The 56926-nt window shown below is 33.3% G+C and overlaps 2 protein-coding genes across 10 annotated transcripts; one reads left to right on the plus strand and one right to left on the minus strand.

Moving 5' to 3' along the window:
- The first annotated feature begins 25036 nt into the window (after positions 1 to 25036).
- Positions 25037 to 36301, plus strand: LOC117933654 (luc7-like protein 3). 9 transcript variants are annotated; one of them, XR_004654346.1, is made up of 9 exons: positions 25037 to 25343; positions 25607 to 25735; positions 26262 to 26301; positions 31695 to 31770; positions 31868 to 32068; positions 34308 to 34520; positions 34607 to 35168; positions 35320 to 35395; positions 35489 to 36301. XR_004654346.1 is itself a non-coding variant. In XM_034855130.1 (8 exons), the coding sequence occupies exons 1-7, from the start codon at positions 25301 to 25303 to the stop codon at positions 34979 to 34981; spliced, it is 1077 nt and encodes a 358-aa protein (XP_034711021.1). In that variant the 5' UTR covers positions 25037 to 25300; the 3' UTR covers positions 34982 to 35021; positions 35110 to 36296. The 9 variants fall into 9 exon arrangements, 2 of the variants coding, with proteins under 2 accessions (XP_034711021.1, XP_034711019.1); XR_004654349.1 differs by having other exon boundaries at positions 34607 to 35021; positions 35110 to 35168; positions 35320 to 36301; XR_004654345.1 differs by having other exon boundaries at positions 35320 to 36301.
- A 1060-nt stretch (positions 36302 to 37361) lies between these two features.
- Positions 37362 to 48637, minus strand: LOC117933760 (conserved oligomeric Golgi complex subunit 7). The gene is made up of 10 exons (XM_034855280.1): positions 48258 to 48637; positions 47502 to 47591; positions 47278 to 47397; positions 47090 to 47191; positions 46676 to 46956; positions 45387 to 45532; positions 44255 to 44453; positions 40819 to 41500; positions 38544 to 38876; positions 37362 to 37975 (listed from the first exon to the last, which is right to left on the minus strand). The coding sequence occupies exons 1-10, from the start codon at positions 48540 to 48542 to the stop codon at positions 37697 to 37699; spliced, it is 2517 nt and encodes an 838-aa protein (XP_034711171.1). The 5' UTR covers positions 48543 to 48637; the 3' UTR covers positions 37362 to 37696.
- Positions 48638 to 56926: the final 8289 nt, after the last annotated feature.

Consider the following 56926-nt stretch of genomic DNA (forward strand, 5'->3'; position numbering starts at 1 on the left):
TCAATTTTTTTAGGCATACAATGACGGTCAAACTTGTAGAGGCAACTGGAACATGATAGAGAAGAGAGAGATCGAAATTTACCTCACTCTAGAGTATGTCAACCTATCATTGACAAGAAACAGCATGATAAATCTAAAAGTGAGATATTAGCCCATTGTCAAAAGATTGTGGATGATATTTTGAAGGAATACCCGAAATGATTCAAAATGAGTGTCTTTAGAATATTATTTTTAGATAGACATGGATATTCACTTTATGTATAGAAAGCTTGGTTACCTAAGATTGGCATGACACTTTGAACTTCTTTCCTATAAAAATATTTACCCCTTTTGATTTTTGTTACCAAGAAACTAAGGAAAATATCAAACTAGTTTTTTATTTTTTTATTTTGTATTTATCTAGACTCCAAGCTTGAAGAGGCATGTGGAGTAATCACTGGTGGTGTCATCTAAACATCTTCTTCATCGAAAAGCTCGACATTCTTCTTCATGACAACCCTCTTTAGGTCATCTTGCTCTAGTTGTATGTTGGAATCCCCGTAGTGACTTTTGATGGAGTTGACAACCGAGTTCAACATGATGAGCCAAAAAACGTTTGGGTCGGGCCATCCCGACCACCTCTTCACTGATCATTTGATGCATATTGAAACTATTGTGGTGTTCAGTTTGAAGGAAAGAAGAAGACAGAATCACAATGAGGCTAGGTGGTGTTGTGTGGTATTGTGCTTTGTTGTTGTGATGCACATGTTGGAGAACGGTGAAAATGGGGTTTCAGTGGAGCTGAGGGTTGTGGTATTTGATTTAGAAAGGAAACCGAAGCTTGAGTGGTGATGTGGTATTCGGTTTTGGAAGAAAAGAAAATAGTTATGGATGATATAAAAGCAAAAAGACAGTGGCCTTTAATTTATGCATTTATAGGTAGAGAATGAAGAAGACAAAGCTTTCATGGTGATGTAAAGCTCAATGCAGAGATGTTACTGTGACGATTAAGAAAATAGGAGTGAAAATGAGGAAGAATAAAGAAAGTCTTGTTTTCTACTAGTCTTAAAATGTGTATGTGCAGAGGGATAAGGAGAAAGAATGAGTGGATGACAAGCACGGAAAGAGTGACTATTCAATGTGACGGAAATAGGTTTTGGGCAGCCTAAAGCATGGGTTGTGGCAAAAGAAAGACGGTTGATGAAAGTGGTAAGGATAGGTTTTTTTGATAGCCTAAAGAATAAGTTGTTGCAGAGGTATGGCATGGCCTGACTGGTATTGTACTTGTCTTGAGCAACTAAAAAGAACATGGGCTTTTAAGAGGGAGTGGTATGGGTCATGGGTTAAAATACGTTTTGGGCTATCTAAAATGTGAGTTGTAGCAAGAAAGAACAATTGATGGGTAAGAGAAATGGGAAGCTAGGCTAACGACCTATGGAGACTATTGATGGACGGTTGATGCATAGGTTTGTTTAAGGTGTGTTTGGCATGTTTTAAATTATATGAAAGCTAAGTATAAATATTTATAAAAGCATACAAGTTGCATATTTGTTTTTTATTTAGAAAATTAATTTATTTCATGTTTTGATGTGTAAATTTTAATATCATATAGATTTTACTTATGATTCATGATATCTAAAAATAATTATTATTTTGGCATGTTTATTATTAAAAAAAAAAAACTCATTTTGTTTTATATTTTAAGACAGGAATTAGATAACCATAATAAACTCAAATCTTTATTTTGATTTATGATTCCTGTGATGTTAAAAAGGAAAATTATTTTATCATAAAATAAATCTTAGAATATATATTTAATAATCTTAACATATTATTTCTCAATTTAATCATTTAATATCTTGATTAATACCTCAATTTCTATAATTTATAAGATAAAGTTAACAAAAAAAAAAAAAAAAACTTGAATCTTATTAAATCATTCTTTTTAAAAAAACAAAACTCATTCCAATTCATTATCAAAACCTTTATTATATTTCATATTTTTAAAGAAAATGAAACCAATTATTATTTATTTTAAAACATGAATTTATTTGTAAGAATTAAGGTTTTAGAATTCTAAACAAACCTAAATATGCTATAAATCAATAAAAAAAAAACAGTTCTAAACTAAAAATTAAGGGTCATTGCAGACGAAATTGGGATCCACTTAATCTCTCCAAAATATCTCATTGAAAATCCAAAACTAGTGATCGATATAGTCTCAGTGGACCATTAATAAGAGCTTAAAAACAACTCCAAAAATTACCACAATTGCACACTAAAGCATCAAAGGATGTAGGAGGACAATCCTATAGGGAATGTGTCAAGAGAACAAAATAGAAGGTCTACAATATTCTAAGAAAAAAACATGTTACCATATACATAATCACTTGGTAAAAAATGTTTTCATTAGGATTATGCTTGAAATGTTGACATAGAAATTAAATAAGATGTAGAAATTCATTATGTTTCTTATATTTTGTTGTATTTGGATGCCATATTAAATTATAAATAAAAATTCATTGGAAAACAAATATAAATCGTGTTTAACTTACTATCAAAGGAAAACTAGATGGAGCTAAATATAATTTTAAAGTATTGTGCTTTCCTTTATTTGCATTTTATGATTTTTAATTTATTTAATCTTTTCATGTTTTTTTTTTAAAAAAGGCAAAAATTTGCTCTTAAGAAGTTTTGTTAATGAGAAAAAAAATTGTCTGATAATGGTGTTAATTTCTAAAAATAATTTTTAGTTTTTAAAAATGAAACTATAGTTTGAATGATAGTACTATTAGAAAATACTATTATGATTGACTAACTTGTCTTACCTCATAAAACAAAAGGTTCTCTCTTCAAGTACAAAATGTCGGTTCTAAGATTACTTTATTTGTATTTTTTCTTATTTTCTCTCTTTCTAAGCTTTGTTTTTGTTTTATGATTCTCTAAGCATAAAATGTGTTTGTCTTTACATTTATTATAATAATTAAGAGATGGATGAATGCACCTCCCTATTTAAATTTTTGGGTGTTTAATGGTCAAGTTGTAATACCATTATATATCTATATATATATATATATATATATATTATTTTAGTTCTTCAAAGTACAATGATTTTCCTCACTGCCCATTTAAAAAAAAAAAAAGAAAGACTAATACAATAAGCTTTAAAATTTCATTTTCATCTTGAAATTTTTGAATGAAAGATTGTGTTAAGAAAATTAGAGGAGAGAATATGTTAAGAAAATTAGGGGAGAGAAAATGGAAGAATATGAAATTTGAAAAAACATAAAAGTTATATTAAAACTTTATAAGTCCTTTTATGCTATGTTATGTAATCTAGATTTATCTATATTTCATATTAAAAAATTTAATTTTTTTTTAAATATCCCATTATTCCAACTGGTGATCTTGGTAGTGAGATACTGAATGAGTATACGTTTACTCAATTCTAAAACTACAAGAAGCATGACAAAGAGTTCATTGAAAAATAAATTGGACATGTTATCCTGACATCTTGCAAGTGTAAAGCCAATGTTAGAGAAGGTTAGAGTAGGAGCCTTGGAGGTAGTGGAGTCATGTCATTGTCTTTGTTATCATTATCCCTGACTATCAAGTGCTTATAGGCTGCAGGTTAGTCATGGAGAAGTGGAAAACTACTTATAGGATGTAGGTTAGTGGAGAAGTGGAGCAAATGTCATATCCCTAATTATCATCCCTAAATTGTTAGCTACTTATAGCAAGTCAAAATATTCAACATTATCACCCAATTGGTGGAGAAAAAAAAAATTCAAAAATGGGAAAAAAAAACTCCATACAAAACTTGTTGCTATATATTTAAACGTTTATGATATATATAGTTAGAACTATATATTCAGTTAATTATGTTATTGTTATTACATACATTTGCATCAATTAATAACCAATGTCTAATAACTAAAAGCATGTGATTTCAAAGGTGGTGTTTCCATACCATCTCAGACTCTTTATAAATATGACTTAAGCAAGCTTGAGTCTCAATTTGATAGAATAAACTTTAAGAATAAATTAAAGTTTTGTATCCTACATCCTAATAATGATAGAAAGTAAATTAAAAAACTAAATAACTTTAATTTAAAAGAAATTCAATTTTAATATAAATCCATATAAAATATTTAAATAGATTCAATATAATTCTTATAAATGAATTAAAATAGTATTTTATTTAGAATTATTATGAAAACAATGATAAAAAATTTTATTATAAAAATATGACAAATTTTATGGTAAAATTATTTATTAATAAAAATTTGTATCTATAAAAAAGATAAACATGAAATATGAAAATTCTAAAATTATTGAAAGAAACATATTATAAAATGAATATCATAAATAAATTAAAATGGATATTTTATAATTCTAATTTATTTATTACAAAATTCATTATAAAATATTTTAATGCTATGTAATAATGGTCCAAAATTTCCAACCCATTGTAGAAATAAAGCAAACCTTTCTCAAACTACATTGGTACGTAATGATGATCCTATTTTTTAGCCTAAAAGTATAACAAGAAACATGAAACCTGGATGAGAAAAAAGCAAGCAAACAAAGGGAAAAAGAACTAAGAGTTTTAATAGAGATTGGTAATGTTCCTTCTCAAATATCAAATACCAATTCAGGTGCTGGTTTCAAGGTATTAAAATTTAAGTATGCATATCTCTAGCTCCTTCATCTATTGCACTTTCCTCCATTGGTGACTCATTTCCACACTATTTGTTTGCTTTAAAGATATTCAATCTAGGTACATAAGGATTTTTTTTTTTTTTTGCCATTTGTCTCTTCATTCTTTGCTCAAAGATCTAAGAGAAACTTTTACCTATTCCAGCTATTGTTTTCCATTTGATGTTCTATTTGTACTTAATTAAAAAGTTTGTCTGCATCTAAGAAAAACTTTTGCCTATTCTAGCTATTGTTTTCCCTTTAATGTTCTATTTCTTGTTTAAAAGCTTATCTTCTTGTACCAAAAATGCAGGTCCTCCTAATCATGGGTTAGCTTTTTAATTTCTCAATCACTAGAGGACAATTTCAAGGGATAAGTCTTGTTAAGGTAATTCTTTGATCTCTTTGGTATCTCTCTCTATACTTTGCAATGAAACTCTAACTTCTCAATACTTCATTTTTTTAAAGGAAAATGAACATAAATAATCAGACTTGCACTTGAGTTATTTGTGGTTAGTAGATTTGGTCTAGTGAGTGAGTTTACTTTGGATTTAATTTGATTCCATTGAATGTGAGGTTATTTAATGAGTTACAACTTTTTTTAATGGTATATATTAGAATCATATGGTCTTTAAGTTAGAAACCATGCTTTTTTTTAATGGTATATATATCAAAATCATATGGTCTTCAAGTCTAGAAACCATGTTTGGATGCCATAAAAAGAGCAATGAACTTCATAATTGTTGGGATATTGCCTAATGAAACTCTCTTTCCTGTTAAATAATCACTTGTGGTATTCAAAACTTTCAGCAATTATATAATGTGGATCAAGTAGAGTTGACCATTAAAAAAAAACGAGATCTCTATTGTTTCCAACACTAAAACAACTTGTATCAAATTGGTGGCTAATAACTAAATTCAACTTGTTAATAACACTAATATATGTTTTGTGTCCTTAAACCTCATAAGAAGCAACAACTCTTGTGACCTACTAAATCCAAAATATATATATATATATATATATATATATATATATATATATATATATATATATATATATATATATATGATGTATGATTAGGGATATGTTATGAAAAGACTAAACTCCTTTCATTATGAATCTCCACATTCTTTGACATTTTCTTTTTAAAATATTACTATCTCTATTTTTTTTAAGGAACAAAGGCTTATTGTTATTACATATTATTATTATTATTATTATTATTTAATTTGCTCATTAGTATTGTAAAGAACATTGATTATTTTAGAAACTTAAATGGCCTACATTATCATCCATGTAAGGGTTTGCCTGTGAAGTTGATGACTTTATATTTTGAGTATTAACTTCTATTTTTTTTGTTGCCAAGTCTAATTAAATTTCTCGATTCATAAGTTTTCAATTAAATATATTTCTTTTTTCTTCTACTAGGCAAATAACAAATATGTTAAAGGATTTAAATGTATTTCATTTTAATGTGTTTAGGATACTTAGATAGGATTTAAATAAGTTCATGCATGAAACATTAGACTTCCCATTCTAGAATCCTTATATAACAAAAATTTCTCTTATTACATGCTAAGGACATTTAAGTTGTCAAAGAATGAAAATGGTTCATTGATGAACTAGTTTAAAGTTGACAACTTCTAAATTTGTCTAGCATGTGAATGAGACTCTTATTTCTACAAATAATGCTTGAATTGTCCAATTGGACAATATAAGGAAAACATAATATCTTGGAAGTTACACTCTTATGCTTGGTTCATTTTTTAGAAATTTCGACAGTCGTTCCTTTTGTTCTATGGGTGCATATTTGGATAAGGCTGAATAATATGCCTTCTCCATTTTGTGTACTTGGAGAACTATGGGGAAATGCTGCCAAAATTTTTCTAAAATGAAACGAAACATGATAGTAGTTGACATGTAGGGATTATGTATTCTTATATAGGATAAGAACCATCACCTAAACTAGGAAGTTGGAAATGTTAGAATGCATAAGACATGTAGTATAAGTTGATTTTAATTTAACAAGATAGAATTATGAGAGTTAATTATGTTTCTTGGTTTAATATTTTGATTTATAATTTTATTTTTATTTTACGAAAATATGCATAATAAGTGATCTTTGATCATTCAAGAGTGAATAAAGACTTAAACAAATGTAAGATATATTTATTTCTCATTTGTATGGCAGCGCATCAACTAGATAGGATCATAATTCTATAAGAGAACCACATTTTTTACTTTGTTTCAATACCTAATGAAATTAAATGTATTTAATAAGATGAAATATCATGAACTAATAGGAATTTTAAATTAATAATTTATGGCATTAACTACAATGACATGAATTGAAAAAGACAATTTTTATAATTAACTATCCCAGTTTGATATACTTGTAGACAACATGGATATATTACATGATGAATCCTTTTGATCTATGATACAACATTAACATTTCAAAAGTGTTAAAACAATAGCTTTTGTGGATAAAAAAAAAAAAGTGTAATGCATGGAGCAAGAGCCCTTACTCTTAACAAGTTGATTTTAATGTTAAAATTCCTCATGATTAATTGATTGTGTATTTGAATCATAGAATGGATCGAAGTTGGATGTCTAAAGATAGAATGTCAAGGGAGTGCGAGGAAGGAGTTGAATACTTCATTAATTTTGCTTTAGAACATTGTTCCGAATCAAAGTGGAATTTGTTGTCCTTGTATGCAATGTGGAAACTTAATAAATCATACACTAACAAGATTCAGGAACATATGTTTTTCAATGGTATTGACCAGAGTTATCGTACATGGTATTGGCATGGAGAAACAGGTCTTACTAGTAGACAAACAACTGAAATGGCACAATGTTATGACACGATGGATTGTGGTGACGTTGCTAGTACAATAGAAATGGTTCATGCTATAGAAGATTAGTTCATGACAAACCCAATGTCATTTAAAAAATTGCTTGAATATGTTGAAAAACCTTTGTATCCTGGTTGAATAAAGTTCACAAAGCTTTCTGCATTAGTTAAATTGTACAATGTGAAGGTATAGTATGGGTTGTTAGATAAAAGCTTTTCAGATTTACTCCAAATATTAGGGATATGCTCCCGGTGAACAATAAGATGCCCTTATCCATGTATGAGGCTAAGGAAACATTGAATGCATTAGGGATGGAATAAAAAAAGATACATGCAAACCCAAATGATTGCATACTATACAGGAATGAGTTAAATGATGCATTTTCACGTCCTACTTGAATGTCAAGGTGGAAAGTAAACAAGGTATGGACAAAAAACACTAAAATGATTCCTGCAAAAGTGTTATGGTATTTCCCACCCATCCCTAGGTTTAAGAGGATGTTGCAATTTCCCAAAATAGCGAAAAACCTAAAATGGCATGCACAAGGAAGAGAAAATAATGGTAAACTTTGACACCCAGTGGATTCCCCAACATGGCAACTAGTGAACCAAATGTGACCTGAATTTGCTTCAAATTGTAGGAACCTTAGACTTGCTATTTCAACAGATGGTATCAATCCTCATAACTCCATGACCAATAAGCATAGTTGTTAGCCTATTCTCACAATAACTTACAACCTTCCCCCTTAGTTATGCATGAAGAGGAAATTTATGATATTATCTTTGCTAATATCAGGACCATGACAACCTGGTAATGATATCGATGTTTATTTGACACCATTAGTCGATGATTTGAAACATTGTGGGAGGTAGGGGTGAAAGCCTATTATGCACATTAATTAGAGTTCTTCATATTATAAGCTATTTTTTTTATGGAATATTAATGATTTCCTTGCATATGGGAACTTGTTTGGTTGCACCATTAAGGGATATTATGCTTGTCCAATATGTGGTGAAGAAACAAATTCACCTTAGCTAAAACATGGGAATAAGAACTCATATATTGGCCCTAGAAGATTCCTTCCATGCAACCATCTATTTAGAAAGCAAAAGAAGGCATTTAATGGTGAACAAGAGTTTAGGTTACCTCCAAAAGAACTTAATGGAGATGAAATATTTAGAAAGGTTGATATGATTCATAACTCATGGGGAAAGAAAAAGAAAGTTAAACAATGTGAATCTTTTGCTAATCCTACAAGTTTCTAGAAAAAGAAGTCTATATTTTTTGAACTTGAAAACTAGAGATATTTTTATATCTAACACAACTTGGTTGTCATGCATATAGAGAAGAATGTTTGTAAGAGCATCATTGGAACTTTGCTTAACATTCTAGGTAAAACAAAGGATGAAGTAAAGTCTCGACTTGATTTTCTCGAAATGGGCTTAAGGCCTAACTTAGCACCAAGGTTTGGGTTGAAGCAAACTTATCTTCCCTCTACATCCTATACTTTAAGTAGAAAGGAGAAGGAAATAGTATTACAAACTTTAGTTGATTTGAAGGTTCCTAAAGGTTATTGTTCAAACTTTAGAAACCTTATGTCCATGGAAGAGCCAAAGCTTAGTGGTCTTAAGTCCCATGATTATCATGCACTTATGCAACAACTACTACCAGTAGCAATAAGATCTATGTTGCCTAAGCATGTCAGATATGCCATTACAAGATTGTGTTTTTTCTTTAATGCACTTTGTGCAAAGGTGGTGGACGTGTTAAAATTGAATGATCTACAATATGACATAGCAGTGACTTTGTGCTTGCTAGAGAAGTATTTCCCACCTTCCATCTTTGACATCATGCTTCATTTAATAGTGCATTTGGTAAGATAGGTTAGATTATGTGGACCAGTGTATATGAGATGGATGTACCCATTTGAAAGGTACATGAAAGTCTTAAAGGGTTATGTTCGAAATCATAATCGTCTAGAAGGGAGCATTGTTGAGTGCTATATCGCAGAGGAAGCCTTAGAGTTTTGTATAGAGTATTTATCGGGTACAAATGCAATTTCTCGTATGAAAAATGAATGAAAATGTGGGAAACCATTACTTGGTGGTCATGCAAAAACTATTCATGATTATAAATTAGTGGAGTAAGCACATCATTATATTCTACAAAATACAACCATTGTACAACCTTTTATTAAGTGTCATATATGTGAATATATGAGTTTCAAACTCTAGCTAATGTTTATACAAACCATGACTTGCCTATTTTTACTTGATAGTGAACATATGAAATATTTGAAGACAAAATATCCTCATCAATCAAATAGAGTGAAGTGGCTAAAGGATGAACATGTGCACACATTTAGTTATTAGCTTAGAAAAAATGTATGAAACTCAATATTCATACTCCCCTTACAATTTCATGCTTACAAAATTTAAATTACATTCACTTACATATCATTAATGAACCTTATAGGTTTTAGATGACATAAGTAAGAAAGAACCTATTGAAAAGGAACTTAAGTGGCTTGCGCAAGGACCAAGACAACAAGTTCTTACTCACCCTGGACATATCATTAATGGTAGTCGTTACCATATCAAGGACCGTGATGAGACACAAGTCAACCAAAATAGTGGCATTAGTATTGTGGAATCAACCATGCGAATTGCAAGTGCCAAAGATAAGAATCCTGTGCTTGGTGACATGTGTTTTTATGGGATTGTCACAGAGATATGGGACCTTGATTATAACATGTTTAACATTTGTGTTTGTAAGTGTGATTGGGTTGATAGCAAGAATGGTGTCAAAGTTGATGAGCTTGGGTTTACATTAGTTTATTTGAGCAAGATAGGACATAAATAAGATTCTTTCATTTTGGAAACACAAGCCAACAAGTATTTTATGTAGAAGATCAAGTTGATCCAAGATGGTCTATTGTATTATCAAGGCCAAAAATGGAGTTGTTTGACATAGAAGGTGATGACAACATAGCCGACAATTATATAGAGCATCACCATTTGCGAATAGGATGCCTAATATTAAGTCTTTTGATGAAGTTGAAGATTATGATGAAATTTGTATGCATATTGATTGTGAGAGGATTTGGATTGAACATTAAGCTTAATTTTTTTATTTTTTTTGTGCTTTGTGACTACTAAGTGTATTATGTGATTTTTAGTTATTGTTAATATACAATGTGATGCTCAACAATGTTATGTTTCTATTTTATTCCTGTTAAATATATTTTTACTATTATATACTTGCTAGTTATTCTAAATAAATGCAATTAGTATCATATTTATATATATTGAATAGTTTGAACTTTCATTTGAGCTTAATTGATATGTAGTTAAATAAATGTTGTTTATATGTTGATATTGAAAGTTTAATTTCATATTAGACAAGATAAAGCCATTACTCACCTATTTCATATTGATTCAAATTTTAAATAATTTAAGGGGTAATCCCATTGAAGGTTTCCATGGATTTGAATTAAAAACTTTAAATCAAAGTGTTAAACTATGTACTATGCAAAACAAAGCAAAAGGTTTTATGGGAAGATGGATTGAATCCACCAACCCATAACGAACCAGTTTGAAATATTAATAAATAACATATATGAATTAACTGTACACATAATAACAACCTACCCTAAACGAAGTTAATCCTCGTAAGGAATCATCTAATGATGGAAAAATACGTTTTAATTGATAGTTGAATATTCTTATTTCCAACTAAAACGGTTTATGAATACCATAATTTTTATTTTCTTGGTTCTTCCTTTGTTTTAGGTCACTTGTTTCTGATAGATAACAAAGCTTTTGAGAGATAATTGACCAAGTTGCAAATTTTGTGTAATTGAATAACATTAATTTTAAAAAATTCGAATAAAGTTTCATTAATGAGAATTTTGTGGATTTTTTACTTTATGTCAAATTAGAGAATATCTTCAATTTATTTAGCTTCAATGAACGTAGTCTTTGGTTTGTTATTGTTAACTATTAGTGACATTACTCCATCCTCAAGATTGCGTAAGTGAATCCATATATCCTAGAATCATTAAGGTTAAGGCAACCACTTCTCATTACATATGATCAATGCTTATATGCTTAATAGTAGGAAAATCAAACACCTTGCAATGCATCTTTAACCCATACTCTTAAACTTCATTTTATGAGTATGGCATCCTAACTAGAAGCGTGCATTCCAACTAGGACCTTATAACAGTAGTGACTAAAATAGATGTAATTTAACTAAGCTATAATGGTAGAATGTGTGTGTGTGTGTGTGTGTGTGTGTGTTTTTATAAGATAAGTCATGATAATTTTCTTTAAACTCGATGATATGTTGTTGAGGTTTAGCAATAGATTGTCCTATTAATTTTATGCATATTTCATAATCAAGATTTAAGATTAATTTTCATGTATTGCAAAGTTTGTACACCATTGATTTATTCCTACTTATGAAATCATTTTGTAACTAATTTCTTTATATTTAGTTGAGATACATTTTCAAATGTTGTTTATTATTGCATAATTCTTAATTATTTGGGAACTTAGGAGAGAAGTGATACATCTTTATGGATGTCTCCACCAAGAAGAGATAAAGAGCAGGTAACTATTAAAATATCATGCTTTACTTTTGAATGTAAGATATATATATATATGTATGTATGTATTATGAGATTGATCATATTTTTTTTATTGTCATGTAGATGGATGAAAAGGAAGGAAAACAAAAGATTACTTCATCAAAAAGGTTAAAAAGACAAACTTTAAAACCTAAAATTGCTAAAAAGATAAGTGAAGGAGTGAAAATTGATATTCAATATAATGATGATGGTGAGGGAGTGGGTGAGGGATATGTACAACTTGTATCATGCTTGGGCATGCTAGCATGAGCCATGGTGCCAGTATATCATACTGATTGGAGAGTAGTGCTTGTGGAATTGAAGGAGAAATTATGGGATTGTGTTAAGGTATATAGTAATCTATTGAAATTATTTTCCTATAGTTTGTGTAGACCTTACATGATTATTAAATAATCAAGATCTTCTTATAAGATATATAGTAATCTACTGAAATTATTTTCCTATATTTTGTGTAGATCTTACATGCTTATTAAATAATCAAGATCTTATATTCTAGGGTGCATTCTTGGTTGATGAGAATAGCAAATACAACATCATATCATCCATTGGGACTAGCTTTAGGTCATTCAGGCACACATTGATGAAATAGTATATCTTGCCTTATAAGGATAAGCTCGAGTACCTTTTGCAGCCACTAATTGAATACAATTACATTCCAACTGAAGACTGGAGAAAGTTAGTGGCTAATAGGTTTTCAACTGAGTTTCAAATTAAATAAAAAAAAAATGAGGGCAAGTTGTACATTTATCGAGTGAGTACGAAAGGATAATAATTAGTAAGTTGAATTAGTGTATTTTATTTTGTTGGACATTTACTTTTATAAAGTTTAATTACTTCACTTTTTTGTTTTTCAATAGATGCAAAAGACAGGTTCAAGGAAACCTATTGATAGATGGGTCCTGTGGAAGCTAGCAAGATTGAAAAAAGATGAATATGATGATGTTACAAGGCCTGTAATGGGAAAGATTATAAGTTGTCAAACCTATACTTAGTTTTAGTCAATTTCATTTGTTTTTTTATTTAATATGACTCTTGAAGCATCTTATATTTTTTGGAGGATGAGTTGTCAAAGGTTGTTGAGGAAGGGAAGATTACTTGTGTTGGCCAAAAGGATGTCCTCACTTTAGCATTAGGTACATTAGAGCATCCTAGACGAGTTAGAGAAAAAAGTGGGAAAAAAACCCAAACAATTCTTCAACACACCAAAACCCACAAAAACTCTTGAAGAAGAGGAATGTTAAAGGATGTTAAGGGAGAAAGTAAAGAGCTTGGAAAAAGAGATCATTGCTTTGAAAGCTGAAAAAGAAAAAAAAACCCTCATACCCCACTCTAAAGTGAGCATCACAAACATAAGGAAACAATTGTTACAACATGAAGAAATATGAGGGAAGACTCATTATAGTGCTCATGTGGAGAACCTATCAACACAAGGGACTCGAAAAGCTTTTCCACTAACTTAGGTATATATGGTTTTTCCTAATTTAAATTTATAAAAACAATATATAAACTAAAATGAAAGACTAAGGGTTACAAAATATGTTTTTACAGGTTTATAAATGCAAATTAGCTCTTGAAACTGAAGAGAACATTTTTGCATATTGATCTTATTTATGAGATTCAAAGATTTCCATTGATGGTACTGATATATTAGTGGTCATCCTTTACCTTCTTCAACCTAATGCACTTCTTCCATTCCCACTTTCTGAAAACATTAGTACAATAAGGGAGGGTATTGGATATGAAGTTTTGTGGCCTATTGCATTTGTGATAGATGATGAAAATCATGAGGTGAATAAGGTTATACCCAAACTTTCAAAGTTGAGTTATATTTTCCTACACTCTTGGTTTATTTATTTTTTATTTTAATGTCATACATTTATTTATATGTGTTTATGATGTTGGAAAGAGAAAGAATAAAATGAAGAAGATACAAGCATCCCCAAAGAAAACCAAATATGAAAATCCTAGAGATATACAACTGTTTTCTAAAACAATTTCAGCAATGTTGGACGGTAAACTAGCACCCAAAGTTGACTTTTCAATCAATGTTTTTGGGATAAAATTTCAAACCTTCCTCTTGACAATTGAAATGAAGGATGTAATTTTTGCAAAAAAAAAAAAAAAAAGACTATGAATTGTATATGTTTCTATATTTGGTGAGATTTTGTTGTAAATCTTTATGTTACATTCATGATATAAATAAGTAGAAGCTATTTTTTTTTAAAAAAAGTAATTCTAAATTGGGTGACATTTCATTAAGGTGGTTGCATGAACATCTGGATGATACACTACATGAGAAAATTATATTTGTTCATCCAGGAATGGTGTCCAAGGCTGGATTAATAGCCCCACAAATTGAAAAAAGAGCAAGGTTCATTGTTGATCGCCTAATTAACACCAAATTAGCAGACCTGATTTTTCTTCCATATAACCCAAAGTAAGTTGTTAATCATAATTGTTTTTAATTTCTTAGCCTTATAAATGCTATTTATCTAAATTGTACGTTAATATATTGTAGGTTTCATTGGGTTTTGGCTATAATTGACCTCAAATCACAAATAATCTACTATTTAAACTCGCTATTACAACAACCATACCAAGATATAAAATATATTGTGACCATGTAAGTCTACCATAATTTTAGTTTTCATGTCTCAAAATGAACACGAATGTAATATTATTTTTTATAGGGGGTTTCGAATTTTTGTATCTCAAAAGAAGAAAGGATCTAAAAAAATAGTTAAAGTGGATAGTTATTGAGGTTACATTTTTTTCTTTTCCTAAACTTTTTGTTATTTTCTAACTTTTGAAGACTTACCTACATTTAAGTTGCTTTCTTAAATTAAAGTTTACTTGATTTTTAAAAAGTAAAGATTCTATATGGCTTTTTCTCACATGAATATATACCTATACATACATACATACATACATACATTATATATATATATATATATATATATATATATATATATATATATATATATATATATATATATGAATTTTCTTAGCTTATAATTGTTTTTGTTATTATTTCCTATTCCTAACTTGAGTTGAGAAGGATACTATATATGTTTGTTTCACTACCTTATGAAATATAATCTAAATTGCTATGAATACAATGTACTCATATGTTCATTATTCCACTAGTAATGAAGTAGTACTAAAAAGGAACAAACCCATTTTTTCATGTGGTTTAAATATTTATGATCCATTTTCACTTTCTACCATTAATATTTCAAGAAATAGTAATAGAAACTAGAAGAAAAATAGGAAAATTTTTGTTAAAAATGCATGAGTACAAGACTTTTTTCAATTGTATTTTGATGTGGAAGATCAAACCTTAGAAATTTCAAGCATAAAAAAAATAATATATACATAATTAGTCAATTTGAAATGTTGGTCATAGGAAGAACAACTATTAAATTTTGATCACTATATCCATAGCATTTACAATCCTTTAGAACCATTTAGATGTGTGTGTGGGTAAGAAAGCAATGGGAATCCTTTAGATAGCTTTGATCATGTTACTTAGGTGTGAGTTATTCTTTATATCTTTCTTTTGGCCTTAGTATGTCTTATATACATCCTATATTTAGTTTAGACGTTTCTTGTAAGGCACAACCTCTCTCTCTCTCTCTCTCTCTCTCTCTCTCTCTCTCTTTCTTTCTCTCTCTCTCTTTAATTTTTTGTCCATCTTCAATCAAATTGTTCATATGTAAAACATTTATTCCTTATAATTACTAATTGCATTTCTCTTCTATAATGTCAATCTATGAGATGTAAAAGGAGGCTAATACTATATATTTCCAAATATATTATCAATAATTGCTCTTAAAGCTTGATTGGTTTACCTTAATGAAGTCTTAAAAGTCATGATCTTTTCTAAGGGTTATTCTCACACAGACAAAAGTTAACTATTCTCTTTTTCTAAAGTTAATCACCATTCTTAATAAATATGATTAATCATTACCTTTGTCTATTCCTTTCATTTTTGTTTATTTTTCACATATACATGTTATTAGACATTCTTATATTTTACCCAATTTAACCTTCCAAGTTTTAAACATGGGAGCTTAGGGTATTATGCTAGACATGTATTGACTTAATTTAGGTGCAAATTTTACTTGAAACTAACATTATGTCATTCATTGTTTTTATACATTTAAAATGTGAAGGATGAAAAAATTGACCAAATTTATATGATGTCATATTTGATTGTGAAATTTTGCTCATAGGGGCCCAAATAGTTGGATGGTGTCATGTGCGGATATTTTGTCATGCAATACATGCGAGACATGATTGCAAATAGAAGTCTCCTAACATCTCATGTTTATTTACCAATGTATTTTCATAAGTACATTAGAACTTATACATATATTTAATGTTTCACATTAACATATTTTCTTTTGTCATATATTTTAGTATGAAGGGAAAAAAAACCTATTCATGAGCTGAGTTAGATGAAGTGAGATTTGAATGGGTCTCATTTTTTAGCACTCTTATCTTAGACCAAGTATAGTGGGTATGTGAATTTTATAATTTTTTAAATAAAATTTCAAAAATAAATTTCAATTAATGTTTCATATTTCCTCTTTGCAAGGTATAGGGTGACATTTGGAGTGGTTGCAATTTTGAGATTGTAAGATCATACGTAAGATCTTATTGTCATGCACAGATGCTGAAGTTTTGGATACTTTTGAGTACATACCTACATCTTTTAAAAGATACATTTGATGAAAGTACAAATTCATGTTTTTTTTTCTTTTTTTTTTTATGTATGTCTATTGGATTCTTTTTGCATAAATTTTTGTACGTTAATATCATTTTAGTAAAATTTCAAATATAGATTTAAAGTAATGTAGTTTTTTTATCTACTTGCAAAAGGTTGAATAACATTTGCAATAGTTTTTTCTTTTATTGGATATTTTTAGGTATATATCTTATCTATATTTTTTTCCCTAAAAGTTCATTACTAGATTTTTTTTATTTTTTATTTTTATATATTTGGGTACATATTTATATCTTTTTAATTAGTACTTTTAAATATAAACACAAACTAATATTGTTTTTTTTCTTATTTGCAAGAGGTTGGGTGATATTTGCAACATTTACAATTTTTAGAGTACAAGATCATGCATAAGTTTTTGTCATCATATACAACTATTGGATTTTTTGGTAAATATCTATGTCATTATATATATATTTGATAAGAGTACAAGATCATGTATAGTTGCTTGGTTGTTTGTGAATAAATTTGGATATATTTGGGTACATGCTTATATCTTTTTTAAAAAAATTTGAAACATAAACATAAAGTAATGTTGTCTTTTTTTCTTTTTCTTTTTTACTTGCAAGAGGTTGGGTGACATTTGTAGTACTTGAAATTTTTAGAGTACAAGATCATGTATAAGTTCTTGTTATCATGCATAATTATTTAATTTTTTGTTCTTTTTTAGTAAATATCTTATATATATATATATATATATATATATATATATATATATTTGATAATAGTACAAGATCATGTATACTTACTAGGTTGTTTGTGGATACATTTCGATATATTTAAGATACATATTTATATCTTTTTAATGAACTTTCAAACAAACATAAAATAATGTTGTTTTTTTCATACTTGCAAGAGATTAGGTGACATGTTTAATATACATTGGACATGGATTCTTTTCCATTAAATTTTTAATAAACTTTCAAAAATAAACATAAAATAATGTTACTTTTTTCTTTCTTGCCAGAGGTTAGGTGACATTTGCAGTAGTTACAGTTTTTAGAGGAGAAGACCATGCATAAGTTTTTGTTATCATGTACAGCTACTTAATATTTGGTTATTTGTTGGTAAATATCTATCCTTTTTTTTAGATATATTTGACAAGATAACAAGATTATATATAGTTGTTAGATTGTTTGGGAATACATTTGGATACATGTTTATATCCTTTTATTAATCTTTCAAATATAAACTTATACTGATGTTTTTTTTCCTACTTGTAGAAGGTTAGGTGGCATTTGCAGCAGTTGCGGTACTTTTGAAGGCACAAGATCATGCATGCATTCTATTTATCATGTATAACTATTGGATTTTTTGGTACATATTTGCCTTTTTTGGATGTATGTGATGATAATACAAGATTATGCATGGATATTAAGTTTTTTTTTGTCAATATATTTGCCTACATGTTCATTTTTTTAAAAATATATTTTATACATTCATGTACTTTATCTATATATATATATATATACACACAACAAGTTCAATTTTGATGCAGATCATTTGGGCAACAGGTTAAGTTATTGACTATGCAACCTTGATATGAAATAAAACAATTTCCTTTATATATGAATAAATAAATTTTGACATAAAAGAAATTGTATTCCTTGACACAAGAATAAAGGAACCTTAACATATTAAAATTTCAATTTTGAAAAAAAAAATTCTTAACATATGTGTAAATTAAATTTAAAAGCATATAAAACATTATTGACATATATCATACTTAAGCTTAACATATACTGAATATAATCTTGACAAAACAGTGAGTCAACCTTCACATATGTTTAACCTAACCTTGACTAAAGTGGAAGAAACATTAACATATTTCATATTAATAAGATTCCTACATTGATAGAAATAAGGTCTACCTTAACATATGCATATGTCAAGCTAGCTTTTATCATTTCTTGACATTGGCATAGATGACATATGTGAATACCGATCTACCTTAACAAATATACCTTATCTTGATGATAAAAAAACTATCAATCCTTTTTTCTTGTAGTGATAGCTTTACATCATGACTCACCACGGCTCTTGTTCAATGTGTAACTGTACATACTAGTGCACTTACTAGGGAAACTCATCCTGATGGCCTAGATGAGTCATCCTTCTAATTAGAAAGTAGTGCACTTAATCTTAAATGGATTGTGTATGTCCATAAACACAAAAATAAATAAATAAATAAAAATAAAGCTGAAGAGAACTTACCCAAGTGGCTTCTCCCAAGTGTAATCTCTTAGCATCTAGCTAAAACCCCTTCTCCGAGCCAAGTCTTCTTCAAAACTTTCTTTTCTTTTCCTTCTTTATGAAATTTGACACAATTTCTTCTCAAAAATGCAAGAGAGAACTGGTTAGCCTCTACTAGTTGAACCAATAGCACAAGCCAAAAATGAGTTATGGTTGCATCAATAAAGTCTATCCAAGCTTCGATAGCACCAAAACTTTGGGGACTCCTAGGGGTGCCTTTAGAGTTACATTGTGGATTTTAAATCCCTTTCAAAAAGCTTCCAAAAGTGGCTCAAAAGTCAGTGTCAAACCGAGTAGCAGACAAACCACCAAAGAGTATAAGAATAGCTAAGCAAAATGGGGGATAGGGTGCATATTATGTAAGGGAGTTAAATGAGAGACACCAAATATGATCAAAACCATAAGTTATAAGAACAAAATGGAGGGTTTATACTCATGTCTTGAATGATTTGTTTTTTTTTTCCATCTAAAAGGTTGTTTACTCCAATTAAAAAAAAAAATATTAGCTAAAGCATTTGGATGATATTGTCATTACTTGCTTACAAATATATCAATTCATTAGAATATTTACAAATATAAAAGGTTCATCCAAATGTTGAATCAAGCAATGAAACAATGGTACGAGGGAACTTTGGAGGCTACCTTAAGGTTTCCAATTTAAGATCTATATGTTTTAGATAACTCTATCAAAATTCCTATGGTTGTTATGTAGCATTTAATTTTCAAAATCCATGATACTAAATATTTGATAATTAATTTTTATGCATTTTTAATTGATAATATTCATTTTTAAGTATCTCTTCATCCATAAAATTGTAAAGTAATGTGTCATTGCTTGATTCAATTATTTTTATTTTCTTCAATGAAAAATATCACTACATCTAGCCATGAATTTACTAACATATCACGTAAATATTCATAAATTTTGAATAAATTATATGATATAATTGTTCATTTATTTAGAGATCTAAATTGGTAAACCTAGCTCACATATTCTTACATTAAACACAAACACCACAACCCAAAACCCTAAATAGTATAACCCGGTAAGATGATCTAAATCTAACATTTCAAATCCCTAATATTTCAAATTCTAAACACTAAAAATTGTTTTTTCAAATGTCCAACTATAACACCAAACCACACCATGGTTATAAACCTAAAGCCCATACCAAACACACTAAGATAAAAATGACATTAACACAAAAATAAATACAAAGAAACAAATAGGTGAAATAAAGGAGAAAATCTAGTATTTACTCAGCGAAGCTTTGATTTACAACTACTACATAGATGACTTCAGTGAAGAAGCATCATTATGAGGCTTCCTAAAACTCCCTCTAGCAATGCATGAACTGCACTTAGCATTTTTTAATCTTTAGGTTTTGTTTGGTTATTCCACTTTATTTTTTGTTTTTATTTTTTGAAAATTTCGCATCAAATTCCAAGTCAGCAAGACATCTATCTATCCATATTTCATCGACTTTAGGCCCATTTTCAATCTTACATCGACTTTAGGACCATTATCACATCTTGGAAACCCTAAACACAATTATCCCATATTTTATATTAATTATATTAAATGATTTAAGATTTCATCATATTTTATTGCAACATTATCATTACAAATATGCTCAGAAAAGAACATAATAATTAAGTATTATTTATAAAATAATATAGAAATGAAAAACTAATAGTATCTAGCTATAAATTCTTTTACATAATTTTATTACAATAAAATATAAAAATTTGTGTAGTTTTAGATAATGAAATATTCTTTCTATTATTTCTAGCTATACAAATTTTATAAAATTGTTAATTGACAATTTAGTTTTATATAAATTTTGGTCATATAACATAATTAAGAGAGGTAAAAATTTTCTAGCTACAAGTTAATGTAAATAGAAATTATATACATTGTTGTTGGTTATCAAATACAATAATTACTATTTACATTAATAAGAACTAACCAACAAATTGTATTGATTCTAAAAACAAACATAAGATAAGATACCACTTCAAAATATACCTTTGAAATAAGAGTGTATGAAGAAAGAAGAACTATAGAAGTCTTCTAAGGGAGGTGTCAAGATAAGTTAGAACTCTTATTGAAGAATAAAACTCTTTTCTTTTATTAGCTAAGTGTAGAACATTTGTGTTAATAACATGTTGTCACTATAACAAAATATAGTGTCGATGATAAGGCTTTTAGTAGGCATTAAAAAATACCATGATCAAATCAAATGTATGATAGTGGTTATGGTTAATTTCCATCTAAAAGTCTTTATGATTCTAAAACATGAAGATGAGGAATTACAGGAAGGTTTGTTGTCGCAATCAACTAAATATTACATCAATAAATATTTCTTTTATCATGGAATTAAATTATTATCATTACCATAGCCCATTTTATGGATATGATGGGTTCTTTTCTATAACATGACTCATGGCAACCTTTTGACCACTTGCAACATGACCTCACAAAACATATCACAATGGATCAATATTTTATAAAAGAAAAATGGACAATAGAATGATATGTATACCATACATATGGTCTAATGATTAGTTGGCAGATGTTCTAACCAAGGGATTGCGTACTTCAAGTTTCCAAGATATTACATGCTAGATGGGAATGGAAAACTTCTATTCACCAACTTAAGGGGAGTGTAAAAAATCTTGTAGATTTATTATTTTATTTTTTGGATATTTTTTATTCTTTGAATATTCTTGTGCAACCTGATCGACTCCTAATTATTAGGAAATCTCTAATTTCATGGGATAGAGGGGAAAGTCAAACTTTCCCTATTTAGAAGAATTCCTCTTACATAAATTGAGAATATATAATGTTTAGAATTTTTGGAGATCATTTGCCTAGGAAACTATCTAAATAATGAAGGAAGTTCCAACACATGAAGGCACTACCAAGGGCCCCATAAGGGCCTCACCACCTGCAACCACCCTTTTGGTCTTAAAACTCATGTGATTACAATATATGAAATGAATTTTAATTGTCTTAAGATGAGGAAATTGGCTAAGCCATAGAGAGTCCAATTCCAACCTAATCTTGAGCCATTGACTTACATGGAAGGTTCATTGGGCATATTATCATAAAAGTGTTGTTTTTTAGGTTTCGTGGACCAAATTTAAATCTAAAAAGTCATATCCTAATTAAAAGTCATTTATACATAAATAACATAAGGGTATACTATAAAGATTTCTAAGCAATTGAAGGTAGCAACTCCTCAATTTCTATTATTTATGTTTTATAATTTTTGTAAGCTCTTTTTTTTTTTTTTTACCATTGATTTATAGTTCTATGAGTGTTTAAATTGTGAATTTTACCCTTTCACTTGATTGGTTTTATAGTAGTAAAGTAATTTCTTTCTTTTGCATTGATTTGTTTTTCATTGGATTGTGTTGTGACTCTGCTTTTGTTTAATAGACATAAGAGGCCATCGAATTATATGGAATACGACTTTTTAATAAAAGTCATCTGAAGCTCTCAATTGTGCACCAAATTATGGTTATTAGTTGTAAATTTAGAAATTCCTTTTTGATTTGAAATATACTTTCTTTAATCATTGAAAAATGAACTATTTCTGGTTGAAATGAACCATATCTATCTTTCATGGTAAGAAAATTTGAATGGGCAATAAAAAATTGAACTATGCTATTGTATTTTACATAACATTTGAGTAATTTGATTTTATTTTTGTGTGGCCCATATTTAAGAAAAGATCATTTGAGGATTTCTATTAATGAGCTATTTCATATTTTATGATCCTCTTATATACTACCCAATCATCTAATTGATGAATTTTTTTTTTTTTGTTCAAGTACTATCAATTTGGTGATGATTACATTTGACAAGTCCTATTAGTTTGTTCAATGCTGCAAAATAAAACACCCATGCATGAAGAATGAAGCTTGGGTCTTGAGAGAAATGGTATGTGGGGGGTATGATGAGTTTGGTAGATGATGGAGAATGGAATAGTTTGGCTTGTTGGGTAGTGAGGGGAGTGTTTCAATGGGTATGAAAATATGAGAGGGGATTAGTTGGATGAGTAGTGGGATAAAGTATGGAGTGTAAGGAAAATATTGATATGGTGAGGGTAGCATGAAGGGTGGATATGGGTAGTATGAAGAATGAGCGTGTGGATGAATGTTTTTGGTAGGTTTGAAAAATGGGTATGAAGACAAAGGTTGTGAATGGAGGGATGAGGAGTAGAAGTTAAGTGAGAGAAAATAATGCACTCCATGAACAAGTACCAGAAATAGAGGAATATGGAAAAACAAAGCACAAAAGAAAACGAGTAAAATAAAATAAATAAATAAAAACTTTCAGAGGCTACACTTCATGGATCATTAGTGGGCTCTCTGATTAGGTGGGAAAAACCACATCAAGTGCAACCATGGGTATAATCCTTTGGTATTTCACAACAAAGACAAAGCATGCTAAGATTAACAATGTCAAACATGAGTTCAAGAGTATATCTCAACAAGCAACAAGTGACCTTCATTATCCACCCCAAGCAAATCAAACAACATTCAAATATCAACAAGAGACATAGAAGAGTGTCAAACAACCAAAAACAATCAATGAGCCTATAGCAATTATACTTGAGAAAGTCCTTTTCCAGCAAGACTAGTAGGACTCCAAGTTTTAACTCCCGGGATGCTCACCTTCCAACTCGTTTCTCCTCACTCTGCTACCTCCAGAAAAAATGATATCCCCTCCTACTCTTACCAACAAGTCCTCTCGTTTTCCCTTTGAGAAAAACTCCTTCCCCCTCCCCCCCCAAGCTAACCTCTCATCCCAAAAAATCTTTGAAACTTAAAAAAAAAAAAAAACCTCCCACTTCAGGCAGCCTCTTCCTCAGCTAAACGAATACCCTTACCAAATCTCTCCTCCCTGTTTCTGTCTTCCTTTGCAAGCCACTACCCGTTCCCCTGTTCACCGCTCAACAAGTCCCCATCTTCAACCACCACCATGGGCGAGCTACTGATGTCTGCCACACGTCCATGCAACTGGTTCTCGGCAAAAAGGGGTCCCCCACTCCTTTAAGGTTTGGCCAGCTATCCTCGGGTGTGAGAGAAAAAACCTTCAAATGCTATAAAAGCCATAAATAAAACTAATAGCATTTGGTTTTTAAAAAGGGTCTATAGGAAGGTTGGGGTAAGGGTCTATTTTTATTAAAATGGTTTTTTATTTTTAGTTTTAGAAAAATAAGAAAATATGTTTAATAAAAAAATTAAAAAAATGTTAAAAAAAAATATTTAAAAATATTTTTTAATTATTTTAAAAATTAATTATATAAATATAAATAGTAGATAACAATATAACACTTATATATTAAAATTATTTTAACACAAATTTAAAAATATAAAAAAAAATAAGTTAAACATTTTTAATTTTTAAATAGATTTTCATCTTACAAAATATCATAAAATAATTTTTAAAAATTAATTTTAAAAACTACTTTTTGAAAATACTTTTCAAACATAACTTAAAGATTTCGAGTTGATGGGGATGGAAGAAGAAAAAGACACTGTTATTATTTCATATTTACATTTTATTTGAACAAAATAGTATAAATATAGGTGGGGGATGAAGAGAGTTTTGTGGTAAGACTAATAAAATTTTTCTCCAAAATTATGAAGAATAATTTTTTATTTTTAAAATCAAAAAATTATTTTTCAATGCAAATATTTTTATTTTAAAGAAATAAAAGCATAAATGAAAATGGTATGCTGCAAATCTTATTCTTTTCTATTAACTCATGTCAAATAGGGTGAAGAAAAATATTTCTCATCAGCGAAACAGGCCCTAATTGAATCACCGCAACCCGCCTCGTACACACAATCTCTGGAGGCTCAAGTCCTCGAGAACCGATAAAAACGCATAATCACCACAAGTTTCACTGAACTCTCCATCAATTCTAAAAAGGGTAGACTCTAGAAAGAAAAAGAATCCCCAATCCATAAAGCCCTAATCTTGCTGCATAGTTAGGGCTTGTCTTCTCCAATACTCTCTTTTCTTTCTCACTGCTTGAAACCCTCCCTAGCCAGCAATGGACGCTCAGAGAGCTCTTCTAGACGAGCTCATGGGTGCAGGTATCTTCCATACACCCTCATTTGTGTTCCTCTAAATTAAGGTTTTCTTGCCTTTGATTTGATATCACATTTGGATGCTTTCTATTTTTCGAAATCCTACGATCCCTGTTTTTTTTTCCTGCAAATTAGAAATCCAAAAAAACCTAGTTTTTTCCCCTGCAAATGATTTTTTTTTTTTTTTAAATTCAATTTAGTTTAATTTGGTTTTCATGTGAAAGTTATGTATTTGTTTGATTTTGGTATCTGGGTTTGGTGTGTTTCAGCGAGAAACCTGACGGAAGAAGAGAAAAAAGGGTACAAGGAGGTTACTTGGGATGATAAGGAGGTTTGTGGATTCTATATGGTGCGGTTTTGTCCTCATGATCTCTTCGTCAACACTCGAAGTGATCTCGGTGCGTTGGACTTAGATTTGCTTTGAACAACGCTTCTTTTTATCTGTTTGGTTGCTGAGGAAACACAGGAAAAGTATTGGAATTTGAATATTCTTATTACTAGTTTTAGGTTTTTTGTTGTTTTGATTTCTTGGAAATGAGAAAACCCCGTCAGTCAACGAACCGATTACTGTCAGCCTCAGTTGGATGGAGGATTTAGTTACTCTTTACTTTGCTACCTCATCCAGCAATCAAATGGAGCACTGAACTCGTACGTTTCTTGAGAAAATCAAGGAGAAGAAAGTAAACTATAATTTTCCATCATGTTTTTCCCTAGTCCTGGTTTCCAAAGGAAAATTTTGGCTCAATTAAGAGCTCAGTTGGGTTGATGATATGATTTCTGGTGTCAAAGTAATCAAAAACCTGAGAATTTTTATTTTTATTTTTATGTTAATTCCAACATTTCTCATTGACCAAATGGATAATTGATGTTTGGAAAGCGTGAATTCTGATTAATCATGAATTTTTCTTTGTTGGTTTGCATCAGGACCATGCCCTAGAATTCATGATCAAAAGTTGAAAGAAAGGTAACCAGATTTATCTAATATTCCTTGTTAGGACTCTTTTATTAAGAATCTTATTGGGTTGTGTTTAGGGTTTATTTGTGAACTTATGTTGATAAAAAATTTTCATTGCTTTCAATCTTCATATGACTATCAAATTTATTGTTGAGCTTGGGAACGCTTCCCTTTTTAAGAACTTGGTGATTAGCCAAATATAATGTCTGCTTGGAGAATGCTCTCTTCTTGCTTAAAATTAAGTTCCTTGCTTTATATGTTTGCTGTAGGATGGAACTTGAATATGACTTATAAGCGTGGTTTGCTAAATAAGACATTTGGACTTCTGGCTGTTGCAGGTTTTTCTATTTGAGGTAACTGGTTACTGATCTAAAATTTCCAATCCGATTCCTGCCAAGGAAGGGGGACGCTTTTCTTTTCCAAATGAAAGAGTTAACTTAATGTACTGTTACCTCACATTAGGTTTCAAGCTTTTTCTGTCGGTTGTTGCCAGAAATATGTTTAGTGTTGAGTGTGGGTTCCCTAGGTAAAATCTATTTTCTGGTCCAACAGCAGACAAGATCTCTGTGTCCTAGTAAATTTAAGGCAGAAAAAAGTCAGCACCCAGTCACTTCTAGATGCCAAATGCTTTTATACTTTGATTTTAATTAGACAAGAGGTGGCCATCTTTGAGACTTTGATTCGTATTGTGCATAGTCTTTTCTTAATGATACTGAGATTCTTGTTGTAAATTTGGGACAAGTTGGTGCCCTGATTTTTCCATGGTGGATGACATTTCTTCTACAGCTTTCAGTTCAAACACTATATATAAGAAAATTTAAAGTATCACACTACTTGTACAATATAACAGTTTCAACAAAAATATTAGATTATATATATATATATAATGGTTTCAAATATGAGTTAAGAGATCAATTGTATGCATCCTAATTAAATATCTGAACTTCATTTCTCGAATTTGACTAGGATTTCCAAATTCTTCTCTCATACTTTATGTCCAAATAATTAATATTTGTACTGTGACACATTCTAAAATTTTCTCAACTTTCTAGATTCAGGCTGACCATCTATGTATGCATTCTGGAAAAGCTATAGGGGCACTGGCATCTTCTATCCTCTCTTTTTAGCATCTTTTGGGTGGTCCCTTCTTCAGTGAAAGAGTTGGTATTGGGATGTTATGGGAGTTTTGTTGGGAAGAATGAATGTAAAGCATGGAGGACGGTTTTTGGTGCCTGTTTTGGACAATTTGGCAGGAACATGATGATCTTTTGAAGGAGTGGAGTAATCAGATGGATCACTAAAATATTCCTTTGTTTTCACCCTTTTCCATTGTTCTCCTCTTCAAGCTGGTCATTTTGCTTGGTTGTAAATAGTGTTTTAAAAGGATATTGAGGCTTACACCTTGAGATGGTTTGAATCAATATGAGGCTATGGCCTTAGTATAGGATAATGAAGGCTTAAGCCTCACCCTATTGAGGCTTATAGCCTTGGGGGCATAGCCTTTGAGGCTATTGAGGCTTAAGTCTCAAATGTTTCAGAAGGCTTTAATGGGTTTAGGACCTCTATGGGCTTTTTTGTATACATTTTATATGAGGTTTAAGCCTCAATATTCATTGGTTTTAGTGAGTTATGCTTTTATGGGGTTTCGGTATAGATTTTATAAGTTTTGTTTTCATCTAAGATTAGGGTAAAGCCTTTTAAAAAATAAAGGCTGAGTTGATTACCAATTAACCCTTTAAATGGAAAGGAAAAGAAGAGATTTAGAAGAAGAAATACAGGAATTAGTGACTGAGCCTATATATAATCATTATCTTATTATTGATAGATAAAGGAAAAGAAGATCATGTAGTTAATGGGTGAAGTAGAATAACGAGTTGACATTAATGTTGATGGAGAGATGATAGAGCAATTTTTGTTTTGCCTATCAATTATAATAATAGAGCAACTAGATATAATTAGGATTCATTAGAGGATCCTACTAGTAATAGTGATTGTAGTTTTGAAGATTATTTGATAAAGGCATGAGATAGAGTTTGGATTTTAGAAGAGACAAAGAAGAACTAAATTAGAAACTATTGAAAATGACATTCAATTAAGTAGCTTATTATGAATTGTATAGCTTTCTTATTATTTAATTTTCAGGTGATTTTATTAGTATTTTTCTAATTTTTATTAATTTTTTTCTTTTCTTATTATTATCATCAAGACTTCCTTTAGCCTTTTAAATCGTTGGTTGTAAATAGGGTATGAGAGTCAGTTGGAGTTGTTTTTTTTTTTTTTTTGTCATCTTTGCACCTTTTGGCACCCCTTTGTATAACCCTATGAGAACTTTCATATGAATGCATCTTAAATTTGATTTTGGTATCCAGTCAAAAATCATGTAAGTATTGAAATGGTTCTCATGAAGAATGTTATAGAATTTAATGGGTGTTTGCTTGTATGCATATGGTACTTTTTTGCTAGCTCGTGGCTTCCATCGTCTTGATATATATATATACTATATTCTTGAGCTTCAGATTTGATATTCCAAACCCTTCATAGATTCTTCTCTTTCTTACAAAATATCCAAGCTACACAAAAAATGTGTTGTCCTCTATGGAATTGTCCTTGCCATCTCCTCTCTCTTAAAATACTTTAAGCAACATGAAACAGAGCTACACTTACACTTTTCCTCATGTCCTCTAGGGTAATGCCATTGCCTACTTGACAGTGGTAAGCATAGTAGAATGGGAAAAAGTGGGCATGAGATGGCCCCTAGCAAATGGTAAGTGTAGTCGAGGTGGGAAAAAATAAGGGCGAAAAAACAAGCTAAAGGCCAAGACCAAGCTGAGGGCTATTGTTGGTTGGTTGGGGGGTGGCAATAGTTGTCGGTGTGTTCAGTGGAGGGCAGAGAAGGGCTTTAGGATGGGGGGAATTTGAAAGTGATAGGGAACCTAGGTATCCCAGACAGCCTAAAATCATTGCAGACAATTGGTTTGTCTTGGTTACCTATTTTAGGATATTATGTAATTCAATATCCTTACAAGTGTTAATAACAAGTATAAAAATCACTAAACATGATCTTACCTTCTAATATAAGAAGTTCCTTTTTTTTTTTTTTTCATATATTTATCCGACCAACTTGTTTGGTATTTCAAAATGGGAAAATGATTTTTCAGTGTGATTTCATCTCTCTCAAAGAATTCTATAAATATTACTGTTGGTTGATGCAAGTAATTTGATGTATTACGCTATTGCTAAATATTTTCTTAGTTTTTCTGATATAGATTACATAATACATTGGATTATAGATCTCCGTATCAGTGAAAATATATTGCTTACGACTGCAATGTATTTCAAGGTAATATATAATGTTTGTTGCAATGTATCCAGGATATTGCACTTCAGTTAAAGAAATTGAACCAGAAATTGCTCTTACGGTCAGGCAATGCATCTTGGTCTTGGCTTATACTAGAGAGTGAATGAATGTCAAATATAGAAAAGAATCATTCTTGATTTTAATCAATTTAATTAAATGTCCTATTAATTCTAAATTTTTTTCTTGCCATCTTAGACTCCAATGTGTTCCCATTTAATGCTCCTTTGCATTGAAATCCATTTAGTTGTTGGGTTATGTTAAATATGTCAATCAAATCTCTCTTTATACTCACCCTGTTTTTGTTTCAAACAAAAATAATATGTGAAAGGGTAAAATTTTTTTCATCTACTTCATCTTCTTTACACCTACTTGCATCCATAAAACACTAGCTTCAGCTGTGACCTTAAATGTGTGTGTCCGTGTTAGAACTTTTAGATTAAAGTTGATAAGTATCAGAAAGATAAAGAAAAGAAATGAAAATGTAGGGAAAAAAGGCAGAAAAAGAGGAAGAAGAGAAAATGTGGTTGATTGGGACTTGGTTCAATGGATGACTCATGGCTGAACAATATGAAACGTTTTCGGAGTTGGTTGGCCAGACACCCTCATAAAACTCCAAAAAATAAAAAATAAAAAACAAATAAAGAAGAGAAGGGGGAGGGGAAGAAAAGGGGAGGCAAAGAGAAGGTTTAGGGTTAGGGTTTGATAGTATGGTTGTGTGTGGAGAAGATGAGGGCATTTTTGCCCTTTCACCTACACCTTTTATTTGGAAAAAAGGGAATTGTGAATATATGCACCTTTTCCCTCTCCACACCCACTTCTCTCTTCCTCTTTGTTTTTTCAAATGAGGTGGGTGCATAGAGAGAAAAGGTAGGTGTGTTCAACATCACCCAACTTTTTTAAAAAAAGGATGGGTGTAGAGAGAGATTTGATGGGTGTATTTAACATCATCCTTGTTTGTTAACTACACTTGCATACTGTCAAAAAGCCAACAAAGGGAAATAGAAGTGTGGCCTCTTTGACTGCTACATCATCTATCTCTTTAGGTAGCGAAGCCCCATTTGTTCCCTGGCAATTTAGCAAATAAAAAAAAAAAGGCCATGAAGAACGTTTTCTATAAACCAAAATGAGAGAGAAGCGGGATGAGCAAAGTCAAACAGAAAATCAATTCGCTAAACAGATGCGAGAGTTCAGGGATGACTGATCGATACAGTACAACAGTGGACTTCAACTTTTCTCTATCGTCAATCAACCACCGAAGGAATAAAATGGGTCCTTGGACTCCACTAAAAGACCATAAAGGACTTCGTTGATCAAAGAGACAAACAAAGGGAGAGGGGACATAAAAGGGCAAGGCAATGATGGTCATAGGAGTGAAACAAAGACTCTTTTTTCTCTCTCCACTTGCTTCCTTTGACGAGTTCACTTCCAGTTTGTGGGGACTCCTTCCTTGCCCGATCTACTGGCTTCCCTTGGTGGCCCTGGCTAGAAAGCCTTTATCCTTGTATAAAAAATCCCTAATGGCTCTTACGTGCTTTTGACCTAATTAGCATAGCCTTCACCCATACCCAACATTCATGGAGAACCTGCCCCTATCCGTTGGAGGAAGTGGGAGCGGCTTATGGGGATAAGGGTTCTGATTCTAGGAGAACACAGATCCCAAAGTAGTCTTCAGTCCAAGTGCAGCTTGAGCAGAATTCCAAGGACTCGAAAGTCAAGCAAAGACCATTAAAGTGGATAAGGCAACGATCATATGAATTGAAATGAGTTCAACCTATCTATGGTTATGATATAGCTATTTGTATTTATGATCTACTTGCATTTAAATCAGAATCTTGGACAGATTGCTTTATTCTGTTTGTCAGCAGTCTTTATGATCAACTAGCGGCTAGCGCATAGTTGTAAATTGTTTGGATTGGGTTTATCTTTAAGTTTTGAACTTTGATTGTAACAGACTCCCATTTATTCCATTATATGTATAGATGATATTCAATGCATCTATTGTTGTATTTTGGTTTAATAAGGGTTGTTATATTGGTGGTTTCAGTTTTGAAAAGTCTCCAAGACATGATTCATATGTGCCTCGCTTTGAAGCTGAGCTTGCTCAGTTTTGTGAGAAATTGGTGGGTTCCACTCTCTTCTAATATATTTTTGTAGTTTGTGGGTCATGATAGTCTATAAATTTTTTGCATATTGATCATAATTTTTGTTCTATTGCAGGTTATGGACTTGGATAGAAGAGTGAGGCGTGGGCGTGAACGCCTTGCCCAAGAGGTGGAAGCAGCCCCACCTGCTCCACTTTCACTGGAGAAATCTGAGCAATTATCTGTGTTAGAGGAAAAAATAAAGAATCTGTTGGAACAAGTTGAGGCCCTTGGTGAAGCTGGCAAGGTGGATGAGGCTGAAGCACTCATGAGGAAGGTGCTGCTGCTAATTAAAATGAGCTTTTCATGAAGCAATCATAATAATTATCTTCTAATCATTCACCAATTTCCCTAACATTGAAAATATTTAAGGGATGGTACATATGCATTTTCAGTTTTATTTTGTAACTTTGTGACGCAAATCTCGTCCATGAAATTCACCAAGGATGCATAGTAAATTTTCCTTAAGCTAAAACTGGAGCTTTAAGGGACTTTCTTCCAAAGTTCAAGGGGTTTGAGACAAGGTGACCCTCTATCCCCTTATTTGTTCGTGATAGCTATGGAGGTGTTTAATTGCTTAATGAGAAGGGCCATCAGTGGGGGCTTTTTATTTGGTTGGAGGGCTAGAGGTAGGGGTGGAGAAGGGATGTTGATATCTCATTTGCTCTTTGCGGACGACACCTTGGTGTTTTGTGAGGAGTCCCAGGATCAGTTGACGTATCTAAGTTGGCTTCACATGTGGTTTGAGGCTTGCTCAGGTTTGAAAGTTAACTTGGAGAAGAGTGAGCTTATTCCGGTGGGAAGGGTGAATGATATAGAGGATTTGGCTCTGGAGTTGGGTTGTAAGGTGGGCAGTCTGCCTTCCAGTTATTTGGGTTTGCCTTTGGGGGCACCTTTCAAATCAGAGGTGGTATGGGATTGTGTTGAAGAGAGGTTTAGGAAAAGGTTGGCTATGTGGAAGAGACAGTATATTTCCAAGGGGGGAAGACTCACCCTTATTCGGAGCACTCTTTCCAGTTTGCCGGTTTACTTCATGTCTCTTTTCCTTTTGCCCAGAAAAGTAAGGATGCGGTTGGAGAAGATTCAGAGGGACTTCCTGTGAGGGGGAGGCACTCTGGATCAGAGGCCTCATCTGGTTAGGTGGAATCTGGTTTGTTTGGAAAGGAAGAAAGGTGGTTTGGGGATAAGAAACTTAGCGTTGATGAATAAAGCTCTCTTGGGTAAGTGGAATTGGCGTTTTGCCATTGAAAGAGAGGTGTTGTGGAAGAAAGTGATCAGTCACAAATATGGTGTAGAGGAGGGCGGTTGGTGTACTCAGGCCGAAAGAGGGAGGCATGGTGTAGGGCTTTGGAAAGCTATTAGAAAGGAGTGGATGGGTATGTATAGCAGTTTAGCCTTCCGAGTGGGCAATGGTCGGAGAGTGAGATTCTGGAAGGATTAGTGGTGTGGAGATGAGCCTCTCTACGAATCCTTCCCCTCTCTTTTTGCCATTTCTCAGGCGAAAGACGTGTGGGTATCGGAAGTGTGGAACCAAGATGGTGTAGGGGATGGGTGGACCCCTTTGTTCTCAAGGGCGCTGAATGATTGGGAAATTGAGATGATGGAACAGTTTATGCTTAAAATCCAAGCTTTTAGGGTGCAAAGGGAGAACGAGGATAAGATGGTTTGGACAGCATCTAAAAGTGGTGTCTTTTCAGTCAAGTCGCTCTACTCTATTTTGGAGCTTGGTGGTTCAGCTATGTTCCCATATGTTGGTATTTGGAGAGCAAGTGTGCCGCCAAAGGTAGCCTTTTTCTCGTGGGAAGCATCTTGGGGCAAAATCTTAACTCTAGACCAACTTCAGAGGAGGGGTTTTTCTTTGGCAAATAGGTGTTTCCTTTGTCTTGCTGAAGAAGAAACAGTGGATCATCTTTTACTCCATTGTGTTATGACGAGGACATTGTGGAATCTTCTTTTTTCTCTCTTTGGGGTGGAGTGGGTTCTCTCTGGTACAGTTAAGGAAACTCTCCTGGGTGGCATGGAGCTTTTGTGGGGAAAATCCGTAAAAAGGCGTGGCAAATGGCCCCTTATGTATATTTGGATAGTTTGGAAGGAAAGAAATTCGTTGGCTTTTGGGAATGAGGTGTTGTCAATCCAAAGGTTGAAACATTCTTTGTATGTAATCTGTGGTCATGGGTGAGGATGTTTATAGTTTTGAGCCCGCGGTCTCTGGTTAGCTTTATTGAGTGGCTAGGCTTTTGTTATAAGTAGGGGTTCCGGCTTGCTTCCTTGGTTTGAGTCGAGGGCTGCTTTTGTATACTCTTTGTATACCTAGAGGAAACTAGTTTGGTGTTTCCTCTTTCATTTTAATATACTTCTCTTTACTTATCAAAAAAAAAAAAAAAAAAAACTGGAGCTTTAAGGGAAAATATAATTGTTTTGGTAGAATGTTTTCCAGGAATTATTTTGCAATGAAATAAATGGAAGCTATTAGAATTTCAATATCTAATTTGAATGTTAACTAACATTCTTTACAGGTGGAGATGCTGAATGCTGAGAAGACAGTCTTGACTCAACAACCCCAGAATGACAAAGTCCTAATGCTTGCACAGGAGAAAAAGATGGCTCTGTGTGAAACCTGTGGTTCTTTTCTGGTAGCAAATGATGCTGCAGAGAGGACTCAGTCTCATGTCACAGGAAAGCAGCATATTGGTTATGGCATGGTTCGGGATTTCATCACTGAGTACAAGGTGAGTCTGTCTTCCAAAGTGATCTTCATGTTTAAAGTTCATATATCTACTCAGGTGAACAAGTAACATGGGTTTCCAACTTTCAGGAAGCCAAGGAGAAGGCAAGGGAAGAAGAAAGATTAAAGAGGGAGAAAGAAGCTGAAGAGAGGAGAAAGCAGAGAGAGAAGGAATCTGAGAGCAGAAGTCGAAGAGCTGATTCTGGTGATAGGGACAGGACTCGTGACCGAGATAGAGACAGGGAGCGGGATCGATACAGAGAACGAGAACGGGATCGTGAAAGGCCTCGAGAGTGGAATGGTAGAGGATACAGAGATGGAGGAAGAGGAACAGATTGGAGGCACAGCAATTCCAGGGATGGAAGAGATGGAGGCAGGGATAGGTACCGTGATCGGAGCAGGTCACGTTCCCCTGTTAGGCATAGCCACAGGAGGTCCCCTCAAAGTCCAGTTCGGCCATATTAGTGGACTGTGTAGATAGATATCTGAGCTTTGAAATCAAGAGGTAGACCTTCTTATATCTCACAGTTTTATGAATGCGTGAGTTAAATTGTCATCATGGACACATAAACTTACTTTTTGTCATCTCACAGCTTTATTGAGACTTTACCATGGCCCTATCGCCAATATTGTTAGAGGAGAAAGGGTTGAGGTAGGTATTGTAACTCTTTTTTTATGATCTATTGTTAGGCTTTGGTTGAACTAAACATCTTTTATGAGTTGCTTCTCTGAAACATTGTTTTCAGAGTCTTTTATTGGGCTTCTTTTTTATTGTCATTGCTGGATACATTATTGTCAAATAGTTAAGAGGACAGATCCAAAATATATGCATCAATTACAGCTGCTGAGGAGGATTATGGTTTTTTTCTCAAATCTGAGGTAACACATAAATCTCAATTATCCCGACGAAGCCCATGGATTAATTTCCCTACTTATCATGGACTCAGGTTTTCTTTCTTTATGGCCTTTCAGTTGTCAAGTGTCTTCAAGCAAATCGTTGCTTGTAAATGCTGCTCGATGCTCTTCCCTTCACCTGCCCCTGCCCCTGCCCTTTTTTAGTTTATGGTTCTTGAATGACTTGAGCAGTGCATGTGCAATGCGCATGAGTTGGAAGTTACAAAAATCAGGAGACATGGGGAATCTGAGGGTAACTAATTTGCCAACTCTATGTTACTTGTTTTACAGAGCTGGTGATAGTTTTCAACTTTAAACTTCATGGGCAGGGTCAGGCAATGAACTATGCTTCAGTTTGTCGAGTAGTACATAGGTAACCTCTCTATCTATGCAGAGGGATGCTCATAGCTTCCTACCCATATATCTGTCAAACTCATTTTCTGAAGCAGAACCATTGTTTCCACATGCATGAATATCTCCGTGGATTGGGGTGTCGAGTCTCTTCCTGCTTCAAAAAATAGTAAAATTGCAACAGTGTGGGGTGCCTGGAGGTAACTGACTTGATCTGTAGAATATGATATTTCTGTGTGGAGTTTGCAGGAAAGGCACCAAAGCAGGTATTTTATTGGGGCCTCGGTGGCATAAATTTGTGGCTGATAAAAGTGGTATTTATATATATATATTTTTTATGATATGTATGAAGAGTGACTTGTGCAGGGAAATTAATTTTACAATGTAGGTGCTGCTTGGTGAATTACATATGATGAACAGAGTAGATAAATTGAGGAAGTCCTTTTATGTAATTGAAATTGACAGGAACATGGCATGTAATGCTTGTAGAAACATATGCCACTGGTAATTGAAGATTTTTGTGCGCTTGTCTGTCTTTGATCTTTGAATTGTAACAGAAGTGCTCATTGACACGATCCTTTCAGCTTGTATACCAATCTGTTAGGCTAAAGTTTTTGGATGAAATACTAATGAGATTGAACTTAGGTTAATTTTAGTCACACCCCTTGAGGTTCACTGTAGGTATAATAAATCATTGTTGGTTTCAAATTTCATCTGTATTTTATCAATAATTTTTTTTTTTTTTAAAGAATTGTTAAAGCCATATATTTAAAATCTTTCTAAAATTCTTCTAAAAAGCTAAATTTTATAAATGATATATATACATCTAACTATTGGTGATTAAGTTTACTTGCATCAAACCTGAAAGCGTGAGTGATTAACCTGCGTCAATGGCCATGGTTGTAAACCCGTAGAGAGGCCAAGTTAAAGCAATGAAGTAGGAGTATGGGACTTGGAATGCTGAGTCCATCAAATTCCATACCCAACACTTATGTCAGCTTTTCTTAATGACTAAATGGATATCTCACATCCAAAAACTGGCCATTAATAGATTCTCCATTTTACACTAACCCATTTTGACATCAAGATCAGAAGTAGTTTCTATAAATGGAAAAAAAAATTCAGAAAATTATTTGTAATTAAGTCTTTCATTGCCAAAATTTTCTTTCATACCCTCCATAATCAGACATTGTAGGGGACGGGCAGGCGGAGCTTGTAAACTAGAGAATCACCCTACTTGTAGCAGAGGCATTTCAGGGATGGGGAAAGTCAGGTGGTATTGCAACTCTTTCCTCCCACCTGATTTTTCAAGCCTCTCCTGATATGATCCCAGTTTGGGTTGGGATTTGGTGAGAGCTTTTACTCAAAAACGTGTGATTGCTAGGATTACCTACAGCATAATCTTCCTTCAGATAAAACGGCAAGAAGAGATACTAGATGAGCTGCTCATGTTTAATTATAATAGTAATTAACAAAAAATTTCAAGATCTTTATTCAAGGAACCAACCTAGAGTAGACTGTGCAAGTTGCAAAATAGACTGCAGTCAGCAAAATGGAAGGAATTATTCAAGTGCCACCTCAAAATCATCATAGCAGAAAATATAAAACAATGAGGAAATGATGTATTAAAAATTAATACAATGTCATGTTTGCTTAATTTTCTGTCATAGGGTGTGGAGGACAGGAGATGAAGCACTTGAATATGACTACATTCTACAAATGAACAGTGGAGGCATTTCAACTACCACTTGCCCAACCCCTTTGCCCGGTAATTTCAGAAACATTATACTTTTCCAAAACTTAATGCAGGTGAGATAGGCAACATGCATATATAAAACACAGGCTGATTTTACGACAATGGCTGCCCATCGAGATGGTATGATGGGAAAAATTACCCTCTATTTTCAGCAATAAAATTTCCTCTAGAAAAAGGCACTATTCTAAACTTACACGCCGGATCTTACATACAAGGTTGGCTGTTGGAAGATCAAGCTGATTTCCTGCATCTGATTTTACAAAATCCTTCAGCTGATCTCTTGGAGTTGAAAGGCATGAGTGGAATGTGGCCAGGATTGGAGGGATCGGCATTGATAAAGCAGAAAGCACATTACTCAAATACTCGATGTCAGCTGATAGCTGCTGTGCTCCACGATCTGTTATGTATTGAATCCCCCGCAATTGCTCCATGTAAAGAGCAGTAGCACCCTCAGCAACCTTCATTACAGAAGATAACATCATCAGATGAAGCATACACAAAATTTTCCACTTATTTGAGAAAATAAATAAGTGAATTTAATCGATCCATGTGTCTCAAGTGCCAAAATCGTGCACACAAGCTTGCTAGGGTAGGAAACATCTGATCATTCAAAACTAGAGTTGATTTCACTTGCACCTCCCGAGGTTTAGTGTAAATAAATCAAATCACCATGAGTTTCAAATTACTTTAATTAACACCCCTATAAATGTATTTCATCAATAAAATTTATTTTTCAATTGTTAGACACATGCACCTAAAATCTTTTTATTTAAATCTTTCTACAAAATAAATTTATAAAATGAATACATCTATACATCTATAGGGGTGCTAACCAACGAAATTAGAAATTATTGGTGACTTAATGTATTTACACTATACTTCAAGGGATGCGAGTAAAATTAACCCTTCAAAACTATTATCCCAACTTCAACAAGTGGGTTGTTGGGTGTCTAATTTTATTAGAAAACCAAATGCACAAAAAATTGAATGGTTCATGGCTTTTCATTTAAGGTACAGGTTGGTTACCTTGAACATCCATTCAGTTGCAAAGAACTGAGCTTCATCAGCATTGGGGTCACTGCTAGAAATGCCCTCAGCAAGTGGCTCCAACTGTTGAGGCAAAGTAAGAAGATATTCACCAACACTGGTCACATAGGCCTGAGGGTATGCACTGAAACTTGGAAGAGGAAAAGCGCTTGGTTCCTCTACAGCAGACCAGATGGGCAAACGGGATACATCACTGAGGCGCTGCCTTACTTTGGATATGAGGACATCATAAACAAGTTCATTCACTGTGTCTGCAAATGCTGCAACCCTCTGAGATGCAAGTGGAAGTGCATGAAACCGTGGGTCTTTAGACTGCATGAAAAAATGAAAATCTTGTTAGAACATAAAGTGTCAGAGAGAGAGAGAGAGAGAGCGCGTTAAGGCAGGCAGCCATTGATGAGCTAAAAGCAAAAAAACCGAAATTCAGCAGTATTACTGAAATATGATGAATGAACAAGTTCTTATTAAATGAAATTTAGGTAATCAACAACAGTAATTGCCTTAAAAAATCTTAAGCTCAGAATTCTTTCAACTTCAATTTTCTTGGACTGGTCTGTCGGTCATTGTCAACTGAACCAAGATATAATGGTAAAATCTTCCATATGAAAATTTTGGCACCTGAGTGACTACCCTTCAGTCCCCAGAGAAACTAAACATCAGTTACTGAGGTATTAGAAACTAAACCCAGAAAAAATAGACTAAATAAGACAAACAACCTATATTTTTATGTAGAAAATGAAAAGTGACTAAAAAATAATAGATATTAGCAGATTACAGCAACTTAATTGCATCAGGTCATTGTTAATTTTAACAATGAATGCGTGCTATATTCTATTATATTTTTAAGCTATCTTGTCAGCTTAGCTGGACAACAATTCAGGACCTAGCATAATGTGGGATGCATGTTTGCCCTTAGGTTACAGACGAGAATTGGTAACAGATGGCTTTCAGAATAAAGTTATGGCCCTTAAGCTTCCTTTTTCTTTTACTTTTTTTTTTCCCTTTATTTTTTCTTTTTTGTTTTGTTTATTTGTGTGTGTTATTTTTTTTAATTTTTATTTTTGCAAAGAAAAGAGATGAAATAAAAAAGGCCTAACAAAAAAAGGTGGTGCTCTCTATGTACATGGGGACTACCGATGACACAGAGAAGAACACTGACTACACAAAAAAAGGGCCAACAAAAAGAAGAAAAAAATCATCTAACAATAAAATACAATAATGAACAATTTGCCACCTCCAGAGATGCCCTTGACCACTCCATAAGGGACTTGATGAAACTTCTTTCAATTTTTGATAAATACATACTATATCGTGAAGAAAAAATTAAGAGAAAAGGAGAAGGTATACAGAAGTAAAGAGCTCTGAAAAATTATGTGTTCAAAAGAAAAGCCTTGAACACATTTTAAATAGAATCCTCAATAACTCCAAAAAGAGATGATTGAACCAAATTCTAAAGACCAAAGACTTTAATTACTGTTAAATTTAGCCCTTGAATAAAACCAATTCTAACCATCAATCAAAAACTACACAAGAATTAAAAGACTAAAATCCCTTACTATCACAGTGACAGAAGTATAAAACACAGCAGCATGAAAGAATACCCACCATTGTTTACCATACTACCAGAATATTTGGTAAGACTAAACTTTCTTGCCAAACAGCAGTGACTGCCTAACTCAAAACTAACAATTAAACTACCTAAGCATACTCTGAAATGGATTTTGATGCTTCCAATATAAAGAATATCCCCAAAGACCAATTTGCCTCTTTCCTACTAATATGATCAATGTTTTCGACAGTTTATTCTTTCATTTCTCTTTTCTTGGATTCAGAGTGTAGGATAAAACCATCAAGATTATGTCCATCTAAAAAATAGGACTTGGTGTTTCCACTGTCATATTAAGCAATACCTAATGTCCTATCTTCTAGTACTTGGTGTTTCTGCTGTCATATTCAGAAATACGTAATGTGTGTGTGTGTGTGTGTGTGTGTGTGTGTGTGTGTGAGAGAGAGAGAGAGAGAGAGAGAGAGAGAGAGAGAGATAAAACCATCAAGATTATGTCCAACTTAAAAATAGGACTTGGTGTTTCCACCATCATATTCAGCAATACCTAATGTCCTATCTTCTATTACTTGGAGTTTTTGCTGTCATATTCAGAAATACGTAATGTGTGTGTGTGTGTGTGTGTGTGTGTGTGAGAGAGAGAGAGAGAGAGAGAGCGGAAAAAGGAAATGCACAAATATTTTCATTCACCTGATCTAAAAGGTTAAAGAGTCTCCGAGCCTTCTCTGGAACATCAACCAGCCGCACAGATGCCACATCCAAGGCAGCCCTTCCAATCATAGACGATTCCCCATTCCCATCATCACTGGCTACATGTGACTGATTTTGGTCCAAATTTGAACCAAACACTGAAAGGGACAAACTTGTGCTCAGTCTAGCAAGAGTGGCCTTCAAGGAAGCTTCAAAGACTGCGGATCTGCTTGTTAAACAATCTGCAACTGTGAGGATCTGCAATGCACCTTGGACAATAGACCACTCTTCCTCATTTGACATCAAGTCTACTTTGCGTGCATTATGAGTTCCTTCTTTTCTGTCCGATACCATTTCCTTCTTTGTACCACCACCATCACCAGTATCTACTCCACATACAGCTCTTAATGATTTGAGGGTCTCTTGCAGGGTAGAGATGTACTGTAACATTATGTCATCTAGTGCTAGAATTAGTTCATCTATCTCAGAACCACCAGTAAAACTGATGCACCTCTCGACAGCCTCATCAAGGAACAGAATGACTTGGGGAATAGACTCCTCCATCCTTCTAACTGTTTCACTGAGTTCAATACCCTGGGCTCCCACACCACGCACAACGGCTCCTCTTAGATCTACACCAGCAATTTCAGAAGAAAGTATGACACGTTCCATCTGTCCATACCTAGAACACAGGTAAAATCATTGCTTATCTAAAGAAACACATACATGCCCCAATTAGTAATGATGAAAAAGAAAGAAATGCAGATTAAACATGAATTAGATGCAAGAACAGAAATAGTGACCTTATCCATCGCACAAGAAGTAATGTTTTAACTGATTCAGGATCCTTCCCAGTTCCCATACTGGCCATCCTTACCCTAATTGAACAGTTAGACAGTTTGTCTAACTGCAAGCCAGATATGTTCCTAAAAGAAGATTAAATTGCAGCACCAACAGCCAGACCATTGAAACAACTCAGCTCAACTGGTTCTCACAAACCAACTAGATCTCTGCATCTACAGTAAATGACCATAAAAACACTAGATTTTTTCTGGAATGGAAGGTCAAGGAGAGGATATGGAACATTTTCCAAAGAGCTTATGAGAGCCTAAAGCCACAGCTAGAATTAACTAATTAGCATGTGTGCACATGTGCATGCATGCTTGAACAAGCATAAACCACTTTCTTTGGAAGTGTAGGTTTGTTCCTGAAGGCTCACCTTGAAAGATTTAAGGAAATTACTCTAAACGTCAACCTTGAGGCTCATGTCATAGCACAAATCATATGCAAGGTCCAGCAGATGTAAGGTGAATGAGCCTCTTATTTTAATCAAGATTCTAATAAAAACAAAGTATTTACCAAAGAACTTGTACTTCAGGCGATCATGAGCAAAGAGATGTAAGTGAGGTTTCTCCTGAAATGACTAGTACCAGTAAAGAAGTTAGTCTAAAAGCTATGAAGGTCGTGGTTCACAAGGTCTCTAAAAGAGTTTTTATGCATCTTTAAACCTTTCCAAGCACATGCATTAGGTTAAGAGTTCTTTTTTCTTTTTCTTTTTCTTCCATTTTTGTTATTTATAGTTATATGTTGGACAACACAAAGGGGAATAAATATTGATGAAAAAAATGATGAGCTTTGAAATAAAGAACAAAGTTCCAAAATTCATGCCATCCTCACTCTCCTCTATTTTTTGTTTAAAAATTTTGTCATTCTCTATGATTCAACTTTGGCCTAGAAATCATAAATTTCAACCATAAGCATGATAACAAACCATCCAAATCCTAATATTTTTCATAAGTTGCCCATCTTTAGTTGATCCCAACATTGTCAACCAGGAAAAAATGAAAAACATAAGAATTTCAGTTTCACTGACTATGAGGACTGCCTCATACCATTGTTCTTTCTTGATGAGAAAACTATATTATTCAGTTAGAGATGAACATATCCATAATAAGGTTAAATCAATAATATCCCAGACACCATTTGTTACAAGATTTGAAAATAACATATTCTTGAACATGAAATGGTATGTATGACATGGATAAGCTAGCTCAAAAATCCAATGAAATGGTAGAAGTTTAAAGGAAATAAAGACTTGGATCTTATTGCGACATGTTAGGAATCTCTAACATAATTACCGAAATCTCTTTCTAGCAGAGAAACCCACTAATTGGAGCCCAATTATGGAAGTGACAGGAATCTTCTCTACAAAGTAGAGTAAATATCATCAAACTTTATGGACATTTTTAAAATTGTGTGGAGGAACGCATACATTCTTTTAGGAAGAATACATGTGCTCTTGCAGGAGGACATACTGGCTATTTTTTGGGTGGTACAGCCAGAGAGAAATGCTAGGGCTTTTTAGAATTGATGTAGATCCTTGGAATACTGGTGGAACTTGCTTTCTTCCCACTCTTTGGGTGTTGTTTTCATAATTTTCAGCAGACCACTGGTCATTGAGGCTCAGATCCTTGCTTTGTTGGAAGCATAACCATTGTGACTTTATTGGGCTACGACAGTATTTTGGTCGAGGGAAACTTGGCAATGACAATAGGTTGGGTCTTTCAAGGGAAGAGACGTCAGTGGAAATTAGACTCTTGGGTGTGCAAAACAATTGAATTGCACAGACCTTTTAGGCGCTTCATTTCTTGGAGTCCTCAGGAGGCCAACCATACTGCAGATAGATTGGGTAGATGAAGGGCCTTTCACTTTAGTATCCTTGTTAGGGGGTTTGCCACTTTGAGTTGTAGCTTCAAAGGTCTTTTTCTTTCTTTACCTTTTTCTTTTAAGTTGTTGTATCTCTATTTGAAGGATAGCTAATCCTTTCTGTTGTACTATTGCATTCATGTTCAATGAAATGAAATGTTTTTTTTTTTTCCTATTATTAAAAAAAATAAAAATCAGAAAGATGTTTCCCATGTTTTCCAGAATTTACATGGACTATCTTAACATTTGACATGCTTTGTTTTGTTTTACTAATGCTTTGTATCCATTTCCAAATTGTTTCTTGCTAGCTTTCTCAGTCATACATAAACTGTTTTCAGGTATCACATTTACCCCATTTTTTTTTTTTTTTTTTGAGTCACCCTTTTAACACTTCTGTTTACCATATGATCTCCAGATTGTCTCCCAAACTGAAATACAATCTGAATAAAAAAAAAACTGATTAAAATATCATTTTCCCAGTGGGCACTCACAAAATCTTCTAAATGTCCTAGACTGAATCCTAAAACTATGACCAGGATCAAGAAAAATGCCATGGGTTTAAGGAGACATATTTAACCTAAGCTTTTGCAGATTAAATAGAAAATAAGCAAAGTAACCCAAAACATTACTACTAGGACATACTAATGAGAAATTAACATTAAAATCTTCAGAACATTCACTAAGAAATCAAAAAAGTAAAATTTACAAATATTTAATTTCTTTTGCTTACCTCTGCTTAAATGATTCATAAGGAAGGTACACTGCCTTCAGTGTATCCAATAACACCGGAAGATTGGATTCTGAAAACAGATGCTGTACATTCCTTGCAAATGTTCCCGTCATATTGTGTAACTCAATCAGTGCCTCAAGATGCTTGCTCTGGATTTTGATACCTTTTTGCATATCCCCAGACAAGATATCTAGTATGCCTGAAGTTATAAACATGGAATTTTAAGCATAAAATGACTGAGAACTATTCCACAGTTTGAACAATCAAAAGGAACAGCAGTGGCATTCATAAACAAAAATTAACCATGGCTGAAAATTAAATTGCAAATCTTAGGCTTCTAAATCATCCAAAACTAGTTTGAGCAAAAGGTAAAAAATCCCACAGTTGGTCATTAAGGAAGGCCAGCATCAAAAATTGACTAGAAATTGAAACAAGACTTGAAACAAAATTAGTCCTCCCCCGAGGGACCATCTCAGAATGGAAAATGACAGCTCTGAAACAGGGATAGATGAAAGAACACATTCATTTTAGAGACTGGGTCTCTTCATATTCAAATTTGATCAGAATCTATTTATTTTATTCAGTATGCACTGATTTACTATTAATGAAAAGAAAGAAAAAATGTCATGCTTTTGTTCTTCATCCATGTAATTCATAGCCTGGTTTCCAGCTGTTTGCAGAACAAAATAGGAAGGAATCAATTGTTATAGGCCATTAAGCAATACAGGACTAGGGTTCTGCAAGGGTTGGACTGATAATGGATGCAAACTTCAGCATTTTACATTAATTGGCAGTTTGCAGCATGAAAGCTCAAGCCTGTATTTCCATCTCAGAAAGCCAAAGTTATCACCATACCCTGTAGTGGAACCCAAAGGAACCACTTGCACAATATCAGTGTCTAATCAACTATTTCCACAAATGCAAGAGAGCTGGCATGCTTTAGAAGCCTGAGATTTCCAACATCCAATCATGAATTTTAAGACCTAAATCAACAATTACTTTAATAAGAGCATAGAACAGCAATAATTGAGAAATGGGATGCTTTATAACCAATAGAGCATACAAACCAACATTTAATATCCACAAGTAAACCATCTTCAACAGGAAATTATGGAAGATATCTAAATGCAACCTTTAGCCAATGCCTTGGTTTCAGCAACAACATCCCCAGTTGCAAGATTGATCCGAGAGACAAAATTTGAACCAATAGTTGCTATTGTCTCAATTAGTAGCTTTGGGACAAGAGTTTTATAATCATCAGGAAAAGCGATCATACACCTGCACATAACAGTGTAAGCTAGCAATTTTAGGCACACAACTGAAAAATGCCAGTGCTTAATAATATCAGGTAATGCAAGCTGATTTTTCTTTTGCTTAATTTTCTTAAGGGGCAGGCCCAGGTTTTATATAGAGAACGAAAACCATTAAACAAGAAATTCACAAAATACTGCAAGAAATAAAAAATATTGTCACAAAATCTATTGGATGTGTTATCCTTGAATCAAATAATATACTCATGGAAGACATGGGATTTAATCCCTCAATAGATATAACAACATGTGGCTGAGACAAGAAGAAAAAATAAAAGCAGGTTATTTATACCAACCATCCACAGATAAGGAAGAAATAACTGAATACCTAGACCAGTGATGCCCCGTACTAAAAGCTGGTTTGAAATCCATCTTAATGCATTCTAAAGCATTTCTCATTTAAAATGGAGAATGATGCAGAATGGATGTTATTTGGGTTGCATCCTCATAAACCCACCTTTGCCTTCATCAATAAATACATGATGCAGTTCAAAAAGCACACAGGAAGCCTTTTTCTTAAAGACCAAATGATATGAAAAACATAAACTCGTCTCCATATGAAACTTGGGGATTTTGTACAACCCTTAAAATATGACTTGCTCAATTTCTTGCTTTCAACCAAATAAAAAACACAAGAAAACACATATTCAATTTTTTAGGTTGAAGGACCAAAAGTCATAGCAAAGTCATAAAATGCATTCAGACATTCCCCAAAGTCATAGCAACTTGATAATCACTTCAATAATGGAGCTCAAGGACCAAAAGGGAAAAATACAATCTGTCCCCAGGTCTGCACACCTGCTTTCTAGTTAACTACAGTATCAAAAACTTTAACATGAACCAATTTATATTTCTCGACATGGGAAAAGTCTTGGAACAACAAAAGCAATTTATCCCATTCCCAAATTGGCCTCAAATACAAAGGCATTGTCTTATATAATAGAAACAAACTTAACTTTCAGTAAAAGCTTCAGAACTACTTATTTCAGATATTTAATAAATGCTCATATCTCCAATAATACTATCAAGGATGTATTCAAGCTAAGATGCATATTGCCCCTCTTACAACTCTGAGTATGAAAGTTAGAAAATTGAAAGATTTGAACAATACCATTTCCATTCTTGTTCAAGATAGAGCAGCAATTCATCATAGAAACTTGGCAACCAACTGGAGAATGAAATTGTGGGCAAAATAGATTGGAAGTCACTGCTACTCAATAGCCTTTCTACTTCATTCTTCTCATTTGCAAGTTTATTAGTTTGCTGTTTGGAGTCAAAATCTTCCCAAAGTTGCCTTATGGGCTTTAGGTGAACTTTTGTATAATGTGCTTCTAGAGACTTAAACCTTCCGATCCGAATGAGAATTCCCTGCAAATCTTGAGCAACCTCAACCTATACAATAGTAATGGAAAGTATGAAGAAGCATATTAGAATGTATGAAATAAGCAAGGACTTTAATAATGGAACTACAAACAAGTGAAAGAAAAAAATATAGCAAAACAACGTTTTGAAAGAGAAATGTGACCTTGCGATTAGATAAAGCGTCTGTGAGACGAGGCTGAACCATTGAATCAAGCCTATCCTCCAAAACTTCGAGTTGTTTCCTAATGTTAGCAAATTCAGCAACCTGAAAGTGAAGTAAATAAACCAAACCATGAACTTAGTGACTATCAAACCGTACATGATATAAAGAAATTCAATGAAAAATATTACCTCCCCAACAGCAGACAAGCAGTGCCTCATGTTGGCCAAGGTTTCTGCAGCCTTAGGAAGATCACCACTAGCAAAGACATCCTCCACAGTAGAGCTTAATTGAGTTAGCCCAGCAGCATCCTGTTTTAAGGCAGGTAAGAGAAGTATACCCATAAAACATACAATCCTCAGCCAAACTGATAAAACCGATACATCTGATCAATCAAGATAATTAACATCTCTACCTGTAATGTCTCATAGGCAGCTTCCATTCTCTGCTTGACAATATCAACTTTAGCAAGGGCAGCTATAGATTCTGCTGAGGATCCCTCTGCCTACAGATGAGACCAAAACAGTTGTGAGAGAGAGAGAGAGTTCAACTCATCCATTTTAAATCAACACAAGGAGGTACAAAAGTGAGTCTTGAAACGACTGTCTTTCAAGCCATGCACTTGCATCTAGTGGCACCTTCTTCCAAAATGCGGAATACCAATAAACACTCAAGACTTATTTTCCAAAATCCCCAAATTAACTCCTTGCTAATCCCAAATTATACCAAATAACTACTGAATGACAACAAATTGTAAGTATTCTCTTAAAATTTATAGGTTCTCGAACAGATAAATTCTTTCTTCAATTTTCTCCAAATCATTGGCAAAACTTTCCCAGGTCACCTACAAATTCCTATTCTATAATTCTCTAATCCTGAATTTTTACTATACTAATTCTTAGAGCAATGTTCCAAATATATAGAGAGATGATGCAAATCACAGTTGCCAAAAATATCATTCACCCAACCTTAGACTCGGTTCGGATCTCGAGAAGTACAATAGAAGAAAGAAAAAAAAAATGATGAAGATTTTTCACCGCCAATTCACCGAGATCCAAAACAGTCTCTTAACCTCTAGTCCAGTCCTCCCTTAAAGAGCTTAGAAAACAAGTGGTGGAAACCAGGTTCTCGGCAACCAAACAAAAATAAAGGGGGGAAAAGAAGAAGGTACCTTCTTGAGCTTGAGGAGAATGGAGGAGACGGAGTGGCGAAGCGAAACGGCGTCGTCGCGGAGGCGGATGACATCGCGGGTGGCGCGGGGGACGCGGAGGAGGGCGGCAGCGCTCTGCTCCTCGAGGGAGGCGGCGATCTCCTCCGACATCATCTGAAGTTTCATCTCCAGATCCACCAACTGCTTCTCCAGAGTCTCCTGCGGGTGACGATTTTGGCACGCCGTGTTGATCCATTTCTTCGCATCGAATTTCTCCTCCGAGAATGCGCTCAAGTCTATCATCATCCTCTACCTCCTCTTCTTCCTCTATGACTCTCGAGTCATGGATCTCTCTTGTGAATCAGTACTTTCGTTTTTGAAAAACAAGATTGTGTTTTTCAAAACAGTTATTTGTTTTCAGTAATACTAGGCTTGATCCTGATATTATATATAAATTTTTAATTATTTAATAAAAATTATAAAATATTAATTTAATAAAAATAAAAATTTTAAACTTTTAATTATTTTAGGTGTTTGTATTTAAAATAATATTATACTATCATGATAATTCTATGCATTTATTTATTATATAACTTTAATATTTTATTATAGAATTTTGTTTAACTTTAATATATTTATTATGATAATTTAACTTTATGGATACTATAATAAATGGTAAGGTTGAACTGAATTTGATTTAGAATTATATTTATGTGAAATGGTTTTGCTTTTGGTTTTGCCTTTTTTTTTTTAAACACAAATTTATATTTATCAAATTAAATAATAATAAAATATTAACAAATTTATATTTGAAAGAGAAAAAAATATAAATATATATTCTTTAAAACAAAGAACATACATGATTTTCTTATTCCCTTTGGACAATATTAACAAAATTCTATGTAATCCTTTTTTCTTTTCTTTTATATTTATATAGAAATATGGATAAAAATAGATTAATTTCAAATGCAAATAATTATTTTTATTTAAATTTTAAGTTTTTATTTTTAAATTTAAAACTTAAATATTTTCTAATTATGCATGTGTCATTGGGATCCACTCCTTCGTTTGGTGTTTATAATAAATAATACTATAATAAATAAAAAGAGAAAAGAAAAAGGATTATGTAGAATTTTGTTAACGTTGTCTAAAGGGAATAAGAAAATCACATATATTCAAAACCATTTCACATAAATGTAATTCCTAATCAAATTCAGTTCAACCTTACTAAGGCAAGGATTTGGATTTGGAAAGAAAAGGAAAATGACAAATGACTTAAAAAATGAATGTCTTGTAGCTAATTTTCATCATTTCTTTCTTTTCACTCCTCATTTCCAAATTTAGCTTAAAAAAAAAGTCCATACATAGCCTTTTTAGCAAGTTAACCAAATTGACAATATTTCAAAAAGATACAAATTTATCCTGGGATAACTGTTTTGGACCCAACAAATGCTTCAATCCTTTTCCAATCTCGATCAAACCTATGTAAAAAGAACACAAAACAAAAAAACAAAAAATCAGAATGCATTATTTTCCTACAGTATGAAATGAAACAAAAAGTCATTTTATAACAAAGCTAAATAAACAAAACTCTAACTAAAAAACCTCAAATTTTAGTTTAGTCTCACCCAAAATCCCCCAATAATAAGTTATTTCTTGAGGAATTATGATTGGACTTAGGGATCCATGGAAATTACTAAATTCAGATGTTAAATTAAATAAATCTACAATCTAATGCAACTGATAATCGTAACTTATCATAAAAGAGACTAAAATCATCTGTTAAAAAAAAAAAAACAACCAAGAAATGGAAGGTCTTTTCAAAAACCCACTTTGGGAAACCAAAGTAAAATGACAAAAATAGAAACCTCATTAGAAAAACAGAAATAAAAAGATTAACCAATTAAGAAAATGTTCAATTTGATGATATTTAATAGAATTACCAATCTCAATTCCTCATTTGGTTGTGGAGAAAATGCAAGAAAATAGAACTAAACGAAAGAAAAGAGAAACAAGCCCTAAAAAACAATAAATCCACCCCACTCAACTAATCGATTGACTTGACTAAACATTTTTCCTAACCTTTCCCCAAAATCAAGAAACAAAACACACACACAATTCTTCAATCCCCCCCTCCCCCCGAATCTTCTCATAAACTAAATAGAACCCCAAAATAAAGTAATCGGGAGCAACATACAATTGTAAAGCTTCGAGAAACTTATCGTGCTCTTGCTTGGTCCAATTCTCTTTGGCCTTGGTAATTGTGGTACCCTCTATGTAAGGTTGTCCTAAAGTTCACCACTCTCTCACGACCGTTTGGCTAGGGAGCCATTTGAGAAACAGCCCTCAGCTGGATGGCCCTACATCCCTTAGGCTGGGTGACTGATCTGTCTCAAAGGAGGTCAGACGAATAAATCCTACAAGGATACAACATGGCTAAAGCTTGACCGTCTATCATGCATTTACACACCCATTAATGCACAGATTGTGTGCCTGACATGCTCCATATTAACTATAGCCGTTATGGGAAACATTTCATTCTTAGCGACTCATCATGGCAAGACAACCGCTATGCATTGACAATCAATGCCATCAGATCGCACAATTAAACGCAATTAAGGTGCTATTAAGACACCTGGAAAGACGTTACACTACAAAATGTATAAATAACCATGTGGACTCCACAAATGGTAAAAAGGTTTTTTTTTTCTATAAAAGACTTTGACTTGCTTAAACCACTTACTAACTTTAGCATCGAAAGGGTGTGCTCGAACAAACCATCCAGACAACTTTTGTGCAAGGATTATAACCGTCCGCATTTTGAGGAACTTAGACGAAACTATTGGTTGTTTCCTTTATCCAACTCGTGGCAGCTATGCGAGACTACCCACTTGGATTGTGCAACAACATTGGCATCATCTGTGGGAATATCGAACCAAAAGCATATTAGCATGATGACCAATACATTTAATGCATCCCAATAAGCCATTGTGGCCAACCAATTCCAAGCTTGGCAAGCCCGAATTGAAAGAAATCAAGAAGAAAATGAGCGTCAAATGCAGTCACTACTTCAGCAAGCCAAACAACCAAAACAGGAAATTAGGAGTTGCGAGCTTAGATGGCCGAAAAGCGTCGCTCGTATAGCCATCGCACCTTTCCTCAACCAACCAACTTTGATTAGAGTCATAACCAAACGACATGCTCATCTCGATGACACGTAGAGCCATTTCACCAAATGCATGATGAAAACTTTTCCTCTAGTAGCTTTCCTACTTAGCTCGAACAAGCTTATGCCTCAATCGGCCAGTCCCACCCCGATGAGGCTGCTAGCTCTAGCAAAGAAAAGTAGAAAATGAGATAGTGACTGGGCTCCTGCCTATCAGACACCATGAGGGCCCGCCTAGGGCCCCAAGACCAACAAGCTTAGGCATTCCTGTGCATATCCGACACTTTGAAGGCCCTATTGGCCAACCAAAACAAGATGTATCACCAAGCTTCCACCATTCATAGCCAGAGCTACCAGCTATGTCTAAACCCACAAGAAAGACACCCTTAAGCTCTATCAGTCAACAGTTGGATGATATGTTTTCCACACCATTCGACCCTCATATCATTAGCTATGACTTTCCTAGAGGTTTCCTAGTGCCCAAGTTCACCATGTACAATGGTACAAATGCCCCATTTGATCATCTATTGCACTATTGGCAATTGATGACATTGGACATTGGGAACGAAGTGTTACTTTACAAGGTTTTTCCTGTCAACCTCCACGGTTCGGCCTCATCATGATTTCATCACCTCCCTCAGAACTCTATCAATTTATTTCGTGATATTTCTAAGGCATTTTTCAGCCACTACTTATGTTCTGCAAGTTAAAAGCATAATGTAAACACTTAGCAGAACATTAAGATGCAAAAGAACGAACCGTTAAGGGACTTCATGAAGCGATTTAGATAGGTGGTACTTTAGGTGGAGTCAAACAGCATAGATGTCATTCTTCAGATTTTCAAGCGAAGTATAAGCCCCGATACTCCGTTCTTTAAGTCTCTCGCCCAAAAGTCACCTGCCTCAATGGACGATTTGTTCAGACAGGCGGACAAGTATGTTATGCTCAAGGATGATGTTCGAGCCTCATCTCAGCAAGTTTTGGTCATGAATCAGCCAACAAAAAATAGCAAAGCTGGAAGCTCAAAGCCCTCAAACAACAAATCCAAATAAGGGTGATGGAAGCAGGACAAACGGTTTTCAAAGGCTCACGACACACTAAGGCGCAAAGTAGTCCTGGAGCCTGAGGCGCAAGGTGCACCTAAGGCACGGGCTTTAGTGAAGTGAGTTGCACCCTAATTTACATATATATTTTTGTATAATATAATCAAATTTAAGAATCATTTATTTGTCTTAAACACATAAATCAAAATATCATCCAAAACTTCAATTTAATCAACAAAAAACATAAAAATAAAGAACTTCAAGCATAAAAACAAATCCAAATCCATATTACTAATAACCTAATACATATCCAAATCCAAAGTTTCCAAACCAAAACATGAAATTTGTCCACAATTCAAAAACATCATTAAAAAACACTTAAATAACAAATTTTTCCACAACAAGCAATCATCACTCCTCTAAATCAACAAAATCATCATCATCATCATTTCCATCATCACATTTGTAGCCTTCCCCATCTTCTTTATCTGCCGAATCAACCATGTTTCCATCTTCATCTTCATCTATTAGTGAATGAGAAGACAAAGTTCTAGAATTTAAAGCTATCCCCCTCATTGGTGGTATTATGATTGAGCTTGCTCTAGCTCTAGCTCTAGCTCTAGTATCAAACCTGGCCTCCTCAGCTCCAGTAGCTCTAGCAACATCACCCTATGTCAAATTATCATCATCAAATACAAAATCATCTTGTACACCTCCATGAGAATCCTCATATTCCATTCTTCCTATCAATCATTCATTGCTATCATCTATATCTTTCTAGGAAATTTGGTCAATGGTGTTACGTTCATTGTATATTCTCTTCAAGGCTCGATTATACTTAATGTATACCAAATCATTCAAGCGTTAATGATCTAACATATTTCTCATCTTGTTATGAATCTGCAAAAATTCATAAGCTCATAAATATATTTTAGTTTTAACTTTTAAGTTACATTCAAGACTCTATTAAACTATTACTTGTAATTATTTTGGTCACTTACATTTTCAAAGATGCTCCAATTATGTTCACAACCCAATGCACTGCATATTAAGTTGAGGACTTTCATTGCAAACCTTTGCAAATTTGGAGCTGAAGCTGCATATGCAGACCATCATTCAGTTGTAGTATAAATATTAACAATTTAGTGAAACAATTCACCTATTTTAGAAAAAAAATACAATATAATAATTTAAATAAACAAAACTAAATAACTAGCTTGGTGCTATAGTCTTCCTTGTCCTAACAGCTAACTCATTCCCAAATAGTCCTTGGGCATTTGTGAACAAACTCACTTTGACCACAACTTTTTCTTGCTTAGCAGGGTATCTTGTTAGCCTTAAGATGCATTTATACAAATTACTCATAATCTTTGCATCATGCTCTATTTCTGATTTATCATAGAAGAATTTCAGGTTCAAAAAATACTTTGTTGCATACAAAAGGCAATGAAGCTGAATCTCCCATCTCTTATCAATGATGTTTAAGATTTCTTTGTACTTCTCTTCATTTCCATTAAAACTTCTCACAATTGTATCCTTAGCTCTATTCATGGCTTCATAGATGTATCCCATAGGAGCTTTTTTTTTCACCATCAACCAAACGAAGCACACGAACTAGGGGACCCGAAACCTTTAAGCAAAGCACAATAGTGTTCCAAAATGAAGGCATTAGAACTATGTTGGCTATAGTCTTCCCCTTCTACTCTTTTGCCCATTTACTATCTGACCAATTTGAAACATCTTCTTCAAGTTTTTTTTTTTTTTTGTTCATGCAATCGTGATAATGTGATAAAAGCAGTTGCAAACTGAGTCTTAGTAGGCCCAAGCAATTCATTTTGTCCATTAAATCACCTCATCATGTTGAGTAGCCCTGAGCGATTATAAATATACCTATTTAGTGATAGCCCCCTCTAATGTCCTCTTGATGTTTGGTAGCTTTCCAATATCTTCCAATATCAAGTCAAGACAATGTGTGGCACATGGTGTCCAATACAAATATGGGTGCTTTAATTCTAACAACCTCCCTATGTGACATTGTAGATAATAAATTTACATAAGTTCTCAAGACAAATAATTCAAATTTTAAAAGTAAATAAAAATTCACGAAATAGTATTTATTATTTGCCATCACATAACTTGAGTGATTATCTGCTATAACTTGAATAACATTCTCCTTACCAACTTGCTCTACTGTGGACCCGCATTTTTCACGTGCGTCCCCACTCAATCGGCGAGACTCGCTTTTATTGGTGAGAAATTAGTTTTGGAAAAGTCGGAGTCGCCACTTATTTTATTTTATTTTAAAGAGAAAATAAAATAAGAAATAAAACCCTAAAAAAGATGACTCCATAATTTTTGGAAAAATGTGTCTTTGAAAAACCCAAGTCTAAGTCCGGGGATCAAGTTACCTATTGGGAAGGCACCTTTAAAAGGTAGCATCCCTCTAAGCCCTATAAAGGTCTCTACTGACTAAGTTGAGGGAAACGTGACAATTAAATGGTTGATCATGGATACCTAGGTAAGCTAGGTGATTTAAAAAAATAGTATGTCAAGCAAGAAAGTCTGATCATAAGAGAGAGTCAAAGTGTGTACCTGAACAACTTCTTAAGCGCTATCATGAAACATAAAAAGTTAGTTATAGAAATATATCATGCAACATGTGTTTTATCCAAGCAAATCAAGTGTACACCTAAGCACCCAAGAATCACATCAAGTATGGATATAGTTATCAATGGCATACATGTCCATAGAATTCTCAAGGGTAGGCGTGGAGGAGCGTACCTGGATAGCAAGCTAGTACTCCTCTATGGGAAACAAAGTTAGCCAAATAACATATTCAAAATAATCTCATATATATCATAAAGAGAAAACACAATCAATTATCAAACAAACATCCTATTTGAATTAATATCAGAGATGGTGTCTAGAATGTTGGATCTCTCACCAAGATCCAAATTGCTTTTGCACGAATTGATTCAATCAGTCTCATTATTTGGAACCATGAAGTCTATTCGTGCTTGTTGGAAAAAAAAAAAAAAAAAACCAAGAAAACCGTGAAAATTAGTTGAAAATATAAAATAGTGAAAATGCATGCCTGGAGGAAAGTGGCAGCATATTTATTAAAATCCAGATTTTAGTGACTAGAAGGGCTCTAAAGATGGATTTTTCAAAGCTGGAAATGTTTAGTTGAAAAATGATTTAAAAATTCAATTTAAAATAGTAAATTCCCAATCAAATAAGCAAAAGGATGAGGAGGTGTGTGTAGCAAGATAGATATGATGGAGTGGAGTTTGGGAGGTTTAGCTGTAGTTGGATTGTTGATGGTTGTGTGAAGAGACCTTTGTACATTGTTGGCATGTTTGGAGAAGAACTAGCCATATTCATTTCAGAGCACGTGCTCACTTGCTGCCACTCATTCTCAAGTTTCAAATCTTCACTCAGAAGTTCATCTGATTCATCAATTTTCTCATAGTTCACTTCTAGATTTTTCTATAGTTCAAAATCTGAGTTTTCCAGCTCATCACGAACTTCATCTTTTGCCTTTTCAGTAGTACTAACTGATCATCTTTAGCTCGCATGGGGAAGTTCACTAATGTAGCTTTTCAAATAAATACGCGGACTATTACAATGTCTCCAAGCTGTATGTGTGTGGTGCCCCTTCTGAATTTTGGCAAGTGCTTTAAAGCTTTTTTTCTTCTAAAACGAGTTCCAATGCTAAGTGGTCCAGAGGTTGGATTAGTTCTCTCTGTAAGGATGCAGGAGCATGTCTTGAAGTTGTATCTTCTACAGTTCGTACAAATGTTTCAGGTGAGTTCACAATCTCCTCTTCCAAATTTTGGCGAGGATGTTGAAACTTCTTATCTTCTAAATCTGGTTCTGGAACTAAGTAATCTAGAGGTGGGATTAGTTGTCCATCTAATGATACAGGAGTAGGAGGAGGGGCATGTCTTAAAGTCACATCTTCAACAGTTTGTACGGGTAAGAACAGATTCAAACCAAGCAGCACCATTTCTCCCTTTGAAGTTAATAAGACATGATCAGGCCCCTCTAAACTAAACTTGGCTATGAGGGATCTACTGCTGGTTTAGGACTCTCTAATTTCTTTCTAGCTGACTACAATGCGAACTCTAAGACTAAAGGTTCACTTGAAAATTCTTTTGGATTAGATTTTGAAGGAGCATACAAAATTTCTTGTTTTATACGATTCAGAGTATGAATTTGCGGAATCCATTGAGAAATCAGTGGTGTAAGCCACGAGATTCTGGTTAGTATGCAATATAATCATGGGTTTTCCACTTGAGCGATTCACTTCCAAGAAACGAGCAACAAGTTTGCTACCTTGATTCAGCATCTGAGTGAGTAGTATTGTGTCTATTGGATGAGTAAAACTCTGCCACAAATAGGTGGAATCGCGGCTCGCAAGCACAAGTGTAGACCCTGAATTTTGTCCTCCTATCACATGTCCTATTAGATACTTGTTC

This window comes from Vitis riparia, chromosome 16 (genome assembly GCF_004353265.1).
Source record: "Vitis riparia cultivar Riparia Gloire de Montpellier isolate 1030 chromosome 16, EGFV_Vit.rip_1.0, whole genome shotgun sequence".
Taxonomy (NCBI): Eukaryota; Viridiplantae; Streptophyta; class Magnoliopsida; order Vitales; family Vitaceae; genus Vitis; species Vitis riparia.

Coding starts and splice junctions, on each gene's coding strand:
- LOC117933654 (XM_034855128.1), top strand. CDS start 25,301: ATGGACGCTCAGAGAGCTCTTCTAGACGAGCTCATGGGTGCAG. Junction 26,302..31,694: donor GATCAAAAGTTGAAAGAAAG/GTAACCAGATTT, acceptor TGGTGGTTTCAG/TTTTGAAAAGTCTCCAAGAC. Junction 34,521..34,606: donor ATTTCATCACTGAGTACAAG/GTGAGTCTGTCT, acceptor TCCAACTTTCAG/GAAGCCAAGGAGAAGGCAAG.
- LOC117933760 (XM_034855280.1), bottom strand. CDS start 48,542: ATGATGATAGACTTGAGCGCATTCTCGGAGGAGAAATTCGATGCGAAG. Junction 47,592..48,257: donor TTCTCCTCAAGCTCAAGAAG/GTACCTTCTTCT, acceptor TCTCATCTGTAG/GCAGAGGGATCCTCAGCAGA. Junction 47,192..47,277: donor GCTTGTCTGCTGTTGGGGAG/GTAATATTTTTC, acceptor CTTCACTTTCAG/GTTGCTGAATTTGCTAACAT.